The sequence below is a fragment of the Notolepis coatsorum genome, assembly GCF_963971535.1.
Source record: "Notolepis coatsorum genome assembly, chromosome: 12".
NCBI lineage: Eukaryota > Metazoa > Chordata > Actinopteri > Aulopiformes > Paralepididae > Notolepis > Notolepis coatsorum.
This window is the reverse complement of record NC_140176.1, coordinates 62,484,801-62,556,889: the sequence shown is the minus strand read 5'-3', so window position 1 is coordinate 62,556,889 and position 72,089 is coordinate 62,484,801.

Genomic DNA, 72,089 nt, shown 5'->3' with positions numbered 1-72,089 from the left:
AGGTCGTCAGATGCCACGTGGTTTCATCCACGTCCCTGGAGTCTTTGATTCCAAACAGTAAACGGGTCTATAAGACATGGTCACATGTTGGTGTTTAGGGTGAGTCAGCCCAGGCTGCGGGTTTCCTTTGCCCAGGGCAAAAGTCCAGTTTCCAGTGGCCATTGCTTATACCGAACAAGGGGGTATTTTGCATGGGAAAATGATCTGAAAAGTTGTAATCTTTCTCATATGAATTCCATATTTTTGTTTTGCACGACCCTCTGTGCAAGGAGTTATAGAGAATAGCCTACATCAGAGAGATTTTCAATCTATTGCTGGACCAGGTTTTCACTTACAAAAACATGTCTAAATCCTCCCTGGTGTGTAAAGGCTTTCATTCATCCATACCATCACAACCACATGTGGATTGTGCTCACGAGGAATTCAAAATAGTCTGCTTTTGATGCCCGTTTCATCTGTGACATGTTTTGTCCAACTCACAAAAGCCATTATTATGATCATTGGTCAAAGCCCAGTGGAACATTTTACATCAGGTCAGTTCAGTATAAGATTTAGAGGTCCGACTATTTGGAATTCAAAACCCTCCATAATAAAAATGTGCTAATCTATTTCATCACTCAAATCCAAGCTCAAATATACATTATTAAATGAATAGTTTCAATCTCATAAAACCATTAATGTCACTTTGTTTTACAGTTTCATGTTAATTTGTTTAGACTAATTATTAATGTTGTTTTTGTTATTATTATTATTATTATTATTATTATTATTATTATTATTATTATTATTATTATTATTATTATTATTATTATTATTATTATTATTATTATTATTATTATTTTTTTTTTTTTTTTTTTTTTTTTATTATTATTATTATTATTATTATTATTATTATTATTATTATTATTATTATTATTATTATTATTATTATTATTATTATTATTATTATTATTAATTATTATTATTATTATTATTATTATTATTATTATTATTATTATTATTATTATTATTATTATTATTATTATTATTATTATTATTATTATTACTTTGATTATTATTGTTATAATTATTATTATTTTAATATTATGAAAATTGTTTTATAAACTTATTTCACTTTACTTTTTGTGTTTATTTTTTTAATCCAATGATTTAATGAGTTGAGGCCCTGTACAGGCCCATCTGGGTCTCTTGCCTCTACTCAGCACCTTTATACACTTTCTGCCATGGTCATGTCATTGGTATGCATACTCTGCAAATATTACAAATGCATTTTCATCACACTAACAAGTTTTCCATTTTATGATTTGACAAATGCATTTGTACGAGCTTTGAATCCTACATCATTATTTCATAGCCCTCTCAATGTACCTTCATTCATGCATTGAATTCATTCATTTTGGGAGGGAAGACAAAGGTGTATTTGCAGTTTTACGATTCTTCTTCTTGCATTATTTTTTTTATTATTATCTTTTTCCTCCTTTTTCTGATTTTCTCCCATCCCAATGTTAGTCGTTATGCCAATTCCCAATTCCCTTCCTGGTCATTGCGCACTCTACCCCCTACGTCGGTCCGGGAGGGCGGAGACTATCACATGCTTCCTCCGACACATGTACCCAGCCCACCGCTTCTTTTCACCTGGCAGCGCGGACTCTCACTGGGAGAGTGTAACGTGTGGAAGGTCACACTACCTCTCCTAGATCCTTCCCTTGCTGTGCAGGCGTCCCGACCGAACTGTAGGAGTCGCTGTTTACAACGACCAGGACCCACCCTCGCCGGGTTTCCCACCCGCTAACACTGCCAATTGTGTTAGTATGGACGGTCGGCCAACCCGGAAGCACCACAGCTGGATTCAATCCCACTGTCTCTGTGGTGGTAGACAGACGCTTAGTTTGCTCCGCTACCCGGCCGCACCTTCTTGCATTTATAAGAAAGCAACGAGTGAGTGTGTTCATGGATTAAACCCTGAATGGCAGATTAATAGGGGGCTCTCATTCGTAATTGTTTTCGATATGCAGCTGATGGACATGGAGGAATCCCGAAACATGAATTCATGTGCATTCAGACAAGCAATCAGCCGATAATGCGTTTGTCTCTCCTTATGAATACAAACCAGAGTTAGCCGGAGCTTAGCCGGGGCAATAGGATTGGACAGCGCAAATAAGATAGAGCCAGGTCAATAGAATAGAGGATAGAGAGAGGCATGATGCCGGTCCCCCACCATTGTTTTATAAATAAAACACTCGAATACAGTGTCTGAATACTCACTCTGTTTACATTTGCATTATCCCATTCTTATAAACTCCTTCTGCCAATTATTTGTACAGTGTGCAAACTGGAGGCCTCCAGGGGATTTCTCATTATGAATGATGTTAGTGCAGAGTAATAAACCTCCCAAACGCATTCAATATGAAATATTGTAAGCTACATTTATATTTGAATATAACTTCTACCGTTGTGCCATAGAAAGCATGCTCACAAACTGCATCACAATCTAACTACCCTTCCTCGGATCGGTGATCAGTACACCACTGTAATTGAGACTGTCCAGCACAAACTTGTATCGTCAAGTGTAACGTTTGGGCTTTTGCTCTCACCTGGGAGCAAAAATCCTGGCGTCACCCTGGAGTATTTCACCATTTCCTCTCTTCTAAATTGTCCTGATTGCTCTAATCAACGTCCGCTGTGTGTAGTTTACTCTCCTTCATAATGTTCCTCTGGTATGCTATTCTTTGTCAGTTCTTCTCTGATCACAGACATGAGTACTCTACCTGAAAGCATTTGTTATCGCTCACGTCAGGAACATAATTGTGATACCACGGTTGGTGTCGTGCTTTGTCCATTTAGTATTCATTTATTCATTAAAGTATTTATCGTGTGGATGTTTGCCCTGCAAACATTTCTCAGTTCGAGTTAGAACTGCTTCCTCGTTTTTGGAGACTAATGTCGTCTCTTTTCTTACCCTGTTTCAATGTATTTGTTTTGTCATGTTATGCTTCATGTTCACAATAAAGAAACTGTTTAATTGTGAAAGAAAAACTATCGCATTCCGCCTCCTCTGTTCAACTCTGCGCGTGGGTCCAACACACCTACCCCACCGTAACAGTCAAGGACACCTCTCACCCCAACCACAGACTGACTGCCCTCCTTCCCTCTGGGAGGCGCTATATGAATCTCAGTTCCAGGACCAGCAGGCTCAGGAACTCAGCCTCTTCCCCTCAGCTGTCATCTCCCCACTACTCACAACTACCTACCTCAATATATAGTATAACACTATATGATAGCAATGTACAATAACACTGTACACACATCTATATATACCTGTATACATATCTGCATATATACCCACACTATACTGTACATGTATATATATCTATATGGATATATATATATATCCATACCTACTCTAATTAGTTAAACCACCAAGTGAATTCATACTTGTACCATTATATAATACTGTACATACATTGGCATCGCACATTTACTATGTAGCTTCGTCATTATACTCCACAATAGTTACATTCTATACCGCAATGCACTTCACTGCTACTTTGCAGTGACAAATTAATTTAGTTGTACTTGTACTTGTGCAATGACAATACATCGAATCTAAATGGATCCTCCACGTCAATATTTGACATTGAGATATCTTTATTTTTTCTATTTTCTCTAATAAAATCAACATTGAGATTCTTGTATGGAGGCAAGATCCATAATGGAGTAGAATATTAGTAGAATATACCGAGTACATTCAGTGATGGCAGCCTTTTACTCCGAGGGGAGGATGCGGTACCCTGCATAGCTGTAGGCGATGAAAAGAAAAAGTTTCCATTAACTTTTATTAAGCCCAGATATTCAGCCACGTATGAATTTAATTAATTTCATTCTCAGGTAATAAAATAATTTGATTATATGGACAAGAGGGAGAGCAGGGATCCATGTTTCTTCTCCATCTTGGGTTAAGTACTTTGGTTCCATTGAATTCATTCATTACACCGAAAGTGTAGGTACATTAACAATAATTCTGGTAATAATTGTGCAATCAAATCATCTCATGTGACTGGGATATAATTGAAAAAATTATGGCGGGATCAAAGTGGCCCACTCCTGCCACGTTGAGCGCTCTTTAGGCTAAAATGGAAAACCTTCTCTGACGCTCGATCCCGTGAGCACATTTTGTACACGAGAGATTCCTTAAAAGGCTGAATGTAATCAGGAACGGCATTGTGACTGGCGAGAGCAGGTGTGGTGTTAAAATAAGAAAATGATCTCCAGGGAGAGGAGGTGGCGGCACTGGGAATATGCAAGGCAGGCTTGTTAAGTATCAAGAGGAGTTAGACAAAACAAGCTCTCTCCAATACGTCAGGCCAAGAGCGGCTCGTGGGGTAGAGAGCGGCCGCTCCGGTTCGATCGGAGAGCAGCTCCTCCTGGGCGGCGTGTCCAAGTGTCCACGACCACGAGTGAGACACTTAACCCCGTAACCGCTCCCGGCGAGCAAGGTTGACACCTCGTGCGGCCGCCTCCGCTGCCTTGTATGTGAATGTACAAACGAACACGAGGCATGTGGTTGTAAAGTGCTTTGGATAAAAGCACTATATAAATGCAGTCCATTTTTACCGTTTACCAATGCATACTTTCAGGGGCTTAGTGCGATCACGACCGGTGTGGAAATTGCTTGCCGTCTGTAAGAAATAATATTTGCTTTTGGGGCATTTCAATAAGTCTCCGCAGGGAGAGGGCGGCGAGGGCTACGCTGTGCGGCAGGCAGTCCGCTTTTGGACAAGCGAGAAACGCACAGTGAGAAAATTGCCTGTGTTCCCTTCATCTTTATTATGGTTATTGAATTTGGTTCAAAAGGAGCTGACATCAAAGGTTTGCCCAGAAATTCATAATTCGAGAGCTTCCGTGTATATTTATATATATATATATATATATATATATATATATATATATACACACACACACACAATGTGTGTGAACCGAGGAAGAAAAGCGGTGTGAGAAAACAACAGTGAAAGAGAAAGGAATGAGAGGTGCAGGTGTCTCCTGCTGGGGGTTCAGGGATCCGTTTTCTTTCAGTCTTTTAACATGTTTTTTTAATACGTCTTTACCGTAGCTCTAAAGAAGCTAGGAGGACTGAAACATGCGTCTAGATATTCCTATCAGTGGTGGAAAATATTGTTACTCAAGTACTGTACTTAATACAATTTCGAGCTACTTGTACTTTACGTGAGTGTTTTAATTTGAGGGAACTTTATATTTTTCATAGAAAACATGGAAAACATGTATGACGATTATATACTTTCAGATTTGAATCCTGTCTTCCAGCCTAACTGGACTACATACCACTTTAACACAACATTTAATGAGAGCAGCATAACTGGACCACATACGAGGATTGAGCCCTCCCAAGCACTGGAATACACAAACGTTGAATAGAGGACTTTTACTTTTACCAGAGTACTCATTTATCTGGCTATTTCTACTTTTACTTAATACACAAACATCGAATGGATGACTTTTACTTTTACCAGAGTACTCATTTATCTGGCTATTACTTAAGTAAAGGAACTGTGTACTTCTTCCGCCACTGATTCCTAGGGTCACGTCTTTTTTTTTTTGTTGTCAATCAAAATTCCAGTTTTATACATTGTAGGTTCTGAATAATATCCAGAAAAGGCCTTAAGGGTTAAATAAATAATTGCCTAATTTCTAAGGGTGTTTAGTGATGCTCACTTTAATCCCACTCCTATTTAACCTACAAGACAAAATTAATACTTCAAGGTGAAATAAACCAGGTAATTAAGTCCCGATATCCCTTTTTAAAATGTATTAGTCTTGTACACGGCACCTCCTTCGAGGGATCCTGGATGGTCTGGCCTGGACACTTGACTTTGATCTTCAAAGCTGACCTCCCCTCTCTCCCCCCTGATTGATGGATAGGGCTACCATTGATGCCTGCATATCCATCAAGGAAAGCCACCTGTGATGAATGAATTTGTCCTCTATCAACCGTGCATCACCTCATGAAGTATTGTCCTTTTCCGCCAAACGTATTCATCCTTCAGCCAAAGATTGATTAGCTATGGATGTGATTCAGTCAGCAATTATGACCTCATCGCTAATCAATCTCCCCTGTCTCTCCGAGGGGGACCTCTGCTTACAGTTTTTGCCCCGCCACGTGCACACGCCTGTGCGCGCAAACATGCATAAGCCTACCCTACACACATGAAGACATCTGCATACGCACGCAAACATGTGCACGTGCGTCATTATTGGCAGGTATTCTCCTCTAAATCTCCTGGATCATGGGAAGGTTTTTTTTTCATCCAAGCTCACGTTCCTGTGCTGACAGCCTCCCATGTCTTCATGATGGCTTTCTCAAGCGTGGGCGCGTCAGTGTGTGTTTCACTGGTGCCCCATTCTGACACGCTTTCCAGACCCGGAGATCAAAGATTTATTCATTAAACGGATTCATTATTTCCCGAAGCTTGACATGCTTTAACACTATGTAATGTCTATTTGCAATTTTTTTCTTTCATGCTGGAGAAGAAAAATGCTATGCTGTCATTGGTTCATTTATTTTAGTTTTACGTGTCAATGGGGAAAATCATGAAAATGGACTTCCGCACTGACGAGGTTGCTGCATGTGCTTGGAGGGGCGGGGGTGGGTGGTTTTTTCCTGTTGTTGGTATTTGGGTACATCAGCATATTTGTTGATGGAAAATAAGCTTTGTGGTAGGCTACTTTCTTTTTTTTTTTACTTTTTTTTTAAATAATTTTTAATTATTTCAACTCAGACATACATTACAAACTTAAGACCAATTGACAAACACTAAACTAACAGAGACATACACATCAGATAAGTAAATAAGTAAAATACAAATGTAGCACCTGTGTCACTAACAGTAACAGCTGTTCGCCACGGACCAGTTCTAGGTTCGAGTGAGGAGAGGAGTGATATACCCAGTAAAAGGAGTAGTAGACCAGAGACAAGGTTATAACAGTGACCGGTATTTATTCAACTAAAACAGCAGTGCTAGCAAGACAATTGCAATAACATACAATGATTAACCTGAGGTAGTGTGAAGTATCCCGTTTTTAGGTTCTTTCTTTAACCACTCCTTTTTTCAGGAAGGTTTGTTCGATATCAAGTTATAGGTTGATTGAATCAACACATTCGGTTCGGACGACTCCTTCTCTCAAGAAGGTTAGTTCGGTATCAAGTTCTAGGTTGATTGAATCAACACATTTGGTTCAGACGTCTCTGAGGTTATCATTAGCTAACAGCTAGCTTTAAGGTCGGACATTAGAGGTATCCCTTTTTCGTGAGTTAACTCGTTATCTTTTCTTCTGCAGGTGCAGATCAGTAAACTTTATATTAGTTCATCATTTCAGTAAACTCTATTAGTTTATCATTTTCAGTTTGGTATTTAAACATGTTAATTTAAACCTTTAAGTGTGCAGGGAATGCAAGTACTTTATTAGGTGCAATGACCCTTTAAACTCTTCCTTTGCAGGTGTAATACCAACAAAGTACCAATAGAAATCGTTTAACGTTAACAGGAATGCAAGTACCTTATTAGGTGAAATGGTCCTTTAAACTCTCTTTCTTTACAGGAGAACCATCAGCGATTCAACTATAATCAATGTATATCAATGAGATTTGAGTATCTTATTGGGTGAATTTACCCTTTAACTCTCCCTCTTTACAGGAGAAACATCAGTGGTTCAGGTATCTTATTGGGTGAATTGACCCTTTAACTCTCCCTCTTTACAGGAGAAATATCAGTATCCATATATATACAATGCTCCTTCCTTACAGGAGAAATATCAGTACCCATATATACAATGCTCCTGTCTTACAGGAGAAATATCAGGGAGTGAGGAGTGAGGAGTGAGAAAGGCAATTCACAATCCTACCCGACTGTTGAGGCAACGGTCCGGGCAGTTTGTATGCGGTAACTGGGGTAACAGATCAGACACCTGGGCTATATCTGAGGTTCTTGGGGTTGGCTCGCCATCGTCGGTCCGACACACTGCCTCGTCCCGCATGTGCACACGTGATGAGCGGTGGTCGGTCGTCGAACTCCTGGGAACTCTTTCCGGGGGTAGAAAACCTGGCTTGCATAACAGGCCATGCAGAAAATAAAAGCTATTTATCATCTTTCATTGCTTCATCATCTTTCATTGCTTTAGAGATAGATAATCAATTAGGCTACTTTTGGCTATGCTAAAGTAGGCTACAATGTCACAGCACGTGGGAACATCCCATTTGACTTATGCTAAAGTAGGCTATAGTGCCATAGCACATGGAAACATTCCACACATTCCATATTAACACTTTGAATGCCGACAACGTGTATTGTCGTCTTATCAGACCCCCCGTTGAGTGCCGACGACGTGTATTGTCGTTTGATTTTTTTATTAGCGATCTGAATTCATATTTCATCAACCGAGTCTCCCGTTGGTACAGCAGACCCTCTAGGAGCTCAGAATGGAAGAAACGGCCCCCTATCGTCTATCCCTGTGTAACTGCAGGTCAGTCGATTATACTGGGAGATCTGTAGAGGTGGAGCCAACTGGCTCCACTGTGCTGGCAAGCCGTCTGATGAAGAGGGAAGTGATCGCGAGTTGGAATGCAGCCAATAATCAATCAATAAACGCGATCGATATTTGGAATGGCGATCAGGAATTGGAATAATCTTTTTGGAGAACATCTGTATGTGTGTGTGTGTGTGTGTGATCTTGAGGAAATGGATAATAGATTTTTCAGCCCGACTCTATAGCGTGCATAAGTACACATATACTATCGATAATCTAGCGTTTATTTGAAAACGATTCATAAATAGGCCGACAAATGACAACGTGTCTAGTGTATTCGAGAATATTCCAATAAATGCCGCTTATGGGGGAATCTTTCAATGTTCCGCAAATTTTCGAGAGAACGATAGCTTTTCGAAATGCTATAAAAAGGATATGAACAGATTAAAAAACAATCAGTTTCGACAATGTTGACTGCAAACAAGTCATTGATAAGCGACGGGCAGATTAGACACATAATTTAAAACATAGATTATGCGTTTTTAACGCTAACATTGAAGTGGATGATGGCATTCAACGGGGTAAAAAGGTAAACAAGGCCGGCTCTGATAGTGTTCAACGGAAATGTATATAGACCATGCTCTTATCATACAGCATATCAATACAATTATAAATACTTCTGAAATGGTTTCTAGTTTTCATTTAAGCAAATTAAGCTTGGAGCTTCGCTAGCATGATTCGTAGGGAAGCTACATTGTTAGCTAGCAATACAGTTTGCAGACGCAGCCCATGTTGGGTGGATAACGTTATTAGCCGGTTAGCATTGAGCTAGTGGGGGGGAGGAAATGTCCAATGTCTAATGTATTTTTGTGTTTGTGATGTTTTTATTTTTATTTGGTATTTTGTATTTTGTATATTTAGTTAAGTTTTGACCTGTAGGTATTTATTATTTCTCATAGTATTGTCATTATTATTATTATTATTATTATTATTATTATTATTATTATTATTATTATTATTATTATTATTATTATTATTATTATTATTATTATTATTATTATTTTTATTTTTATTATTATTATTATTATTATTATTATTATTATTATTATTATTATTATTATTATTATTATTATTATTATTATTATTATTATTATTATTATTATTATTATTATTATTATTATTATTATTATTGATGTTGTTGTTTGTTGGTAAAACAATTTAATAAAAAGAAATAATTGATACAAATTTAAATAACATCTAGAAATTCATCTAAAATAGATTTGTCAGGCATATTTGAAAATTGAGGAGGATCTGTTCAAGTTTTAAATATCACAATAAAATACACATACTTTACGGTGAAATGCTTGGTTCTGTATCAGCCCCTGAGAGTATGCTTCATACAGTAAAAAAGTAAGAAAGAAAGTAAGTAAGTAAAAAGTAAGTTAATTAAAAAAAAAGTAAGTAAAGAGGAATATACAATAGCCTATACATTTATATACAATATATAGTACAATATACAATCTAAAGTACAACCTAGGTACAATCTAAGTACAGTACAAAATGTGTAAACAGTGAGGTACAATGCAGAAAATGAGGTACAAAACGTTGAGGTAAGGTGCAATTGCAAATGAGGTATGAATGTAGTGCAAATCTATTTAATAATAGATACATATAATGTAGTGTTAAAGTGTCTAAAGTGAGTGTTAAAGTGAGTGTTTGTTTAAAAGTGAGTGTGTGCATGTGGATGTGTGTGCAATGAGTGTAGATGATAATCATGATGATTGTGTTATGGTTTGACACCGACCCCAAACGCAACGACACAAGAGAGTTGGATTCAGAGTTGCCAAATACAAGGGCTTGTTTATTTGGTGACTAGAATAAGTGAAACAGGGAAAGCAGGTCAACAAGAACAGGTACAATGAACAAGGGGCAAAGTTCTGCTGCTCTGCAGCTTCTCCCGGAAGGGTAGTCTTGGGAAGCAGGAGCAGACCTCTGTACCGCTCTGCAGACTCTCACGGCGGACCTCTCAGATGTTGTGCAAGACCGAGAGAGGGAGAGAGGGAACGGGTCAGTGACAGAGCAGACTTGAAACGAGCTGGAGGACAGGGTGTTATATTCTTCGTGTTAAACAACACAGTGATGTGCAATATTCCAAAAACAGCCCAAGTGATTATCTTCATGTAAGCACACAGTGAGCAAAAATCCAAACACCGTCCAAATGTGAAATACTATCTTCGTGTAAACACACAGTGAGCAAAAATCCAAACACAGTCCAAATGTGAAAACAATATCTTCGTGTAAATACACAGTGAGCAAAAATCCAACACAGTCCAAATGTGAAATAATATCTTCGTGTAAATACACAGTGGGAGGTGGAAGATCCCGAAATATTATTCCATAAAGGAAAGGGCAAAAACGATAATGGCTGGGTGAGTGACTGTCTGACAAAAAGGTGGTAGACTTCAGTGTAAAGGTTACACACGAAAATAGGAAATAGGTCAAGACAGTCAATCTAGAAAAACTCACCCAGACGAGCTGCGTAAAGGAACAGGAACAAACAGTGGAGGCGAGCGCGCGCCACGGAGCAGGTATCCAAGCGAAGGCTTCTAGGAATTTCCTGGAGATTAGCACAGTGAAACACAAGCAACGGGGAAAAACATCCAGCGACAAATCAAGACGAACCAACAACTTAGGGTGGGGAAAACGGGGTATAAATAATGAGGGATCGATTGATTGAAAGGCAGTGACAGCTGGGGAATGTGATTGAAAAGCGTGGGGAAGTGAGGGAACCAATCAGCGACGTCTCAGATGACGTCAGCGGGGAGAAACGTGTGAACGAGGGAATTGAAATACTTGACAGAAAAAATGAATGAAAACAAAGCGAGGGTGGTTAAAGGAACAGAACGAGTGAGAAGGCAAGGACAGAAACTTCACAGTACCCCCCCCTCAACGGGAGCCGCCCGGCGACCAGGCCGACCCGGCTCGTCAGGATGGGCCCGATGGAAGTCGGTGATCAAGCCGGGATCCACGATGAGCTGCCGGGAGACCCAGCTACGCTCCTCAGGGCCGTAACCCTCCCAGTCCACCAGGTATTGGAATCCCCGGCCCCGCCGACGAACGCCCATCAACCGGCGGACCTGCCACTGGGGGTGACCATCCACTAGCACAGGAGGCGGTGGATCAGGAGCCGGAGGCATAAGGGGACTGAGGGAGACGGGCTTAACCCGGGAGACATGGAACACGGGGTGGATGTGCATGGATGCAGGAAGCTTCAGGCGCAGGGCCGCCGGACTGAGTACCTTCAGGACCTCGAAAGGACCGACGAAGCGAGGGTTGAGCTTCTTGGCCGAGGACCGTAGCGGGAGGTCCTTTGCGGAGAGCCACACCCTCTGCCCAGGGCGGTAAGTCGGCGCGGGAACCCGGCGCCGGTCGGCACCACGACAGGCGCGCTCAGATGTCCGGAGCAGCGCGGTCCTGGTGATCTCCCAAACGCGACGGCAGCGGTCGAGGTGGACCTGCACGGAGGGAACTGCCACTTCCGTCTCCAGTGCGGGAAAAAGAGGGGGCTGGTAGCCTAGGGAGGCCTCAAAGGGGGAGAGGCCGGTGGCGGAACTGACCATTGAGTTGATCGAGTATTCAACCCAGGGAAGGAAACGACTCCAGGATGCCGGCCTCTCGGCTGCCACACACCGAAGAGCAGACTCCACGCTCTGGTTCATCCTCTCCGTCTGCCCGTTTGTCTGGGGATGGTAGCCGGAGGAGAGACTGACCGTTGCCCCCAATCCCTTGCAGAAAGCCCGCCAAACCTGGGAGGTGAACTGGGGCCCCCGGTCAGAGACGATGTCCTGGGGGAAACCGTGAAGGCGGAACACGTGGTGCGTCAGGAGGTCCGCCGTCTCGGCTGCTGAGGGAAGCTTGGAGAGGGCCACGAGGTGGACCCCCTTGCTGAATCGATCCACCACGGTCAGAAGGCAGGTGTTCCCCTGGGAGGAGGGTAGTCCAGTGACGAAGTCGAGCGCCACATGTGACCACGGACGGCTTGGAACGGGAAGTGGCTGCAAGAGCCCGGAGGGTGCCTGGTGAGAGGCCTTGCTGCGGGCACAGACCGCGCAGGCCAATACGAACTCCTTGACGTCGTTTCGCATGGTGGGCCACCAGAAACGACGAGCCAGGAAGGAGAACGTGCGATGGACGCCTGGGTGGCAGGCGAACCGGCTGGTATGGCCCCACAGCAGTACCTGGGACCGGACAGAGTCAGGGACGAAGAGACGGCTCCTAGGGACGTTGCTTGGAGCACGTTGGAAGCGTAGGGCACGCCTCACCACACCCTCGATGCCCAAGGTGATGGCTCCAACCACTCGGGCCTCCGGGATGATGGGAGATGGGTCCTCAGAGGGTGGAGCCCCCTTGGAGTGCATCCGGGACAGGGAGTCGGCCTTCGTGTTGCGGGAACCGGGGCGGAAGGTCAGCGAGAAGTCGAACCGACTGAGGAAACTGGCCCATCTCGCCTGCCGACCGTTGAGGTGCCTGGAAGCGCGGATGAACGTTAGGTTCTTGTGGTCCGTCCAGATGGTAAAAGGCTCCTCGGCACCCTCTAGCCAATGGCGCCACTCCTCCAGAGCCGCCACGACCGCCAGTAGCTCCCGATTGCCGGTGTCGTAGTTCCTCTCGGCGGGGAGGAAGCGACGCGAGTAGAAGGCGCAAGGATGTACCTTCTGGTCGGAAGGAGAACGCTGGGATAGGACAGCGCCCAGGCCAGAATCCGAGGCGTCCACCTCCACGATGAACTGTCTCTTGGGGTCAGGGTGGAGCAGGATAGGAGCGGAAGTGAACCTTCTCTTGAGGGAGCGGAACGCAGCGCATGCCGCTGGGGACCAGTCGAGCGGCAGAGCGGGGGAGGTCAGCTTGGTAAGAGGCTCCGCCACTTGGCTGTAGTTCCGGATGAACCTTCGGTAGAAGTTTGCGAACCCGAGGAAACTCTGTAGCTCCTTCCGAGTGGTGGGTTCCGGCCAATCCTCCACAGCCTGGATCTTGCGAGGATCCGCTCGGGTCAAGCCCTTCTCCACGATGAAGCCCAGGTAGTCGACGGAGTTGGAGTGGAAACGGCACTTCTCCGCCTTGACGAAGAGCCGATTGTGGAGGAGGCGCTCCAGCACCCGGCGGACATGCAGGATGTGTTCCTCGAGGGTCCTGGAAAAGATAAGAATGTCGTCCAGGTACACCACCACGAACACCTCCAGCATGTCACGGAGGACATCGTTCATGAGTGCCTGGAATACCGCCGGGGCGTTGGTGAGACCGAACGGCATCACAAGGTACTCATAGTGGCCCCTGGGGGTCTTGAAGGCGGTCTTCCATTCATCGCCCTCACGGATACGGACAAGATGATAGGCACTTCGGAGATCCAGCTTGGTGAAGAACGAGGCCTGGGTCAGTGGCTCGAAGGTGGAGCTCATGAGAGGTAGGGGGTATTTGTTCTTGATGGTGATCTCGTTGAGCTGACGATAGTCGATGCAGGGTCGCAGGTCCCCATCCTTCTTTCCAACAAAGAAGAACCCGGCCGCCACCGGGGAGGAGGAAGGCCGAATGAGTCCTGCTTCCAATGACTCAGAGATGTAGAGATCCATCGCCTTCTTCTCCGGGGCAGTCAGACTGTAGAGGCGGCTGCCGGGAAGGGGAGCCCCTTGGCGGAGGTTGATGGCGCAGTCATAGGGGCGGTGAGGTGGAAGGGACTGAGCCCTGGTCTTACTGAATACCTCCATGAGGTCGTGGTACTCGGGAGGAACGGACGAGGGATCCGGGGGCAACTCACCAGCCGGTCTCCGGGGCGGGGGACAAGACGCCGCCTGTAGACAGCGGGCGTGACAGGAGGAGCTCCAGCCCCTGATGGTACCGGAGGCCCAGGCGATGTGGGGCTCGTGCAGCGCGAGCCAGGGCCTACCCAGGACCACCGGGACAAGGGGGGATTGGGTAATGAGGAACTGGATCCTCTCTACGTGGTTCCCAGCAATGGTCAGCAAGACTGGGCCGGTCCGTTGAGAGATGTCGGCCAGGCGGTGTTGGTCCAACGAAAAGATCTCCAAGGGCCTCACAAGGGCCTCAAGAGGTATGTTGGCTTGGGTGGCAAACTCGAAGTCGAGGAAGTTCTCGTCTGCCCCAGAGTCGATGAGGGCCTCCACCGTGGCACGTTGGTCCCCCCAGGCCAGGGTGACGCTCAACAGATGGTCAGGTGGTGCGCGGCGCTGGGAATGGGAAAAACGGCTCACCAGGATCTCCCGGGGTCTTGGTGAGCCCGATCTTTTGGCCGGATAGGGCAGTCGGCGAGAAAGTGTCCCGTACCTCCGCAGTAGAGGCAGAGATCGGACCTGAGCCTTGCCTGACGCACCACCTGGCTCAGACGAGAGCGTCCCAGTGGTATGGGTTCCTCCTCGCGCACTGGACGGGGAAGCCTGTTACCATCAGTAGTGTTGGGGACGGGGCGTCCAGGAGTCCGGGGTGCTTCAGGAGGTGACAGTCGGGTCCTCTCGCGCCTTCTCTCCAGGAGGCGTCCGTCAATACGGATGACAAGGCTAAACAGCTCCTCGAGGGAGTCGGGCACCTCCCTGGTAGCGAGCTGGTCCCGGACTGCGTCACTGAGCCCCCTAATGAAGGTTAGGCGAAGAGCAGGTTCGTTCCATCCACTCTCCACCGCCGCCAGTCGGAACTCCATGACATAGTCCGTCACCCTGCTGCTCCCTTGTCGGAAGGTCCCCAACCGGGCTCCAGGGTCCAGACCTCGGGCTGGATGATGGAACACTCTGCGGAGCTCCGCCACGAAGTCTGGGTAGGAGAACAAAAAATCTGCTTCCATTGCCCAGGAGGAAGTGACCCACTGGGCAGCATGGCCTGAAAGTAGGTTGGTTATATAAGCCACTCGGGACCCATGAGCAGAAAAACGGCTTGGTTGATGACGGAAAACCAACTCACATTGCATGATGAATGTGGCACACTCCTCGGGATTACCGTCGAACAGCCGTGGGACGGAGAGAAGGGGTTCCCGAGGAGCGAGATCTGCTGGGGCTGCGGGGAATGTTCCTGAAGGGTGTGAGAGATGAAAAGAATTAACGGCGTCGCCCAGCGAGTTAAGCTGGGCGAGAATCTCGGACTGTTGTCCCGCCATAGCGGCCATTGAACCCTGCATAGGCAGGACCTGGTCCCTGAGGTCCTGCACCGCAGCCGCAGCCCGCTCTAGTTGGAGACCGTGATCCCTGGTCAACTCGACTTGAAATGCAAGTGCGGTTCTGACCCCCTCTGTGTCGGCTGGGGTCGTCATGGTTGGTTCGTAATGTTATGGTTTGACACCGACCCCAAACGCAACGACACAAGAGAGTTGGATTCAGAGTTGCCAAATACAAGGGCTTGTTTATTTGGTGACTAGAATAAGTGAAACAGGGAAAGCAGGTCAACAAGAACAGGTACAATGAACAAGGGGCAAAGTTCTGCTGCTCTGCAGCTTCTCCCGGAAGGGTAGTCTTGGGAAGCAGGAGCAGACCTCTGTACCGCTCTGCAGACTCTCACGGCGGACCTCTCAGATGTTGTGCAAGACCGAGAGAGGGAGAGAGGGAACGGGTCAGTGACAGAGCAGACTTGAAACGAGCTGGAGGACAGGGTGTTATATTCTTCGTGTTAAACAACACAGTGATGTGCAATATTCCAAAAACAGCCCAAGTGATTATCTTCATGTAAGCACACAGTGAGCAAAAATCCAAACACCGTCCAAATGTGAAATACTATCTTCGTGTAAACACACAGTGAGCAAAAATCCAAACACAGTCCAAATGTGAAAACAATATCTTCGTGTAAATACACAGTGAGCAAAAATCCAACACAGTCCAAATGTGAAATAATATCTTTATGTAAATACACAGTGGGAGGTGGAAGATCCCGAAATATTATTCCATAAAGGAAAGGGCAAAAACGATAATGGCTGGGTGAGTGACTGTCTGACAAAAAGGTGGTAGACTTCAGTGTAAAGGTTACACACGAAAATAGGAAATAGGTCAAGACAGTCAATCTAGAAAAACTCACCCAGACGAGCTGCGTAAAGGAACAGGAACAAACAGTGGAGGCGAGCGCGCGCCACGGAGCAGGTATCCAAGCGAAGGCTTCTAGGAATTTCCTGGAGATTAGCACAGTGAAACACAAGCAACGGGGAAAAACATCCAGCGACAAATCAAGACGAACCAACAACTTAGGGTGGGGAAAACGGGGTATAAATAATGAGGGATCGATTGATTGAAAGGCAGTGACAGCTGGGGAATGTGATTGAAAAGCGTGGGGAAGTGAGGGAACCAATCAGCGACGTCTCAGATGACGTCAGCGGGGAGAAACGTGTGAACGAGGGAATTGAAATACTTGACAGAAAAAATGAATGAAAACAAAGCGAGGGTGGTTAAAGGAACAGAACGAGTGAGAAGGCAAGGACAGAAACCTCACAGATTGGTTGTTACATGGAGTCATTGAGCATCCTGGCCTGGGGATAGAAGCTCCTTCTGAGTCTCTCTGTACTGGCCATGAGATTTGGGTAGCGCTTGCCTGACCGCAGCAGTGCAAAGAGGCATGGGTGACTAGCAGTGTCGTCATTTCAGTAAAAGCCAAGGTATGGCGAGGAGGGGGGTGAAGGGGGGGTGAAGGGGGGGTTTACCCCCCTTGGTGGATTTCTTTTGTCAAATCAGTTGTGCAATAGTCACTTTTGGTGAGTTGTTTCTATACAATTCAGTTATATGACATTTAGGTATGACACAGGACTACACAAGCATTTTTAGTATAGAAATGTGTCAACAGACTAAAGCAGGGAACCACAATATTTTGCATACGAATTATGCAGAATGTAATATCATAACTGTCTATTACTTTTCTTGCAATTGAGCCAATTTTCCTTAGGTACGGTTTTGAGGTGTGTGTTCAACAGAATGTAGTATCAAAAACACATTCACAAAAATGGGTTACTGAATGCTGAACTGCACTATTATAATCACTAAGCCAGACCTTACCTGTGTCCCTGTATCACTTGTCTCTGCTGCCCTTTGATTAAAAAACGTCCCTATGTCCATTTTCCTTTTCTTTTGGGCATATTTCAGTTAGTCACAGTAAAAGTCACCTAGTGAAAGTGAGATAATTGACAATATCAAAACATGCTAGGGCTGTACCGAATAGTTCGAAGCTTCGTTCATAATGTTGACATTCAAATTATAAATCAACATAAAAAAACGTAATAAAAAAAAAAAAAAAAAACTTTTTTCTTTACTTTTTTTTTGCCAAGGTATGGCGAGTGCCATACCTTGCCATACCAAAATGACGCCCCTGGTGACTAGAGTCTTTGTTGCGTACAAAGTTGCAAATTTGCATATAATGGAAGAAATTAGTCAGAGGAATGTCATGTTTTTGAATCAGCTGAGTAAAAGAGGCAAAAACCTTGTCAATATACAGATCTTTATACTGCCCTGTCAAGGCTAACCGCAGTAACTTGAAAAAAGTCAAAATTTTGTTATGAGTGAAATTTACCTTGTCAATAAATGTTTTATCTTGTGACCAAGTTTCAGATGTTAATGTCGCTCAGTTTTGGAGATATGGGGTTTTAAAAACTGCAGTAACTACAAAATCACACTCAAAACCCAGGCAGACCGCAGTAACTTCCAAACAGTGAAAAATGGCTTTAAAGTGTTTTGACTTGCCATCCAAAATGTGTTATAGGTAGATAGATGATAGTACCCAGATTTAACATGTATTAATGAAGTAATCTTTAGGCATACAAAAATATGACATAATTATTTTAATTAACCCCAAAAAAGCAGATACTGCACTCTGCTGCACGATTTCCTTAAATAATTATACAGGTAATGTACAGGCAAAGTGCAGTAACTTCAAATACAATGTTGTTTTCCCTCCAGCTTTCATAACTTAACCTAGCCATTTTGAAAATTTAATTTAATACCTGAATATATTGGAATGATGATGATCCAAATAAAATGGCTAGGTTAAGTTATGAAAGCTGGAGGGAAAACAACTGTGAGGATTCGCCTGTTCCCTGAACTTTTCCCTGTCTACTCTCCCTCACCAGCCCCCACCCTTGCGATGATTTACTCTCCTCTACTCTTCACCAGCCCCCACCCTTGGACTACCTTCACGCAGCTGTCATAGTTTATGATTAGCGCCCCAGAGGGCTTTATATACCTGGACCTCCTTTCCAGTCCTGGTCGGGTCGTTCTGTATCTGTATCTGTGTTCACTCTGTGTTCATGGAGTTCTGTACGTTACCATCCTGTACGTTACCATCACCTGCCGCGTCTCCGGCGTGAGACGACGTGCCAGCCATCACCACCTGTCGCCATTTGCCTGGAGTGGGACACCGTCTTCGCTCTCTAATTCTCTACGGGAGGTTTTCCAGTGTTCCCACTCCAGACGTCAAGCCGGCTCGCCATCGCTCCCGATTCCACGGGAGAAAGGCGTCTCTTCGTGATCCTCGTTCCTGGGGTGAGGCTCGTCGTCGCTCCCTAGTATTCCACGGGAGGACGGCGTGTGCCCATCCCGTTCCCCTTGGACCCAGGCTCGTCGTCGCTCCCTAGTATTCCACGGGAGGATGGCTTGTTCCCATCCCGTTCCCCTGGGACCCCCTTTGTTCTGCGCTGCCCGTCTGCAGCATCCGGGGAGGAGGATCTCCGTGCCCGGCCTCCGCCGTCGGGCCCCTGTCCCCGTGCCAGGCCACCGCCGTCGGGCCCCTGTCCCCGTGCCAGGCCTCCGCCGTCGGGCCCCTGTTCCCGTGCCAGGCCTCCGCCGTCGGAACCCTGTCCTCATCCCTGTAAGCAGCTCTGGCCCTCGCCCTGTCCAAGGCCTTAACCCTGTTCTCTGTCCCTGTCTCCAGCCCGCCTCTCCGGGCCTCTGTCCCTGTCCCCCTCTCCAGTGCCCCTGGTCCTGGCCCTGACACTTAGCCCTGGTCCTTAGCCCTGGCCCTTAGCCTTAGTCCCTTAGCCTGTTCGCCTCTTAAAGGCACAGTGCCGCATTTTCCAGATTTCCTTGTCTCTAGTGTTTTTGTGTTCTCCCTTAAAGGGACTGTGCCGCTTTTTGTTATGTAATAAAGAAATGCCCTGTTTTGGCTTACTCTCATACCTGTCTTGTGTTGTGCGATTGGGGTCGGTTACAAACCATAACAACAACATTGTATTTGAAGTTACTGCACTTTGCCTGTACATTACCTGTATAATTATTTAAGGAAATCGTGCAGCAGAGTGCAGTATCTGCTTTTTTGGGGTTAATTAAAATAACTACGTCATATTTTTGTATGCCTAAAGATTACTTCATTAATACATGTTAAATCTGGGTACTATCATCTATCTACCTATAACACATTTTGGATGGCAAGTCAAAAAACTTTAAAGCCATTTTTCTCAGTTTCACTGTTTGGAAGTTACTGCGGTCTGCCTTGACAGGGCAGTATACTCTTATTGCTCCAGATTCTTGCATTGTTAATTCAAATCTGTTTCACTCCAGTGTTAACTCACCAATGTAAATCAAACTTTTAGTCACAAACTACTGCAAATACTATTAAAAACGAATTTAGCCTCGTGTTATCATCCTTGTGTCACAAACTCAATCGTTCAACTATAGAGAATGGAATCATGTCTCCTTTCCTATGTATTTTTGGTGTTGCGGCTAGCCATTTTTTGACTTTTGGATTATGTATTGGGTATTTAAATCCATGTCTACCTTTTGGTGCTCAATACATACTCCTTTGCTGTGATATATTGGGGTTCTACAGGCATAAAGGCAGTAATGTGTATGCCAATCATAAACTTTATAAAAAAAAAAAAAGGTTCCATGCCATACTTTCACACACATGTTGAATTGTGTGTGAAAGTATGGGAACATTTGAATGAGTATAAATGTGTTGAACGAAATCAACCATGGTGTGGCTGGGTAGTGTAGAGGCCTAAGCAGTCACCTACCACTGCAGAGACCTGTGTTAAATTCCCAGCAGAGGTTCCTCCGGCTTGGTCAGTCGTCCCTATGAACACAATTAGCCGTGTTTGCGGGTGGGAGGCCAGCGGGGTATGAGTCCTGGTTGTTGCAGTAGCGCCTCCTACTGGTCGGTCAAGGCGCCTTTTCAGCAGGGAGGGGATCTGGCGGAGATAGTGTGAACTTCTGCGTTACGCTCTCCCAGTGAAACTCCTCGCTGTCTGGGGAAAAGAAGTGGCTGGCGACTCCACATGTCTACACCCTCCCCAGTCCCCAGATTGACAGTAGGACAGTGCAATGACCAGGGAGGAATTGGAATAATTACTAAATTGGGGGATGAGAGAAAATGTATTAAAAAACGAAAAAAAAAAAAAAAAGTCAGAGTCAAAAGCAGAGGTTGTTTGAAAAGAGGTTGAAACAATAATGGTCGTCATGTGTGAAGTAGGTGGGTTGGTCATTACCATTATTGCTGTATTTATAACACCATGTGAACATCAGGTTAGTATAGGTAAGTACTATTGTTTGTTTGTATATGGTGTGTGTCCCCTTTATAATGATTCCCCCTTTTGTTTCCCCCTTCTCAGATGCCGCCCGCCCTCCCTCTAGACTGAGAGTGCTGATTGCCCGAGGATGTGGCAACTGAGGGCAATCATGCCTCAAGGGGCGGGTGGTTAAAACATGGGATGCTACACACATGCATGGCATTTTGCCATTGCCACTTACCTGTGTGGATTGTGTGTTGGGTTGGCCTTTCTGCCATTTCCACTGTTAACTCATTCTGAGCCAGTCACGAGAAAAGTCGGGTTAACTCGCCAACCGTTCAGCGCCAATCACGAGAAAACTCTGGTTTTAATCGTTATTTCTTTATTAGCTATACCCATTCATTTTGCATCCATCCAGCCTGATGCTATCATTGGGAATGGGTCTGAGCTTGCAAAAGGGCAAATACCGCCACGTACGCCTTCCAGCCGGTATTGCACTCCATTCAAAATGGTGTAGTTTCTTTTCTGGGCCGATCTGAGCCGTGCAGGTGGGGTTTAAATACTCCGGCAGGACTAGCGTTTACAAGGATACATCTGCGATGCTGCCCCCCCCCCCCCCCTTCATATGCAATGCCGGACAATGTGGGACGGACCTCCGCGAGCAGTATTTGGAATGGCTATCAGATAATTGGATAATTATTTTTGCATTACATCAGAGACAAGGTAAGAACACTATATATCAAATCTTGTGTTGATCTGATATTTCTTTCTCCCGCGATCAAAGCTATCTGTATGTTGTGCTTTTTACCGTTGGCTGCGGTGGGGGGGGGGGGGGGGGGGGCGAGCGCCCCGCTACGAGGGCCATTTCATGTATGCACGAGGAGACATAATAATGATAATCTAGCGTTGATTTCAGGAAGAATCGATAATCAGGCGAAAAATGACAACGTGTTAAGTGCATTCCACTAAAATGCTATCGCGTCTTTTCCTGGGATTACTAAGAATCACCAAAACTATACTCATATTCAAAACGGTATAAAACGGAAATGTACGGATGAAAAAACAATCAGTTTTTTGCATGTTGACCAGATATCTATGGGTCTAATAACGCAGTCGACTGTCAGTGAGTTGCTTCCAGTCAACATGCCCAAAACAGATTGTTTTTTCATCCGTACGTTTCAGTTTTATACCGTTTTGAATAGAGTATGGTTTGTGTGCTTTTGAGTAATTCCAGGAAAAAGACGAGAAAAAGGCATTTTAGTGTAATCCAGTCATCACGTTGTAATTTTTTGGCTGATTATCTAATCATCCTGAAATCAACGCTAGATTATCATTATTATATCTCGTCATGCATACATGAAATAGCCCTCGTAGCGGGGCGCTCACCCCCCCCCCCCCCCCCACCGCAGTCATCGGTAATAAGCACATACACCTACACACAGATAGCTTTGATCGCAGTAGAAAGAATGATCAGATCAACGCAAGGTTTCATATATATATAGAGTCTTTACCTGGTATCTGATGTAATGCAAAAAAAAGAATCCAATTATCTGATCGCCATTCCAGTTATCCACAGCGATCATGTCCCTGGCATTACCGAGCGTTACACACGGACGGGCGGGCGGGGTTAGTATTCCATGCCGTCGTTGTAAAGGCCTGGCTCGCCTGAGTATTTAAACCCCGCCCGCACGGCTCAGATCGGCTCCTAAAACCCACCAGCCCATTTCCAATGGGATGCAATAGCTCTGCAAGGCAGTAGAGGGCGGTGTTGACTGTCTGCCAGCTCAGACAGGGTCTGAAGGGTATACCAGAGGCTGCAGCTATGAATTATGAATAGATATAGCGAATAAACGAAATAACAATCCCAAAAACAAGTTAACTCGTTTCTGGCGCTGAACGCATGGTGGGCAATAACGAGTTAACTCGTTTTTGGCACAGATTGTGTTAAGGTGGTATTTTTGGGCTCGCCATTTTCCAACATTACACTCTGGAACATCATATTTCTTGGGTGCTCTACAGTTGTTTGATGACTCTGCTTTGTTGATCACCATGATCTTAAAATTGGCACCGTAACTCCTCCTCTGTTGTTTGTTAACTTGGTTAAGCTGGTCGTTGTGTATCTCTCCAGGCATGTGCCACTGTGTCTGCGCATGTGTGTGTTTTAAATGTTTGCATCCGTCACTGCAGGCGACACTGCAGGCAGTGTGTGTGTGTGTGAGGGAGAGGGAACACTCGTTTGGCACGATCTGTTATTGTGTATAATGACATTTAAAAGTATAGACCCTGAAATTACGCCCTCTTTTAAGATTTCTTTCTAGGAAAATAAATCAGTCTTATATTGTACAATACATTGTATGGCATGCAAATAAAAGTAGACATGTTTTTTAATCAACAAGCGTGGATGTGCACGCTGAGAAACCCCTTTTATTATCAGGGGGTTGTCTGCATCCCCCATTACCTCTATCCCTCCGCTATATTGCATATGGCCTTGATACTGTCACATACCAGTTGGACTACATCCTGTGTCCCTCTTCCTCAAAGGTGACAGACATATTCATCTCCAGATAGATTGCCTCTCCTGAATGACCCTTGCGGGTCACACTGTAATGGACTGGTTTCCTACTCAGTGACCAGGGGCAATCTCTGTATAATACATCCAACCCCCATGGACACCAGGAAGCGTTCCCTACAGCATTGTGAAGGGACCTGGCTGTCTGAGTTGCAGCGTAGCGGGCGGAAAGCTGGTGTAAAACTGCAAAAGTTTACCATGGAACGCCTGTGAACGCTGCTATAACTAATACAGCGATGGGGCTGAATTTACAGCCAAACGTGAAGCCTATGTTGAGGGGAGTATTTAGTATTTATTTTCTTTTGCAGGCAGAGCCACCGACCAGTTCAGAGCAAATCATGGAAATGTGTCTCATTACAGTGTCACAGGGTAGATCACCAGAAAAAACACACTAGATACTTGATTTGCCTCCCTCTCCTCAAAGTAAACCAATGTTTTTTTTTATGCCAGCCTACATCCTCCATTCAGAGCTGCTACTTTGGATAAACAATTTAAAATGTAATACCCTCAGGAGCTTTGATGAAAATGTTGTTATCTCAGGACCACTTGCCTTTTTCCTGATACATTGGGGACATTTTATTTAGCAATCTCCGCTATTGCATGTTCTGGGACATTGATAATGTTGAAGTGGGATGGGATTTGTCTAAATACTGCTCAGTCCAATTTACTCTCATCTAACATACTACAGACATTACACTCTCTCGTGTGGGAGCCAGACACCCATATGCCTCCTACACCCCCTGTTTGATATCCATGAAGCCCAAGCCTCCCAGTTACTCAGATCTTGATACCCAATCATTCTCTCACACTCCTCAGTCTAGACTTGGACTGAATACCCCACAATTCACTACCCCTCCGATCATTCCCACCCAAATCATTGTTAGATACCCTAGTCACTACTCAATAACCATACTGTTATTGCCTCAAACTTAATCACAATCTCCCTATAGCCTTCTGTTGCTATTCCTGTTCACTCTCCAAATATTCCACTTGAATCTACAGTCTGTTTAACACTAGCACAGCCGACAAGGGGTCATATGACCCCTAGGCATTTTCAATAAATGTATCCTCGTCACTCTGTCGAGCTCCAGCTCTGTCACTCAATGACTTTTCCTAAAAGTACCTGTTTTATCTGGCACGGTTTCTGAAATTTCAAAATTACTTCAGGAAAATGGAATTAGAACGTTATTCCAGCTATTTCTGCTGAGCGGCCATCTTTCCCCCCCTGATTTGCTGGCTTCAATTCCTCTTTTTATTAGGTTTTTTATTTATATTTAAATATATATATATGTATGTATGTATGTATGTATGTATGTATGTATGTATGTATGTATGTATGTATGTATGTATGTATGTATGTATGTATGTATGTATGTATGTATGTATGTATGTATGTATGTATGTATGTATGTATGTATGTATGTATGTATGTATGTATGTATGTATGTATGTATGTATGTATGCATGCATGTATGTATGTATGTATGTATGTATGTATGTATGTATGTATGTATGTATGTATGCAGGGCAAGCAGTGCAGTCGCACAGGGCCTCGCGGGAAGGGGGGCCTCGCACAAAAAAAAAGAAAAGAAAAGAAAAGAAAAATATTTCTTTTTTCTTTTTCTTTTTTCTTTTTCTTTTTTCTTTTTTGTGAGGCCCCCCTTCCCGCGAGGCCCTTTTTCATCACAGACCTAAAATCTAGTTTTGCTTATATGCTTATATATTTCACATTAGACACGTTTGTAGAATGTGTGTGACTTGTTCCTGGCTCTGCGGCTCTGCAGCAGACATACTCACTATTGGAGCTCTGGGGCTCTGCAGCAGACATACTATTGGTTTCAACGAAGGGAGGGGTTACATCATGTGTACGCCGGCGTGCGTCAGCTGCGTTTGACTATTTCGCGCGTGCAGCTTTGGAGGTTATGCTTAGTTATGCCAGCCAAGAGGAAGAGGACGGTCATTCGGCAGATGGACTGAAGATGAAAGTTGTTGCATGTTAGACAGTTCAGTCAGGCTAGCCATGTCGGCTTATCTAAAGGCAGGGACAGCTAGTTAGCTTTAGCTACGTTATAATATCGAGTGCTAACGTGTGGTTCAGTCGGGATAGCCATGATGATGTCGGCTAGTAGCTAGCTTAGCTAAAGGCTAACTAGCGTTAGCTAACCTAGAGAGAGCGCGTGCAGCATTGTTATGCCAAGATGAAGAGGACGGTCATTTGGCAGATGAACTTCGTCAACTCCACGCGGTTGTCTCCATCCTCTTGGACGTTTGGTGAGTTTTTAATGCACTCTATTCTATTCCCGCCGGGGATATATCTCTCTCTCTCTCCTGGGAGCCAAACGGGCCGGCTAGCTGTTGTAGCTAATGTTATATTGAGCCAAAGCGGGCCGGCTAGCTAACGTTATATTGAGCCAAACGGGCCGGCTAGCTGTTGTAGTAGCTAACGGTGTGTGGCCTGGTGTCAGTACCTGTCAGCTACTCTATTTGCAGTTAGCCTATTTAGCTGATGTCGGCCATTGGCTCCTTGCTACTTTGTTTTCTCTGGTATATACCCTCTTCTCTTTGGATTTAAGTGTTGATCTTTGTCCTTTTGGATCTATGTATATTCATGTTGCCTTTGTGAAGTTATCTTTTCCTTCTGTTTTGTTCTTCCATTAAAAGTTGAATATCCTTTAGGGGCTCATCTTTGCTTATCTCTCTCATACATGCTCTCTCTCTAACACACAAACACAGACATGCTCTCTCTCTAACACACAAACACACATGCTCTCTCTCTCTCTCTCTCTCTCTTTCTAACACACACAGACATGCTCTATATCTCTCTCTAACGCACTAAATGACATGCTCTCTCTCTATATATTTCTCTCTCTTTCTAACACACATATACATGCTCTCTCTCTAACACACACACACACAAACAGACATGCTCTCTCTCTATCTCTCTCTTTCTAACACACACAGACATGCTCTATCTATCTCTCTCTCTTCAATTCAAATGGGCTTTATTTCACATTCTTGTATTTCTCCCAGTAGGTATGGGAGTTTTGAGTTATTGTCGATGTTTTCAAAGTCTCTTTGGGTGTTTGCAATTTGTGGGAAGTATGTCTTGGTATAGTGGGCAGGTTGTTAAGAAGTGGAGCTCGGTTTCCACCTCATCTTGTGTGCAGTGGGTCTGTCTTCGCTTGGGAGCCAGAGCCCTCATTCATCAATGTGTGCGTAGAACATGTTCTATTTCCACACGTAAGCACAGAATGTAGAACCAGTGTACGCACAGGGAAGTCGGGATTCATCACATGTGCGTACGCAGGCTCTACGCACACCTGTCATGATGAATATGACTTTGATCCTACGTTTGAGCTCGTGCACTGTTTTAAGTATTTGCATACCAGAAACGCCCCGATTAACCATATACGGTAATGGAATACACCCATGAAATGTGGAAAAATGGACTAAGCCGAGGGAAGCGTGTCATGAGACAGGCTGACAGACGTGTACACTTACAGTGATGTCGGATATGATATCTATTAACCATTGCTGCCTGGGCAGCGCAAACACTAATAAATACCGCGCTGGAATATGACTGCCTTTTCCCGTGTTGTTTGATTAATACCCAGGGATTAAAGTTCTCCTCAATTTTATTCCAAATCGCGATGGATCTCCCGTCAATTTTCTACCTGCTGTATATGATTTCTAGAGGCATACTACAATCTATTTTGATGTCAGTATTGGGTAGCCTATATAAACAATAATACGAGAGCATATACAAGAACAATGAATCTCACTGCATGTATGATGTAGCCTGCCTTTCAATACATGAACTTGAATTCCATCATGTTTGTGTGCGGGACTCACAAGGCTGTTGTCACAATGGGTGGTACCGGTACAGTAATAATAACAGTCCACACAATATCACGATCCATGCCATAGCCTATGTTCTATTAGGACATGATCTGTGACGACAAATGTTCTAGAATGTTTGATTAAGATATCATACTCTGACAGCATGCCTATGATCAACAAAAACGCGAACTTGAATCCCATCATATACATAGTCTGTCCACTATCTGGTGTCATTGCAATGCGTTTTCTATTCTTTCTTATACAGTAAAAAGGGGGAAGAACACTATATTCATATGACTTGTATTCTGCTTACAGCTTCGAAATTCCACTTGTTTCGTTTAACGTAAAGCCTTTTAAATATAATCAAAACGTTCCCGTGTTTCTGCGGTCTGCGCAAAATAATAACGAGTTGAGCTTTATGATTTATGATGAATTGAAAATGGGGGACCCTGATGTAAACAAGACGAAAGTCTTTCTCTGGTCTGCATCCCCAATTAACAATTGTATGTACTGAGCTGTACTGTACTGTACCCATTCTGCAATCTGTTAATACACTTTTCAATCAATCAATCAATCAAGCTACGCGGAGCGCAGTCAGTCAGTAGCCTACACCCCGTATATTCCGATAACGCTATATAAACCATGCTGCATTCATTCTTAGAGAAAGATCTATTATTCCAAATGCTATTTATAGGGTTTTGACCATAATTACACTACTGTTGCTATTTTACAATGAACTATAATGAACTACGGTTCGTACAGAACATGCCAGTGTTATTATGCACAGAAGCTCATTTCCTTGTTGTAATAATATATTCTACCACTGGGCGTCAGGTAAGTGTGCTCTGACCTGTGCGTAGACGTAAGCACGGAGTCAAGTTTAAATCGAAATTGATGAATCCCACTCTTTGCTTAGAAATGATCGTACGCACAGGGTAAGCACAGATCTGTGCGTAGAACACGTTGATGAATGAGGGCCCAGGTCTGCCTATGGCGGCCTTTCTCGATGGCTAGGCTGTGCTCGCTGAGTCTGTACCTAGTCAAGGATCTTCTTAGTATTGGGTCAGTCACAGTGCTCAGGTATTCTGCCACTGTGTACTCTCTGTTTAGGGCCAAATAGCATTTCAATTTGCTCTGGTTTTGGGTTGTTTCTTTCCAATGTCTCTCTCTCTCTCTCTCTCTCTCTCTCTCTCTCTCTCTCTCTCTCTCTCTCTGGCCTTGCTCTGGTGGAGGGTCAGGGGCATTGCCGGGTCTGTGCAGCGATAACACTGTATATTGACTGTAGAACGGGAGCTCTCTCTCGCTCTCTCTTCCTGAGAATTATAGACCAATCTCCAAACTACCTCTCCTGTCCAAGGTGCTGGAGAAAATTGTGGCTGAGCAGCTTCTCATGGTTCTAGAAACCCATAATCTGCATGACCCATTCCAATCAGGCTTTCGGAAATTTCATTCCACCGAAACAGCCCTTCTTAAGGTTACCAATGACATTGTAATGGCTGCAGATGATGGTAAACACTCACTATTAGTTTTATTGGACCTCAGCGCAGCCTTTGACACGGTTGATCATGTGGTTATGGTGCGTAGGCTCAATGATGTGTTTGGGATTTCTGGGTCAGCACTGAGATGGTTCTCATCTTACCTAGCTGATAGAAGCTTTTCTGTGTCAGTGGGTCAGTTCATGTCGGACGCGACCCCACTGTCCTGTGGGGTTCCGCAGGGTTCTGTGCTAGGGCCAATGCTGTTCTCCCTATATATGTTTCCCCTAAGCCAGATTATTAAACGTTTTAATGGAATATTTTATCAATTTTATGCGGATGACATCCAATTGTATTGTTCTTTTAAGCCCAGTGAGTGTAATCGTTTTTGCATTATTAATGAATGCATCGATGCCATCAAGAGCTGGATGGCTGATAAGTAAGACAGAAGCCCTCATTATTGCTCCCGACCACATCATCCCCATTATAAAAAATTCCCACATCACCCCCATTTTATCCACTCTACATTGGCTCCCCATTAATTATCGTGTCCATTTTAAAATTCTTGTTTTAACTTTTAAAGCCCTCCAAGGTAGATCCCCTGTGTACATTTTTAATTTACTGCACCCCTACTCCCCCAGTCGTGCACTTAGGTCCTCCCACCAAAATCTCCTGGTTGTCCCACGGACCCGGTTAATAACAAAAGGTGACCGGTCCTTCCAATTTATGGCCCCTACCCTTTGGAACACCCTCAGGCTTTTAAATAATTCCTGGTTGTATACGTTGTTTATTTATTTATAATTGTTGTTTTGTTTTTAGTTGCACTCATATTTAGTTATTTAATTGTAACTATGCCTATGCTTACGATGTGTCAGAATTGTCTTATGTGTAGTGCGTTCATCGCTATGTTGCTATGTTTTACTTCTGTGAAGCAGAAGAAAGGTGCTATACAAATAAAGTTTACTTACTTACTCTATTGCTATATGTTGACTGTATCATGCCTAGCCTCGGGCAGCGCTATTATGTATGTATGTGTATGTATGTATGTATGTATGTATGTATGTATGTATGTATGTATGTATGTATGTATGTATGTCAGTGGCGGCTCGCCACTAGGGGCACTCGGGCGCCGCCCCCCCTCAGGCCCTACCCTGGTTATATGAGAGAACAAGAAAAATAAGTTTTTAGTTTTTTGTTTTATAGCCCTATAAACATGTTTAAAATTAATAATATTTACTCATTTTAAGTATGCACAATATAATGTTATTATATAAAAAAAAATACTTGTTTTCTTGAACAGGAAGTGACTCACTTTTCTTTTTTTTTATTCATTTTTTGTATTTCTCGGCCCGGGCTAGACGCGAAAGCGCTCTGAGTGCGCGTCACGGTTTGATCGCTGTATCCGTCGCAGCCAATCAGTGCGTAACGCGTTGTGCGTTGAAATATGACTATTATGTTGGAATCCGGGCGCGATTTGAAGCGGTCTAGCCAGTAGCATCAAGAATTTCTGTAGCCGCATTTCGCGGAGACGCTCTCTGATTGGCCGACGCCAGTATTTTTTTCCGTAGCAGAATTTCACAGAGACGATCTCTGATTGGCCGAATCCAATTTCTAATGTTCCAATTCTAGCTTATTCCTAGGTTGGTCCGTTGGTGGTAGAGATAGTTGTGTTGTTGTGAGATGCAGCTGTTTGTCTTAGAGCGTGCCGTGACTGCAAGTTCTTTAGACTGTTAAGCTTAGGCACTCTTTCAAAGTTGGTTAAGGTTAGAGTTTGTCTTAGAGCATGGCGATAGAACGCCAGGTAGTTTGCAGTCTGTTCGACGCGGAAATGGACAAAGAAATGAAGTACTTGTGTTGTATGGTGCTAACTGCTAACAAGCTAACACTTGGCTAACAAGCTATATGGCGGATGCAGTCTGGACACAGTGGACAGTGGTCTGGAATACATCAACAGTGGATTATACACTTTATCAAGGCAAGCCCTCCTGCCCTGGACGTATCAACTAAACAGTGAGTCTCTCTCTCTCTCTCGCTCTCTCTCTCTCTCTCTCGCTCGCTCTCTCTCTCTCTCTCTCTCTCTCTCTCTCTCTCTCTCTCTCTCTCTCTCTCTCTCTCTCTCTCTCTCTCTCTCTCTCTTTCTTTCTTTTGGATTGAAAATACGTGGATTATGGCTTGTTCAATATCGTCTATGTTTGAATGAATGAATGAATGAAAACTTTATTAACAGATTGCAGAATGGGTACAATACAGTACGGCTCAATACACACAATTGTTAAGGGGATGCAGACCAGAGAAAGACGTTTGTCTTGTTTACATCAGGGTCCCAGATTTTCTATTCATATCGATAGTTTAATAGCTAGCCTTGGCTCGTTATATGCAAAGTATGTGTACAGCCCTGTACTCATACTGAAGTTATTCTTGGTATATAATAGGTCTGATTGTGTAACGAATCGATTCCACGTCGCGCTGTGTGTGAGAGAGAGAAGGAGAGAGGGAGAGATCTGCGTGTGTTTGGAGACGGAGCGAGTTTTGTTTCTAACTTTTCTATTTATATATTGTGTTTCAAGTTGTGAATTAGACTATACTTTATTTGACTGGTTGTGTGTTGTTGTAGTAACAGCTGAGCGACTCGTTCATAAGAGCCGATTCATTGCCGTGAGCGTGAGTCGAATCGCTCACGTCTTGCCATGAGTCGGTTGCGTGGTACTGTACATGTTTGCAAAATGTTTTGGTATAGCGCCCCTAGTGGAGAGAGAACCAGCAGCCGCTACTGATGTATGTATGTATGTATGTATGTATGTATGTATGTATGTATGTATGTATGTATGTATGTATGTATGTATGTATGTATGTATGTATGTATGTATGTATGTATGTATGTATGTATGTATGTATGTATGTATGTATGTATGTATATTTATATACATTATGTGTCAGTACATGCATCTCCATTCTAAAGGCTGTCGGGTCTTCTGACCCGTCCCGGCGGGAATTAGTGGCATTTTCTCCATTACCTCTGTGATATGTACCATCTGTCTCTTTTCTATTTACTAAATGTTTTGGTCCCCCTTCCCTTCGAGGGGACCTTTTGTCCTCTTGCCAGGCCGTCATTGAAAATAAGAATTTGTTCTTAATTGACCTGCCTGGTTAAATAAAGGATAAATAAAATTAAAAGAAAACTCATCAGGCCTATTATTACCTGCTTGAGCAGAATCAGACATGTCTGTCCATCTTGTCGAGTGAAGCCGCATCACACACACTTGACCAACTGGTGTGACAAGAACTATTGTGAAATTGATGTTTGTAAAACGAAGGACATGATTATAGGTTTCAACTGAGATAGTATCGGCCCCACTCCAAACTATGTGAAGGCATCATCAATTGAGAGGGTATTAACGTATACTGTATAAATATGTAGGTGTTGAAATAGACAACAAACTGAGATTTGACGGCCTGGCTCAAAGCCATGACAAAAAGGAAGACACACACTGGTTCAAATAAATAACAAAATTAAGATACACTGGTTCAAAGGAATAACAAAAGGAAGACCTAAGGCTGTCCCCGAACCCTGTTTTTGGGATTCGAACTTCGTCAGGGTTTTTCGAACGAACGTTCGAACCTTCGTTTTTAATAATAAAAAATTAAAATAAAACTTTTTACTATCCTCAAACTAAATCCTCAATTTGAATAAAGTGATTAATCCAATTAAATGTGTGTTTTCTTTTTTTTTATTAAATCTACTTTCCAGCCCCAGCCCAGGGAGAAGCCCCAGCTCAACTAAATCAATTAACATCACGGTGCCCAAATGCATCCACATTTTTATAGGATTCTATAACATTTGCATAACAATAACGAATATGACTTAACTTGCGCCGTCTTCATTGAGATTTTTTACAAATTAACTGTTTTATTTGTCCTTTATATGCGGATAACATTCAAATCTTAAATTGTACCATTATGGTCCCTTTAGATAACAAACATAATGCTAATGATGCACTTTAATTAAGATAATTAGTTTACCATTCACGGTCACTGTACTGAGGTGACGTGAGGGCGCATTCATAGTTTAACGCTCCCGTGTTCAGATCACCTTTTACTGACCTGCTGACCTGTGAACTGTGAAAAAAGGTCTTGGAATTTGGAGTTCTTTTTTGTTTTAACCTGTTTTCATCCTTTTAAATCAATGCTGCCATCTACTGTCAACTGGAAGGTAGTGTATAACGTCAGCGTTACTTTGTCTACCATCTCTTGTCAGAAGCAAACAACATCCCCATTTTATTTGTCTAACAAACAAATATTAATCACAATCACTTGTCACATTAACATTTGTGAGTACATGTGTTTTCAACAAAAATATGACAAATTTAACACAACAGCCAGCACTTCATAACATTTTATAAACAATATAATAAACATATAACTTAGAACAATATCAACTATTTACAGCACACCATACATATTTATAAATCTTTTCATTCATACACTCACTCATTCATACACTCATTCATCCAAACACCAGTAACACCAGAAACTAGCATCTTCGTCCTCCTCCTCCTCCTCCCACTGTGGAACCATTTGTGACAGTTGTCACACTGGACCAACGACACCAAACCCTCAGAGTCCACAGGGGGGTTCGCCTTTTTACACCGGCCACACCACCAGATCCCCAGCTTCTGCCTCTTGGTGGTGTGATCTTGCAGTTAAAAAGAAATGTATTATTATGACACTGCTTGAATACAATATACCAATAATAAATATGAATAACTATCTATATAGTACTTTTCACACATGGACCACAGTTCAAAGTGCCCCACAGCAATTCGGATAAAATCGGCAAATTTTTTACAAAAAAACAACAACTCAAAAACATAAGTAACGTACCGATGGGTGTCGTGGGTCTGGCGTGGGAGGAGGAGGGAGTCGATGGCTGGGACACTCAGTCGTTGCACTGCGGTGGGACTGCCGGCTCTGAGAAAATGGTTAAGAAACAATAAAACATGATTATTTCCCACATTCCCACATCACCCCCATTTTATCCACTCTACATTGGCTCCCCATTAATTATCGTGTCCATTTTAAAATTCTTGTTTTAACTTTTAAAGCCCTCCAAGGTAGATCCCCTGTGTACATTTTTAATTTACTGCACCCCTACTCCCCCAGTCGTGCACTTAGGTCCTCCCACCAAAATCTCCTGGTTGTCCCACGGACCCGGTTAATAACAAAAGGTGACCGGTCCTTCCAATTTATGGCCCCTACCCTTTGGAACACCCTCAGGCTTTTAAATAATTCCTGGTTGTATACGTTGTTTATTTATTTATAATTGTTGTTTTGTTTTTAGTTGCACTCATATTTAGTTATTTAATTGTAACTATGCCTATGCTTACGATGTGTCAGAATTGTCTTATGTGTAGTGCGTTCATCGCTATGTTGCTATGTTTTACTTCTGTGAAGCAGAAGAAAGGTGCTATACAAATAAAGTTTACTTACTTACTCTATTGCTATATGTTGACTGTATCATGCCTAGCCTCGGGCAGCGCTATTATGTATGTATGTATGTATGTATGTATGTATGTATGTATGTATGTATGTATGTATGTATGTATGTATGTATGTATGTATGTATGTATGTATGTATGTATGTATGTATGTATGTATGTCAGTGGCGGCTCGCCACTAGGGGCACTCGGGCGCCGCCCCCCCTCAGGCCCTACCCTGGTTATATGAGAGAACAAGAAAAATAAGTTTTTAGTTTTTTGTTTTATAGCCCTATAAACATGTTTAAAATTTATAATATTTACTCATTTTAAGTATGCACAATATAATGTTATTATATAAAAAAAAATACTTGTTTTCTTGAACAGGAAGTGACTCACTTTTCTTTTTTTTTATTCATTTTTTGTATTTCTCGGCCCGGGCTAGACGCGAAAGCGCTCTGAGTGCGCGTCACGGTTTGATCGCTGTATCCGTCGCAGCCAATCAGTGCGTAACGCGTTGTGCGTTGAAATATGACTATTATGTTGGAATCCGGGCGCGATTTGAAGCGGTCTAGCCAGTAGCATCAAGAATTTCTGTAGCCGCATTTCGCGGAGACGCTCTCTGATTGGCCGACGCCAGTATTTCTTTCCGTAGCAGAATTTCACAGAGACGATCTCTGATTGGCCGAATCCAATTTCTAATGTTCCAATTCTAGCTTATTCCTAGGTTGGTCCGTTGGTGGTAGAGATAGTTGTGTTGTTGTGAGATGCAGCTGTTTGTCTTAGAGCGTGCCGTGACTGCAAGTTCTTTAGACTGTTAAGCTTAGGCACTCTTTCAAAGTTGGTTAAGGTTAGAGTTTGTCTTAGAGCATGGCGATAGAACGCCAGGTAGTTTGCAGTCTGTTCGACGCGGAAATGGACAAAGAAATGAAGTACTTGTGTTGTATGGTGCTAACTGCTAACAAGCTAACACTTGGCTAACAAGCTATATGGCGGATGCAGTCTGGACACAGTGGACAGTGGTCTGGAATACATCAACAGTGGATTATACACTTTATCAAGGCAAGCCCTCCTGCCCTGGACGTATCAACTAAACAGTGAGTCTCTCTCTCTCTCTCGCTCTCTCTCTCTCTCTCTCTCTCGCTCTCTCTCTCTCTCTCTCTCTCTCTCTCTCTCTCTCTCTCTCTCTCTCTCTCTCTCTCTCTCTCTCTCTCTCTCTCTCTTTCTTTCTTTTGGATTGAAAATACGTGGATTATGGCTTGTTCAATATCGTCTATATTTGAATGAATGAATGAATGAAAACTTTATTAACAGATTGCAGAATGGGTACAATACAGTACGGCTCAATACACACAATTGTTAAGGGGATGCAGACCAGAGAAAGACGTTTGTCTTGTTTACATCAGGGTCCCAGATTTTCTATTCATATCGATAGTTTAATAGCTAGCCTTGGCTCGTTATATGCAAAGTATGTGTACAGCCCTGTACTCATACTGAAGTTATTCTTGGTATATAATAGGTCTGATTGTGTAACGAATCGATTCCACGTCGCGCTGTGTGTGAGAGAGAGAAGGAGAGAGGGAGAGATCTGCGTGTGTTTGGAGACGGAGCGAGTTTTGTTTCTAACTTTTCTATTTATATATTGTGTTTCAAGTTGTGAATTAGACTATACTTTATTTGACTGGTTGTGTGTTGTTGTAGTAACAGCTGAGCGACTCGTTCATAAGAGCCGATTCATTGCCGTGAGCGTGAGTCGAATCGCTCACGTCTTGCCATGAGTCGGTTGCGTGGTACTGTACATGTTTGCAAAATGTTTTGGTATAGCGCCCCTAGTGGAGAGAGAACCAGCAGCCGCTACTGATGTATGTATGTATGTATGTATGTATGTATGTATGTATGTATGTATGTATGTATGTATGTATGTATGTATGTATGTATGTATGTATGTATGTATGTATGTATGTATGTATGTATGTATATTTATATACATTATGTGTCAGTACATGCATCTCCATTCTAAAGGCTGTCGGGTCTTCTGACCCGTCCCGGCGGGAATTAGTGGCATTTTCTCCATTACCTCTGTGATATGTACCATCTGTCTCTTTTCTATTTACTAAATGTTTTGGTCCCCCTTCCCTTCGAGGGGACCTTTTGTCCTCTTGCCAGGCCGTCATTGAAAATAAGAATTTGTTCTTAATTGACCTGCCTGGTTAAATAAAGGATAAATAAAATTAAAAGAAAACTCATCAGGCCTATTATTACCTGCTTGAGCAGAATCAGACATGTCTGTCCATCTTGTCGAGTGAAGCCGCATCACACACTTGACCAACTGGTGTGACAAGAACTATTGTGAAATTGATGTTTGTAAAACGAAGGACATGATTATAGGTTTCAACTGAGATAGTATCGGCCCCACTCCAAACTATGTGAAGGCATCATCAATTGAGAGGGTATTAACGTATACTGTATAAATATGTAGGTGTTGAAATAGACAACAAACTGAGATTTGACGGCCTGGCTCAAAGCCATGACAAAAAGGAAGACACACACTGGTTCAAATAAATAACAAAATTAAGATACACTGGTTCAAAGGAATAACAAAAGGAAGACCTAAGGCTGTCCCCGAACCCTGTTTTTGGGATTCGAACTTCGTCAGGGTTTTTCGAACGAACGTTCGAACCTTCGTTTTTAATAATAAAAAATTAAAATAAAACTTTTTACTATCCTCAAACTAAATCCTCAATTTGAATAAAGTGATTAATCCAATTAAATGTGTGTTTTCTTTTTTTTTATTAAATCTACTTTCCAGCCCCAGCCCAGGGAGAAGCCCCAGCTCAACTAAATCAATTAACATCACGGTGCCCAAATGCATCCAAATTTTTATAGGATTCTATAACATTTGCATAACAATAACGAATATGACTTAACTTGCGCCGTCTTCATTGAGATTTTTTACAAATTAACTGTTTTATTTGTCCTTTATATGCGGATAACATTCAAATCTTAAATTGTACCATTATGGTCCCTTTAGATAACAAACATAATGCTAATGATGCACTTTAATTAAGATAATTAGTTTACCATTCACGGTCACTGTACTGAGGTGACGTGAGGGCGCATTCATAGTTTAACGCTCCCGTGTTCAGATCACCTTTTACTGACCTGCTGACCTGTGAACTGTGAAAAAAGGTCTTGGAATTTGGAGTTCTTTTTTGTTTTAACCTGTTTTCATCCTTTTAAATCAATGCTGCCATCTACTGTCAACTGGAAGGTAGTGTATAACGTCAGCGTTACTTTGTCTACCATCTCTTGTCAGAAGCAAACAACATCCCCATTTTATTTGTCTAACAAACAAATATTAATCACAATCACTTGTCACATTAACATTTGTGAGTACATGTGTTTTCAACAAAAATATGACAAATTTAACACAACAGCCAGCACTTCATAACATTTTATAAACAATATAATAAACATATAACTTAGAACAATATCAACTATTTACAGCACACCATACATATTTATAAATCTTTTCATTCATACACTCACTCATTCATACACTCATTCATCCAAACACCAGTAACACCAGAAACTAGCATCTTCGTCCTCCTCCTCCTCCTCCCACTGTGGAACCATTTGTGACAGTTGTCACACTGGACCAACGACACCAAACCCTCAGAGTCCACAGGGGGGTTCGCCTTTTTACACCGGCCACACCACCAGATCCCCAGCTTCTGCCTCTTGGTGGTGTGATCTTGCAGTTAAAAAGAAATGTATTATTATGACACTGCTTGAATACAATATACCAATAATAAATATGAATAACTATCTATATAGTACTTTTCACACATGGACCACAGTTCAAAGTGCCCCACAGCAATTCGGATAAAATCGGCAAATTTTTTACAAAAAAACAACAACTCAAAAACATAAGTAACGTACCGATGGGTGTCGTGGGTCTGGCGTGGGAGGAGGAGGGAGTCGATGGCTGGGACACTCAGTCGTTGCACTGCGGTGGGACTGCCGGCTCTGAGAAAATGGTTAAGAAACAATAAAACATGATTATTTCCCACATTCCCACATCACCCCCATTTTATCCACTCTACATTGGCTCCCCATTAATTATCGTGTCCATTTTAAAATTCTTGTTTTAACTTTTAAAGCCCTCCAAGGTAGATCCCCTGTGTACATTTTTAATTTACTGCACCCCTACTCCCCCAGTCGTGCACTTAGGTCCTCCCACCAAAATCTCCTGGTTGTCCCACGGACCCGGTTAATAACAAAAGGTGACCGGTCCTTCCAATTTATGGCCCCTACCCTTTGGAACACCCTCAGGCTTTTAAATAATTCCTGGTTGTATACGTTGTTTATTTATTTATAATTGTTGTTTTGTTTTTAGTTGCACTCATATTTAGTTATTTAATTGTAACTATGCCTATGCTTACGATGTGTCAGAATTGTCTTATGTGTAGTGCGTTCATCGCTATGTTGCTATGTTTTACTTCTGTGAAGCAGAAGAAAGGTGCTATACAAATAAAGTTTACTTACTTACTCTATTGCTATATGTTGACTGTATCATGCCTAGCCTCGGGCAGCGCTATTATGTATGTATGTATGTATGTATGTATGTATGTATGTATGTATGTATGTATGTATGTATGTATGTATGTATGTATGTATGTATGTATGTATGTATGTATGTATGTATGTATGTATGTATGTATGTATGTATGTATGTATGTCAGTGGCGGCTCGCCACTAGGGGCACTCGGGCGCCGCCCCCCCTCAGGCCCTACCCTGGTTATATGAGAGAACAAGAAAAATAAGTTTTTAGTTTTTTGTTTTATAGCCCTATAAACATGTTTAAAATTAATAATATTTACTCATTTTAAGTATGCACAATATAATGTTATTATATAAAAAAAAATACTTGTTTTCTTGAACAGGAAGTGACTCACTTTTCTTTTTTTTTATTCATTTTTTGTATTTCTCGGCCCGGGCTAGACGCGAAAGCGCTCTGAGTGCGCGTCACGGTTTGATCGCTGTATCCGTCGCAGCCAATCAGTGCGTAACGCGTTGTGCGTTGAAATATGACTATTATGTTGGAATCCGGGCGCGATTTGAAGCGGTCTAGCCAGTAGCATCAAGAATTTCTGTAGCCGCATTTCGCGGAGACGCTCTCTGATTGGCCGACGCCAGTATTTTTTTCCGTAGCAGAATTTCACAGAGACGATCTCTGATTGGCCGAATCCAATTTCTAATGTTCCAATTCTAGCTTATTCCTAGGTTGGTCCGTTGGTGGTAGAGATAGTTGTGTTGTTGTGAGATGCAGCTGTTTGTCTTAGAGCGTGCCGTGACTGCAAGTTCTTTAGACTGTTAAGCTTAGGCACTCTTTCAAAGTTGGTTAAGGTTAGAGTTTGTCTTAGAGCATGGCGATAGAACGCCAGGTAGTTTGCAGTCTGTTCGACGCGGAAATGGACAAAGAAATGAAGTACTTGTGTTGTATGGTGCTAACTGCTAACAAGCTAACACTTGGCTAACAAGCTATATGGCGGATGCAGTCTGGACACAGTGGACAGTGGTCTGGAATACATCAACAGTGGATTATACACTTTATCAAGGCAAGCCCTCCTGCCCTGGACGTATCAACTAAACAGTGAGTCTCTCTCTCTCTCTCGCTCTCTCTCTCTCTCTCTCGCTCGCTCTCTCTCTCTCTCTCTCTCTCTCTCTCTCTCTCTCTCTCTCTCTCTCTCTCTCTCTCTCTCTCTCTCTCTCTCTTTCTTTCTTTTGGATTGAAAATACGTGGATTATGGCTTGTTCAATATCGTCTATGTTTGAATGAATGAATGAATGAAAACTTTATTAACAGATTGCAGAATGGGTACAATACAGTACGGCTCAATACACACAATTGTTAAGGGGATGCAGACCAGAGAAAGACGTTTGTCTTGTTTACATCAGGGTCCCAGATTTTCTATTCATATCGATAGTTTAATAGCTAGCCTTGGCTCGTTATATGCAAAGTATGTGTACAGCCCTGTACTCATACTGAAGTTATTCTTGGTATATAATAGGTCTGATTGTGTAACGAATCGATTCCACGTCGCGCTGTGTGTGAGAGAGAGAAGGAGAGAGGGAGAGATCTGCGTGTGTTTGGAGACGGAGCAAGTTTTGTTTCTAACTTTTCTATTTATATATTGTGTTTCAAGTTGTGAATTAGACTATACTTTATTTGACTGGTTGTGTGTTGTTGTAGTAACAGCTGAGCGACTCGTTCATAAGAGCCGATTCATTGCCGTGAGCGTGAGTCGAATCGCTCACGTCTTGCCATGAGTCGGTTGCGTGGTACTGTACATGTTTGCAAAATGTTTTGGTATAGCGCCCCTAGTGGAGAGAGAACCAGCAGCCGCTACTGATGTATGTATGTATGTATGTATGTATGTATGTATGTATGTATGTATGTATGTATGTATGTATGTATGTATGTATGTATGTATGTATGTATGTATGTATGTATGTATGTATGTATATTTATATACATTATGTGTCAGTACATGCATCTCCATTCTAAAGGCTGTCGGGTCTTCTGACCCGTCCCGGCGGGAATTAGTGGCATTTTCTCCATTACCTCTGTGATATGTACCATCTGTCTCTTTTCTATTTACTAAATGTTTTGGTCCCCCTTCCCTTCGAGGGGACCTTTTGTCCTCTTGCCAGGCCGTCATTGAAAATAAGAATTTGTTCTTAATTGACCTGCCTGGTTAAATAAAGGATAAATAAAATTAAAAGAAAACTCATCAGGCCTATTATTACCTGCTTGAGCAGAATCAGACATGTCTGTCCATCTTGTCGAGTGAAGCCGCATCACACACTTGACCAACTGGTGTGACAAGAACTATTGTGAAATTGATGTTTGTAAAACGAAGGACATGATTATAGGTTTCAACTGAGATAGTATCGGCCCCACTCCAAACTATGTGAAGGCATCATCAATTGAGAGGGTATTAACGTATACTGTATAAATATGTAGGTGTTGAAATAGACAACAAACTGAGATTTGACGGCCTGGCTCAAAGCCATGACAAAAAGGAAGACACACACTGGTTCAAATAAATAACAAAATTAAGATACACTGGTTCAAAGGAATAACAAAAGGAAGACCTAAGGCTGTCCCCGAACCCTGTTTTTGGGATTCGAACTTCGTCAGGGTTTTTCGAACGAACGTTCGAACCTTCGTTTTTAATAATAAAAAATTAAAATAAAACTTTTTACTATCCTCAAACTAAATCCTCAATTTGAATAAAGTGATTAATCCAATTAAATGTGTGTTTTCTTTTTTTTTATTAAATCTACTTTCCAGCCCCAGCCCAGGGAGAAGCCCCAGCTCAACTAAATCAATTAACATCACGGTGCCCAAATGCATCCACATTTTTATAGGATTCTATAACATTTGCATAACAATAACGAATATGACTTAACTTGCGCCGTCTTCATTGAGATTTTTTACAAATTAACTGTTTTATTTGTCCTTTATATGCGGATAACATTCAAATCTTAAATTGTACCATTATGGTCCCTTTAGATAACAAACATAATGCTAATGATGCACTTTAATTAAGATAATTAGTTTACCATTCACGGTCACTGTACTGAGGTGACGTGAGGGCACATTCATAGTTTAACGCTCCCGTGTTCAGATCACCTTTTACTGACCTGCTGACCTGTGAACTGTGAAAAAAGGTCTTGGAATTTGGAGTTCTTTTTTGTTTTAACCTGTTTTCATCCTTTTAAATCAATGCTGCCATCTACTGTCAACTGGAAGGTAGTGTATAACGTCAGCGTTACTTTGTCTACCATCTCTTGTCAGAAGCAAACAACATCCCCATTTTATTTGTCTAACAAACAAATATTAATCACAATCACTTGTCACATTAACATTTGTGAGTACATGTGTTTTCAACAAAAATATGACAAATTTAACACAACAGCCAGCACTTCATAACATTTTATAAACAATATAATAAACATATAACTTAGAACAATATCAACTATTTACAGCACACCATACATATTTATAAATCTTTTCATTCATACACTCACTCATTCATACACTCATTCATCCAAACACCAGTAACACCAGAAACTAGCATCTTCGTCCTCCTCCTCCTCCTCCCACTGTGGAACCATTTGTGACAGTTGTCACACTGGACCAACGACACCAAACCCTCAGAGTCCACAGGGGGGTTCGCCTTTTTACACCGGCCACACCACCAGATCCCCAGCTTCTGCCTCTTGGTGGTGTGATCTTGCAGTTAAAAAGAAATGTATTATTATGACACTGCTTGAATACAATATACCAATAATAAATATGAATAACTATCTATATAGTACTTTTCACACATGGACCACAGTTCAAAGTGCCCCACAGCAATTCGGATAAAATCGGCAAATTTTTTACAAAAAAACAACAACTCAAAAACATAAGTAACGTACCGATGGGTGTCGTGGGTCTGGCGTGGGAGGAGGAGGGAGTCGATGGCTGGGACACTCAGTCGTTGCACTGCGGTGGGACTGCCGGCTCTGAGAAAATGGTTAAGAAACAATAAAACATGATTATTTATTCATATGAAAATTAATACTTTTTTGCTAACTGAGAATGTTGTCTCCCAAATAACTGAACAACTAAAAAAATACCATCCATTATGGCTGTTGCAGAGGAAGAGGTGGAGGGGTGATGATCTTCTCCTCTCAAAGCAGGCAGGTGAGTGCTGGTGTGGAGGCTACAGGCGGGCAGCAGACTGTGGGAGGCAGAAGAGGGGGTCATGGTGGCTGAGGCTGAGTGACCGGCGATGGCAAGACCGGAGCTGGTGGTGGGAGTGGCCCCCGGGGACACTCCTCTTCTGCGGCTGGGGAGAGAGCCGCCACGCGGGGTACGGGAGGAGGTTGTGCCTCGGCGCGGTCCGAGCTCCTGCCCGCGCCGAGCTCCTGCGTCGGCGCGGGCGGCGCGGTCCTCTGCCTCTTCGATGACATCCGTCATCTCCTGGGCGGTGAGCAGGCGGGCCTTGGTGGTGTTCCTCCTGACCTTTCCAGATCTTCTTGTGAACTGAAGGATGTGAGAGGTTGTGAAGTGCCACAGAACAACAGTGACCCTTTTGGAAATTGACATCCTGTTCTCTCTCTGTCCCTTGTATGATATAATACATTAAGCATTATAAAGGATTAAATATAAAGTATGTATTATAAACTTGATAACAGGACGAGTAGGCCGCTGATATGACGGATGTCTTTTTGCATTCTTATATAACCTGTATAAACTATACTACAGTTAATGGAATATGCAGTCAGAATGGAAACAGAGGCAGGGGGGTGCTCCAGTCTCCGTTAGAGTTCTGGGCTGAACAAGAATGTGTAGGGAGGTGAGCACTGAGCTCACAGCACTAACCTAGACAGAGCAGCCTGCAAAATTAACCCTTGCCTGTCTTGAAGAGAGAGGAGGAAGAGAGTGCCATCATAACACTTTAAAAACCACATGTATGATGTATTATTATGATTATGATATAAATGATTATGTATATATATCTGTATATGTATATATAGGCGTGTTAGACTATTCATGCAAGAAGTGTATTCATGTATTGTACATTACACAGGGGATTTGCTTCCATCTCAATACTGACTGGACCCCAGAGGAATGTGTAGAGACCTTGGGGCCTCTGTTCCAGCTAGAAGCAGATAACAGACAGAGGGTTTTTCCCAAGAAACGTGACCCGTTGCTTCCCCGGTTGCTGTAGCAACTAGAAGGGGGGGGGGGGAGTTCATCCTTGCTGAATTATGTGTTGATTGGATGGTAGAAGTGACATCACTGTTTTTGGACCAATAGCAACAAGGTATTGAGTCCGTATATAAGGACCAGCTCGCTGGATCCCAGATCAGATTTTACAGGATTTTCAGATTTGCTATGCAGTTTTTTCCATTTTTTACTTCAAGACACATTGAGTGTTAGAGATGAGATGTTTTGTTTTTATAATCTTTTAAACTGTATTGGACATTTCCAATACAGACTATTTTGTAACTTCATTAAATAAAAATGATTTCTTATAATTATCCATTGAGTTCTTGGACTGATTCCTGCCAGCAATGCCAGCAATACCGGCCGCGCCCTGCAATTTCTTGAAGGTGACTATATGTACTGGCAGCATGTACTACGGATTGAATCAATTGCTGGTTAATGATTTCAGCTAAAGTTATATATTATATATATATATATATATATATATATGCTATTGGCAGTAGTAAAACTTATTAGACGGTGAAGTAATATCACCAAGCTTGCAAATAATGATTACGTGTTAGTACGCTAATATGGGTTCTTTCGTAAATTGATGATAATAATAATGGTAATAATAATAATTACAGACCATCCCTCACAAATGAGGACATTGGCGGTTACGGTGACGTAAGATCATCAGGCTTTCAGAGAAGCAGCAGGCATTTCGTAAAATGATGATAATGATGATAACAATGATAATAATGATATTATTGTTATTATAGGCAATAAGAGTTCTCCTAGACATACATTCGGTTTATTACAAACAAGAAGAGGTTAACAACTCTTCTATGCTTACATTTCATATCAACTGGATATAACTAAACCAGTGACTATGAAGTAAGCTTGACAGAAATAGTAATTGACTTGAGAACTTGGCGAGTTTAGCACCTCGCTGGGGGATATCGAGCGGCCACAGGCTTCTATCTCGAGTAGGTGATTGAGATAGATAGAGACTGCCTGTAGCTCTTATCAGAGGTGTGTGGCGGTAGGCACAGGAGAATGACCCTCTCCCTCTGTGCCGTCCGGACCAGCTCTGGATCCAGGTGGGACTGGTGACCGTCCATCACGAGCAGCAGGGGGCGCTCCTCCGTGGCATACATCGGTGAACCACTTCCTAAAAAGCTCTGAATCAATGTACCCCGCTGGCGACTTCCCATAGAGGGCATTGGGGACTCCCTCCCTATTGTAGGGCCCTCCTGGGTGCGTAATTATTTAAGGTAACCAACTTGCGTCTAGCCACGCCCCTGCGTAGCTCTGCCGTGGCAGCATTATGTAGCCGTAATTCCCCCTCTTTTAACATCGACGGCTAGCTCAACTGGTTCACCGCCTTGCTCTGGATCCTGCGGTGCGTTGGTGACAAGTTCGAATCCCTTCAATTTCTTTTTTCTTTTTCTTTTTTTTACAGTGCATTCTTTCGCTGGTTAAGTTTAGGCATTGTTTCGGAGTTGGTTAAGGTTAGGGTTAAGTTTAGGCATTGTTTCGGAGTTGGTTAAGGTTAGAAGGGTTAAGTTTAGGCGCTGTTTCGGAGTTGGTTAAGGTTAGAGTTTGTCTTAGAGCATGGCAATATTCTTTCGGAGTTGGTTAAGGTTATGGTTAAGTTTAGGCATTGTTTCGGAGTTGGTTAAGGTTAGGGTTAAGGTTAGGCATTGTTTCGGAGTTGGTTAAGGTTAGAAGGGTTAAGTTTAGGCGCTGTTTCGGAGTTGGTTAAGGTTAGAGTTTGTCGCAGAGAATGGCAATAGAATGCAGCCTATTTCCGCACTGCCGCTCTCTCGTGCTGCCGCGGTCACATGGGCGTAGTGGCCAATCAGAGAAATGCTGAACACAAGTTGGTTGCCTAAAATATTCACGTCTCCTGGGTAGCCCCCCTTATAAATAATAAAAGGGGGGACGTCCTCCCCAGCCGCGTTGAGGCAGGTCAGGACCGTGATGTGTTCCCTGGTTCCCTGGGCCTGCCTGTATGCGTGCTTCGTCCCACGGGGCACAACGACCTTCCTCCGGTTGGAGTCCATCTGAAACCCTGTCTCGTCACAGTTATAAATATGACGGGGTTTCTCCATCAGCCCATGTTCCTCCAAGGTGGTGGTGAGGAGCTTGAAGTAGTCTTCTATGGCCCCCCTCTTGGCGCAGGCTGCCCTCCCACGGTCAATGGTGTCTGGGATCCGGATCGTGAGGCGATGGTGTTGCCTCTCCCTGAAATTAATCCACCACCCCTGGCCAAGGGATGTTTTTAGGTTCCCTGGGTGGCGGAGGTTATAGATGGCCAGGGCGTGGGCCAGGACCTGCAACCTTGTCAGCGGAAACCCATAACTGGCAGAGTACAAGCAGTACTCCACCAGGGAACTCTCATCTTCAGGGGTAAGATAGGTGCTCCGGCCGATGTTACAAGCCAGAGACACCTTTCCACTGAGTCGGTCGATCAGGCTGGACCTCGAACAACGTGGCTGCCCGCCTCGCACTCCACCTGCCTACTCTGACCTCTGCGATGGCCTGATCCATGGCCTCCGGGGCCCACAGACGCACCTTCCTCTCCCTCTTCCGCATTTGGCGGATATTAGGCATGCTCTGCAAACACACAAAAATATTTTAAACAAGAAAGTAAAATAATATGAACTTTATTATTATTGTATGACTGACGACTGACAAGTTTATTTTATGTTATTTATTTAGCACACTATTTAAAAAAAACAGTGCTAGGAGGGAACTTATGTGAGTGATTTATGATGAAATTAAATTAGATTTGAATTGTTTTTTGAATATGGATAAGGAGGTTGTTGACCTCAATGATGAATTTAGAGTGTTCCAGAGTTTAGGACCTCTAAAGCTAATGTTGAATTGATGGCTAGTTGTCTGACAGAAAGGTAAGTGGAGTTTATTGCTATGGTTTGTTGGATATGAGTGAAATTCTGATGAAAAGATGAAGACACTATGAAAGGTATCAAGAAGATCTTGCCTATTGTTAATGAACTTGAATATGAATGAGCATGAAACCAAAATGATTATGCTGAAATATTACCAGACATGCAAACACACACACACACAACCTTACCTTCACCCAGTTCAGCATGGAGAGAAAACCAGTTAATTATTTTCCCCGCGACAATTTTTCTCCCTTCGATTATTTTCGCGCGACCTCAGTTCATCACTTCAGACAAACTTAGATATCTTCTTAAGATTACAATGTATTTACACATTTTCGTCGGACAAAACACTGGCTATATATGCTAGCAACATAACCAAACGATCTGACTTCATCTTGGGGCGAGTGGGAGTTAATGGTTAAAGAACAGGATGCTACTTTTACTTGGAAAACAGCGTAGCCCCAAACACATTCGAACAATTATAACGTCGCAGTGGTACAAACGTTCACATCCAGTAGTCTTTAGATGACTAAATATAGATGAATACTCATGAAATTTTATATATATACTCTAAAATAAGTATAATTTCATATCACCTACCTTGCGACGTCAAAATCTGGTGGGGCTGTGAGTAAATATCCAGAATGCTGCGCAAGATGGGGCGTGGCCGCATTTGGGTTTGGGCGTTCCCAGACAAAGAGGGTGACCGGGATTTAACGTTCCGTTAAATCAACTTTCTTTGAATTTCTTTCTGATGAATATAACTCATCAGTTTCTTTTAATACTATACTATTAGTGTAGCATAATCTTTATCTGCAAGTGTGAAGAAAAAACCCATTGGTTTAAACAGAATTAATAGAAGAAATATATATAAAAAAAATTGTATAAAAAAATAAAAATTTTATGTTGATTTAGAATTCGAATGCCAACGTAACAAACGGAGGTTCGAACGGAGGTTCGAACGTTCGAACGTTTGGGCTCAGCCCTTGAAGACACACACTGGTTCAAAGGAATAACAAAAGGAAGACACAGACTGGTTCAAAGGAATAACAAAATGATTGTAAAAGGTGATATATATAACTAGATGTCGCACTAGAGCACCAGCATGTAATTTATCCAACCAGGTGAATTCCATATGGGGAAATGGGAAGTATGGAAGTAAAAGATCTGTGGGTTATCTACCGAGTCTTACACAGCTCTCTCTCACTCTTTTTCTCTCTCATCCAAGAGCTTTTACTGCAGGAGTATGTACTTAGCATGTATGTCTTTTGGTGTGGGAGGGAACAGGAGTACCCAGAGCTGGCGGTGTGTCAATACAGATCCATTAGCACAGTACAATTTTGGTATCCATTTTCTCTTAAAATCACACCTGCATCTTCGCCCTCCACCACCTCCAAGCACAGATGCTGGTGATCTGAGTTACGTTCATGACAGTAGTATTGGTAGTCAATGAGAAGGGACAGCAATGTGTTCAGCTGTGGTTGAACCACATCTAGCCAAGCCTTGTAATTGACTGTCTTGTGGACACAACAAGAAGAAGAAGTAGTCAATCATGAACCATCATGGGGAGATGGTGCGGCCCGCAGGGGTGGCATTCCCGTCGCCGTGCATGGCGATGTGAGTGGCGCATGGGCTGTTTTGTGATGGCTGATGTGGTAGGGATTTATGTGTGGGGTGTTTTGGGGGGACTGACTGTTCCGGGGGGGGTTCACATGCTTCCGAGCGATATTGTACTTTTGTACTTATTTTATGCCATTATTAATTAGTCTTTTATACTTATTCTTATGTCTGCAATTTATTTATTTTTATATGCTTATTTCTGAATCCTTTACATACCTCATTTATGTAGAGAATAAACAGTTAGTAGACCCACTACTGACTATTATGTTATCTATATCACTCATCTCCAAAGTCTTATGTTCATAAAAGAAGGAGGTTTACCATCTATGTTGCTATGGAACAAAGGTGTGGCAGAACCAAGACAGTTAGACATGATTCAACAGTATAAAGAGTGATACTCATTACCTCAAGATCTGATTGAAGCAGATACCAATTAACTATACACATAATGTAAGGAGACGGGTGTGATTTGCTGGGGGGGATTTCCCTACGTCTGCTTTTTACGACTCTACCTCTGGTCATTAATTTTTATCACTGGTGGGGAAACAATTTATCACCCATTCTGGTATTATAATAGACTATTGTTCATTATTGCATTTAAATAAATACATGAATAAAAAAACTAAAATTTGAAATATATCTATAATGTATATAGAGCATTTAATCATTTAAATTTGTTTCTGCTTTTTCTAGTCTAATTGCGTTGCCTTATCTTTTTTTTTCTTCTGAGTGCTCTTGGTCCCAGGGGTGGTAGGGAGGCATACAGGGTGTGTATAATGGGTCAATGTTTGTGTGTCTTCATTGTACATTTGTGTCTTCAATTTGTTTGTACATGTTTGTTTGTTTATATAATTGCAATATTCCTTAAATAAAAGTGTAAAAAAACGAATAAATACAAACATTTCTCAAATCCGTCAGAAGCACACACCAGTGTCTCCCTGCTTGCCAGAGCCTCCTATCTCCAAGAAGCCACTGTGAGCTGTGTTCTTGGCCACAGTTTCAATAACTAAAACCCAGCACTTTCAGCGTCACTGACCCATCTGTGCTTACAGCTGAAGATGCGCTCCAACCACTGCGTGAACAGACCACAGAATTTGATGCAACATGGATCTCGTGAAGTGCAGGTTTCAAGTCGAAGCAAATTTCTCTCTGATGTGCAAAGAGTTTTATGAACATCTTCTTCGTCAGAAGGCTCTAAGCAGCCGGGTTCAGCAATAAATATAATCAAAAAGCCTATATGGCACGCCGCACTCTCCATGGTGCTGAAAACCTTGTAGATTTACCAAATTGTGTTTTGGGCCAGTAACAACTATGAAGACATTCTCATCAGCCTACACAACATTTGTTCTGTTATGCTGCTTAGCTATTTAGCCTAGTTGACCTACTTAGGCTACTGTGCTTTTAATAAATTAGTTAATTAATCTAAATGCATATATTTAAATCAAGCACATTTAAACATTATGTAAACCTCATTCTTACATATTGTATTATATATTACATATTACTTTACTGTCCCACAAAATCGGCATGGTGTCGGCAATAGGCGGCCCGCGGGCCGACATTGGCCCGCCAGCAATAATTTCTGGCCCGTCAGATTATTTTGAGAATATGATATTTATTTTACGCGCAGGAAATATTCACTCGGGACACCAGGGTGTCTTTTATTGTGAAGCTGTATCTATCTACTGGTAGTCATCAAAAGCATGTCTGACACTATAGCCAATTGAAATGCTAGAAATGGTCACGTGGACTGGGAGAACGTGTATATTTCCCTAAAACACTTTCACTTCCGCGTTCGAGATGCGAGCAAGTAACAAAATGTGTTAAAAAAAACAAAAAAAACATCTTTGGATAGCTTCTTTGCAACGGGGAAATATAACGCTTCTTTTAATAAACAGGAGCCATACTTAAAATACGGGTTTATCGCAACAGGTCGGTGATTCTTGCGTGCCGAGCCGACGTCCTGTCTGCATAATATGTGGTGACAACAACAACAACAACAACAGCGAGGCAATGATGACAACTGTGTTCAAGTTGGCAGATAAAGTAGCTGCATTCAACGCCAATCTGTAATTGGAGGGCGGCGAGTGGATATTGGACATGTTTCAAACATTAGCAGGGATTTTGGAGGACTTAACAACAAACAAGGTATGGTGAGTTGTGTTTTCATGCATTCTGGTTCATCACCCGCCGCAGTGATCTGCAACAGCTGATCTGCTGTTCATGAATGAATGAATGAATGAAAACTTTATTTAACAGATTGCAGAATGGGTACAATACAGTACGGTGCAATACACACAATTGTTAAGGGGATGCAGACCAGAGAAAAACGTTTGTCTTGTTTACATCAGGGTCCGCCATTTGCGAGTGCTCGCTTATGCCTGTTTTTTACTGTTGTGAAGCACTGTGAACTGCAACCTCTGTATGAAAAGTGCTATACAAATAAAGTTATTATTATTATTATTATTATTATTATTATTATTAAGTGTATGCACCCGCCGCGGTGCTGCATTTTTCACTATCAGTATATTAAATTAGCCATTGTTTTTGATCCTGGCCCCTTTGCTTGGCGAAAATCTGGCCCGTGGCCAGACCTAATTGCCGACCTCTGCCCTACAAGAGGAAAAGGGAGCAGCAAACCACTACATTACATTTCTGAATGCATCAGTTTGAAAGTAAAACATAGCCGGTTGAGAATATGTTTATTTCATCTCTTGATTGATGGAAAATCCCTCTATTTAGTCAAATAAAAACAAACACACTAAAGATAAATCAACTTTCTTTTGCATTGTTTTATGATATGTGAGTTTTATATGAATATATATATATAAACATTTTTAAACATAGTCACACCCACAAATATACCCTGTAAGGAGTAAATATATTATAAAGTATAACTGATGGGGCCAAACAAGTCCATAATAAGAGTAACGCTGGGTCATTCAAGGCAATATATCATTAAAAAGTCAAATTGGAGTACTGTCCCTCTCTTTTGTATGATTAATTCAAGGCCACACCATGGGATTAACAGCTGTCGTCGGTGTGTCTGTGCAAACCCTGTTGACTCTGCATTCAAGGAGGGTGTGACCCTCTACTGATGTATTGCAGCAGGTGGGGCAATACTGGCATTTCTTACTCCCGGTTAGATTCCGGCTCCTCCCAGCAAAGTGTCAATGTGTCCTTGAGCAAGACACTAACTACACCTAACTACTCCTGATGAGCAGGTTTGCACCTTGCATGGTGAATGTGAGGCATACGTTGTAAACCACTTTGCAGTGCATTTACCATTTATGTATGTATTTGTAATATGTACACATTGACAGGTACAATATGAATATGTTCATATATTACTCATAAGAACACACTCACTGCCCAAGGGGTGATGCCCATAAACATCCTGTGTTTATGCGAAAAAGAATCCAGGCAGAGGAGAGGTCTCTGCAGATAAACACAGGATTATGTTTGTAAGAGTCTATACATTGTTTTGTTTTATATAAATCTACTCATTATACCTTTAATTACTTCTCTGTTTGTTAATCTGTTGAGAATCACTTATTTCCCTTAAGTTATGATTTGTTTGTCGTATATTATTCCAGTTTCACAGGAGGTAATTTAATTGCATTATCGAGCAATACATTTTTTTTTAATTCACGTCAGTCTGTGGGTGTCTTGGTCTCAATCTATAACATATTTTCCCTTTTTTATTTTATGAATTATTAAACTAGTTAAAATAATATATCGTCTGGTCCGATTTACGAACACTTCAAAAAGCAAGGAAAAGGCAAAGTAACACGTACGATCAGTGGAGTGAGGACAGAGTGAAAGGTGCAGTTCTAGAATATGAGGAACCAGTAGAGGCAGTGCAAGTACCCTGGCTATGACTGTCCGCTAGTGCATGGAACGTCCCAAAATGTACACCGAAAAGGAGGGCAAAGGGTGTAGTTAAAGGGTACCAACATGTCTCAGGGAGAAACCCTGTTTTGATGAAGGAACTGGTGATGCTGATTGAGACACTTGCCAAGAGAGGCTTCCCACTGAGGAGGCAAGAAATACAGAAAAACAACCTTGACTGGAATTTCCAGGGTGGGCATCACTGGTTTGACCATTCTCTAAGAAGGCATGCGGATTTCAGTATGAAAAGAAAAGAAAAAACAGAAACTCTTTCCGCTGCCCGGGCAGCTGGGTTAAATCAAACCGAGAAGTGGCTTGATGGCTACAAGGAAGTCTTAATAGAAGAGAAGCAGCCTATTATCGGACTTCCCACCAGTCAGGACAGCCAAAACCTGCCCAATTTAGTCGTCTAAAAACACACCTCTTCAATCAACATTTGATTACAATAGAGATGTATTTGATGAAGGAGAAAGAAAGGAAATATAAAAAATACTATTATGCACTTTGCTACTAAATAATTGTCCTTGATTATATTACTACCTACTACCCAAGACTGTAGCACTCAAGCTCGACACTGTGTGAGGGCTGGCCCAGTAGTTTTCAAGTTTCTTTAATAGTTGTCATACAGAAGTACAGAATACTTTCATACAAAATGCTTCTTACTGTTACGCTCCAGAGACTGTGCTAGACAAGATAGTATCAAACATAGTATACATGTAATTTAGAAGAAGAAAAAGAGGTCACAGTGTTCGGTATAGACATATGTACAATGTTCTGAGTTACCATATAATATACAATACTATGCAGTGTACTAATGTACAGTACTATCTAGTGCAAAGCAGAAATGGGATGAGGTACAATTTAGGTACAATTTACAGTAAGGTGTACGAGTTGTAGTGCAATCCTTCATCAATAAATATAAAGTGTGGGGAGTGGGTGCTACAGTGTGTTTGTTTAAAGTGGGTGTGTGCTATAAAGTGTGTGGAGTGGGTGCTACAGTGTGTTTGTTTAAGTGAGTGTGTGCGTGTGGATGTGTGTGCTATGTGCGTTTGGTGGTTGTTGTTGTGTAGTGTTCATTCATTGTTCGTTTAGCAGCCTGATGGCCTGGGGATAGAAGCTTCTTCTGAGTCTTTCTGTGCTCGCCTTGAGACTCCGGTATCGCTTGCCTGACCGCAGCAGTTCAAAGAGGCAGTTGTTCGGGTGACTGGAGTCTTTAATGATTCTCTTAGCCTTGCCCTTGCAACGCTTGTTGTAAATGTTCTGGAGGGTGGGGAGCCCCCCTCCAATTGTGCGTTCGGCTGAACGTGTCACTCTTTGTAGTCTGCTTCGGTCTTGTGCAGTGCTATTCCCAAACCAGGAGGTGATGTTGCCGGTCAAGATGCTCTCTATTGTACATGAGTAGAAGTTCTTAAGGATCTTCTGACTGACTTGGAACTTCCTTAGGCGCCTGAGGAAGTAGAGGCGTTGTCGTGCCTTCTTCACAACACTGTCAATGTGTGTGGTCCATGTCAAGTCCTCGGATATGTAGGCTCCGAGGTACTTAAAGCTGTTGACTCTCTCAACCGGTGCCCCGTCGATGCTGAGGGGGCTGTAGTCCTTGACCCCCGACCTCCTGAAGTCCACAATCATCTCCTTTGTTTTGCTGACGTTCAGGGAGAGGCTGTTTTCCTGGCACCATCCCGCCAGGACCTTGACCTCTTCCAGGTAGGCCCTCTCGTCGTTGGCAGAGATCAGGCCCACCACCACTGTGTCGTCAGCAAATTTGATGATTGTATTGCTACTCCGCTGAGCCACACAGTCGTGTGTGTACAGGGAGTAGAGGAGGGGACTCAGAACACAGCCCTGGGGGGCCCCTATGTTGAGGGTGATGGATGAGGAGGTGCAGTTGCCTGCTCTCACCACCTGGGGTCTGCCAGTCAGGAAGTCCAAGACCCACTGGCAGAGGTCATAGTTCAAGCCCAGGTCCCTGAGCTTGGCTATGAGTATGGAGGGGACTATGGTATTGAATGCCGAGCTGTAGTCGACGAATAGCATTCTCACATAGTTCCCCTGCCTCTTGTCCAGGTGTGATGCTGCTGTGTGCAGCACATGGGCTATGGCGTCCTCCGTGGACCTGTTGGGGCGGTATTCAAATTGCAGGGGGTCCATGTTGATGGGGAGGGAGGAGCAGATGTAGCCCTTTACTAGCTTCTCAAAGCACTTCATGGCTATGGAGGTGAGAGCTACAGGGCGGTAGTCGTTGAGGCAAGCAGGCTTGGATTTTTTGGGTACAGGGATAATAGTGGACTTCTTCAGGCAGGTGGGGATGACAGCCTTTTCTAAGGACAGGTTAAATATGTCAGTGAATACTGGGGCCAGTTGGTCGGCACAGACTTTTAGGACGCGGCCGGGGATGCCGTCTGGACCTGCTGCCTTCCTGATATTCACTTTTTTAAAGGTCCACCTCACCTCATGCTCTGTTACCCTGAACACTGCGCCTCCATCAGCAGCCGACCCCCCCCCCCCCCATTGCCGTGGCTTGTGAGCTGGTGTTGTTATTACCAGCATCAAACCTCGCATAGAAGGTATTGAGGTCATTTGCTAAGGAGATGTCACTGTTCAGTTTGAGGGAGGCGCCTTTGTAGTCTGTCATCGTTTTGAGCCCCTGCCACATAGCTCTAGAGACAGCTTGTTCAAACTGGAGTTCAATTTTATCCCTGTAGCGCCGTTTGGCCTCTGACACTGTCCTCCTTACGTTGTATCGCGCCACCTTGTGGTCATTCATGTTGCCTGCCACTAGGCCGTCGTTGTATGCTTTGGTGCGCTCTCTCAGAGCTTCACGGACGGATTTGTCTACCCAGGGTTTTTGATTTGGGTAAACTCTCATTTTGGTAGTGGGGATTGTTTCTTCCACCCTAGTACAAACATAGTCCAGCACTGTTTCCGTGTAGACATTAATGTTATCTGTGTCGCGGAACACATTCCAGTCTGTGCAGTGAAACACAGACCGGAGCGTCTCCTCTGACGTCAAATCCCATTTCTGCACCTCTCGCGAGACTACAGGAGTACTTTTAATTCTCTGTTTGTACTTTGGTGAAAGAAAGATTGACGCGTCATCTGATTTACCAAAGCCACTATCAGAATGAGCCTTGTAGCCACCTTTAAATTGCGTGTAACAGTGATCTAGGATGTTACCGCCTCTGGTGTTGCAAGTCACATGCTGATAGAAGTCAGGTAATACCTTTCTCAGATTGGCGCTATTGAAATCTCCCAGCACCAAAATGGCGGCGTTAACGTTCGTCGCTTGTATTCTATTTACCTCGTCGTGGAGTCTGGAGAGCGCGGCGTTGTTGCTGGCTTGCGGTGGAATATACACTCCGATCAGGATGATCGCCGTTAACTCCCTCGGGAGGAAGAAAGGACGGCACTTGATGGTTATATACTCCAGGTCTGGGCAGCAGTGGTTGGATAATTCCTTCACGTTAGTTGGATCGCTCCAATTTTTGTTAAACATGAAGGCAATACCTCCTCCACGTTGTTTACCGGACTCTGCTGTCCGATCCTTGCGATGGATAAAGAAGTGATCGGCTGGTTGAATTGCGTGGTCTGGAACCTCCGGTGTGAGCCACGTTTCGGTGAAGCAGAGAACGTTGCAGTCCCTAACGTCTCTTTGGTATTGAATCCTTGCTCGGATGTCATCCAGTTTATTGTCAATTGATTGTACATTGGCTAGCAATATACTGGGCAATGGTGTTCGGTGGCGTCTGGATCTCAGCCTGTTACGGATCCCAGCTCTCTTCCCACGCTGTCTGGTTCCTCTGTTCCTGGGATCAAGGAACAAAGGATCTGGTCCTAATCTCCGGAGAATCTCTTCAGGCCATTGTTGTGGTTCGGAAAGCTGGTCCAGTGAGTAATCCAGTTGGTAAATTTCCCGTAATCCAATGTCTATGAGTGACTGACGGTCATACACATTAAATGCACCAACAGTTGGTACAAACAAAACTCTAAAAACTATAAATATTAACAAAAGTAAGCACAGTCTCGACGGAGCGCACAGACACTGTACAGTACTGCGCGCTTCTCAGCGCCAATTACCATCACGCACCTGAGAGGAGTTTCCAATCAGCTCGGCGGGAGCACTCTTATACTCGGTTTGCTGATCATTCTGTGTCGGGTCGTTTTGTCACCACCAGCTCTACTGCTGTTCCCTCTCATTGTTTCTCCAGTGCGCCCCTTGGAAGTTGCTGCTGTGTTTCTCTCTCTGCCTCCGTGGACCCGTGCCTCGTTACCCACTTCGACTTTGCTTTTGGTGAGTTCATTTTTTTCCATGAACTGCAATCCTCGTTCTGTCCTGGACTCTCTGCCTTGGTTCTGTTTTTTGTGTGTTTCCTACAACACTGAAGAAGTGTAGATTTGTTTGGTTACTGGACTCTGCCCTGTATTTTCTGCGTTCTGGGACATGTTTTATGTAGCGGTGTCCACTTATAGTGCCTATAACCTTTACCGTTGGGCGCCAGACAGGTCTAACCCCTGCCAATGAAGATAAAAATACCTTTTTGATTTGGTTAATTAGGCCTATAGCTCCGGCATAAGACTGTACCACATAAGACAAATAATAATAATAATTTTCATTAGACAAATAATATAATAATTTTCATTAGACAAATAATAATTTGATTTATAGGTCTGGACTAATGGCCAAGATAATTACTAGGTGAGTTTGATAACAAAGAAACACTCAGGAGTCATGCCCAATTCAGTCAAAATGTCCATGTATTGGATATTAGTCAAAATCATAAGAAAAACTCTTAGAACACAAAACAATTCATTTACAGACCAGTTCGTTCACGCAGTTCAGTGCATTGGGTGAACAGGTATAGGCATTTGCAAATAGTTCCAAATGTCAAAGAGTTCGTGATGACCGCCACGCAACTGTGTGAATGAACGAAAAAATAGAAAGTCTCTAACGAAAATGTGTGTGTGTGTGTGTGTGTGTGTGTGTGTGTGTGTGTGTGTGTGTGTGTGCGTGTGTGTGTGTGTGGGTGTGTGATGCAAGCGTAGGGGAAAAAGAGGGGCGTTGGACTTGGGCTGGAGGGGTAGAGAGAGAGATGTTTGGCTGGGGCTGGAGGGGTAGAGAGAGAGATGTTTGGCTTGGGCTGAAGGGGTAGAGAGAGAGATGTTTGGCTTGGGCTGAAGGGGTAGAGAGAGATATGTTTGGCTTGGGCTGAAGGGGTAGAGAGAGAGAGATAAAGGCGCGTTTGGCTTCGGCTATGTGTCGCCGTCGTTAGGAAGCTTGGAGAGGGGAATGTTTGAGTCGGAGACGCTTGCGTCACAGCCTCGGAACAGGAGCGCAACCAACAGTGCAGCGTGTACTTTATTGCACCGAAGTCCGCGTTGTGTGAAGATGACCAGGTCGTAGACGTCCGGAGACTCCGGACTATCCCCATTTCTCATCCATCCCGTGTTAGGTAATGTTTACTGGCGCGTTTTCAACTTCTCTAACTCCGGTTCACGTTCTCCTGCTCCTCACATCGGCTGCACGTCTTCTTTCAGGTAAACAACATTCAAACTCGCCGCTCTCACTCCCGCGTCATGACTTCGCACGTCTCCTGTCTCACGTCTCACCAGGCCAACCCCCCACCGTCTGACGTCTCACCTCTTATCCGCTATCAGATCCCAGATGAGCGCATCCGTAATTGACAGACATAAAGGGACAGGCGCACTTTTACCTGGCAGGTTAAAGCCGCTCTGTCACACTCTCCCCCCATTGTGAAAGACCACCTTTGGTGGTGAACACCAGTCACTCGAAACCCAGGAACTCGTCCTCTGAGCTATCTTCATTTAATATCTCCAGGACCTCCTTCCTTTCCTGTTCGTCCAAATCCTCCGCTGTAGGGTAGAAAGGTTTGAGGTTACAGACATGTACTGTTCTCACATCTCCACCAGTGTCCTCTCGTACAACTTGGTAGTTGACGGGACCAGTTTGTTTCATTACACGATAGGGTCCTTTCCACTTGCTGGCCAGTTTGGCAGTAAAGTTCTTGGCTGCACTGGACTGTGGAAAGTTCCTTACCCACACCCTTTCTTGGAACTTGAAACTGACATCCCTCCTGTTCTTGTTATAGTTTCGTAGCTGTCTCACACGAGCCTTCTTACTACTTTCCTCGGCTTTGGCGTGGAGAGTCTTCAGCTGATGAACCACATCATACGCCTGAGCATCAGGAGGAAGAGACTTGCCTCTCAGGACTTTGTCCATTGGACTGTTCAGTTTCCTTCCAAGCTGTAACTCTGCAGGGGTAACTCCTGTGGTTTCTTGAACTGCCGAATTCAAGGCAAATCTGAACTCTGGTAAGTACTGATCCCACTTCCGGTGGTTGTCTTCCACGTAGGAGGAGATCATACACTTCAGAGTGCGATTCACCTGTTCCGTCATGTTCGTCTGTGGGTGATAGGCTGTCGTAAGTTTGGGTGTCACTGTCCATTTCTCGCAAAGCTCTTTGAATAAAGACGACACAAACTGTGATCCTCTGTCTGACAATATAAAATCTGCCACACCCCATCTCGTAAAGATTTCTTTCTTCAGTATGCGGGCGATTGTCTGCGAGTTTGCTTGTCGCATGGGGAAGAATTCCACCCATTTTGTGAAATAGTCCACTAGGACAAGAAGATACTCATTTCGTTCTGGACTGCATGGAAGGGGTCCCATTATATCTACTCCTAGCAACTCATTTGGTCCCTTTACTGAATGTTGCTGAATCATTCCTGCAGGCTTCCTGTTGTCGGACTTCAGGCTCTGACACTTCACACAGCATTTGACATGTGTCTTGACATCGGTCCACATTCCTGGCCAGAATGCCACTTCCTGAAGCCTCTTGTAGGTTTTGAAGATACCCCCATGTCCACATAGCGGGTTCTCATGATAAGCCTGGAGGACTTGCGGAATCAGGGTTGCTGGGACATAGACCCGATAATGACACTGTCCATCTTGTCCTTGTGTTTTTCGGTACACCTTATCCTCCAGGACTGAGTAGTCATTTTTCACAGAACTTCCTTCCTCTGCCAGAGCCTTAAAGATGGTCTCAATTTTGGCATCCTTGTGTTGTTCCTCCCATATCTGTGCAAGGGATATCGGAAGTGTTCCAGAATCCTTCTTGCCGGAATACAGGTTGCATCCAGCACCTGTTGGAATCCTGGAAAGTGCATCTGGAGCACTATTCAGTTTTCCTTTTCGATATTCAATGATGAAGTCGAATCGCTGAAGTCGCAGAGCCCACCTGATCAGACGACTTGTAGTCTTCGTGGATCTCAGGACCCACTGTAAGGCAGAGTGATCAGTGATGACAGTGAAGAGCCGTGGTTCCAGATAGTGCTGCCATTTCTCCAGAGCCCAAATGATTGCAAGGCACTCTTTCTCTGTTGCAGAATAGTTGCTTTCTGCTCGGTTTAATGTCCGACTTGCGTACGCCAGCACTTCTTCAGTACCACCTTCCTTCTTCTGTGTCAGTATGGCTCCAAGACCAGTATCACTTGCATCAGTGTACACAAGAAAAGGATGATCTGGGTTGGGATGACCCAAGATAGGAGGAGATGACAAACATTCCCTCAGTCTGTTGAATGCATTCTGGCACTCAGGACTCCATATGAATGGTCGTCCTTTCTTTTTTAGGTCATTGATCGGCTCAGCAATCTTGGAGAATCCTGGAACGAATCTGTGGTACCATCCGGCAAACCCCAGGAACCGCTGATCCTCTTTGATATTCTTCGGAACTGGATAGGTTCGGATGGCCTCAACCTTGTCAGGGTCTGCACAAACTCCCTTGGCACTGACGATGTGTCCAAGAAACTTTATTTCCTGGAGGCAGAACTTGGACTTCTTCAGGTTGATGGTCAGATTTGCTTTTGCAAGCCTCTCTATGACTTGCTGTAGATGCTGGAAATGTTCGGTCACAGACGTAGAATAAACAATGATATCATCGAGGTAGACGAGACAGATATGACCACGGAGATCTCTCAAGACAGTCTCCATTAGTCTTTGGAATGTCGCAGGAGCATTTTTCAGTCCAAAAGGCATTACGTTGAAGTGGTACAACCCACGAGATGTGATGAATGCAGTTTTTGACTTGCTCTCTGGATCCATGGGCACTTGCCAATAGCCACTGTTGAGATCAATCGTAGAGAAGATCACTGATCCAGATAGTGATTCCAGGATCTCGTTGATGTTGGGTAGCGGATACGCATCAGTTTCGGTCACCGCATTGACCCGTCTGAAGTCCACACAAAAACGGTGACCTCCATCCTTCTTTGGAGGCAGCACCACTGGGGAGGCCCATCCTGAGTATGATGGTTCGATGATCCCCGCACTTAGCATATCTTTCAGTTGTTCCTCCACAATGGCTTGCTTTCCCGGAGCCATCCTGTATGGCCTTTGTTTGATCGGCACATTGGTGGTGGGGTATATCTTGTGAAGTAGCACATCAGTTCTCCCCGCCTCATTTGTGCACACTTTGGGGTACGACTCAAGAATTCCTCTTAACTGCTCCTTTTCATCATCTTGCAGTTGCGCTTGTGTGACAGCATTGTGGATATACTCCTTCGCATCCAGGCGTACAGGTTCCAGCGTCAACACAGGAGGAGGGAGAGCACTTATCAGGCATAATTTCCTGGGATAGTGTCGTTTCTCCTTCCTAGGACCATTTGCACTACCTGGTTGAAATGGAAATACTTCGGCAGGGTTAGATTTGAAACTATACTCCCCGTCTGCCACGTTGATTTGTAGCCCACTGAGAGAAATGAAGTCCAACCCCAGGACAACTCCAAAAGCCAGGCCTCTCTGATCCAGCACGACTACTGGTAAGGTAAAGATTCTCCGTTTCCTTTTCCCCGCAAGTTGGGATAACCTAAGGCTGCAGCGCTGCAGAGCCGCAGAGCCGCAGAGTAGACTCTGCTAAGGACAGGGCTGCAGAGCCACAGAGTCTACCCTGCTGTGGGCAGTGCAGCAGAGCCCTACTGGACTAGAAGACATTCCCCTCTAATGGAGTTACTGTTTTGTTGCACATTTCAGTTTTTTTGTGAAAATAAATACGCCCATTGTTTTTGGCTAACTCTGAACTACCTGTCTGTGTCGTGCTGTTGACATAACACACTGTTTGACAAACAATGTTACTTACTCTTAGAGAGTTGTACCCTTCCTGCTGACTTGTTGTACAGAACTCGTAAGTCGCTTTGGATAGAAGCGTCAGCTAAATGACGCTAAACGTAAATGATTAAAGGTCGAATGGCTTTACCATGCACCACCAAACACTCTTGTGAGGGTTTCAGACAACGGGTGGATTAACAGCGGACCGAACCTGCACTGGGGGAGTTTGATTGATTGAATTGATTGAAAACTTTATTAACAGATTGCAGAATGGGTACAATACAGTACAGCTCAATACACACAATTGTTAAGGGGATGCAGACCAGAGAAAGACTTTTGTCTTGTTTACATCAGGGTCCCCCATTTTCAATTCATCAGGACATATATGACATACATGACATACAGATAGTCAGTACTGCTACATCTATACATTTATGACATACCAGATTTGCAAATACAGTACTGTTTGTGATACAGAAGGAGTCAAGAAAGGGGAGTATATACATTTGACGTAGAAACTGTACATTGGAGGAGGTTGGGTGGGGGGGGTTGGGTACATTGGGATATTGACAACCATACTGGGTAATTTACATTGGAGGTGGTTGGGGGGGGGGGGGCACACTGTATAAACAAGTAAAACTGTACATTGAGGGGGGGGGGGAGACACTGTACAAACAAACAAAATTGTACATTGGACTATTGACAAAACCATACTAGGTAAATGACTGTACATTGGAGGGGGTTGGGTTAGGATATTTACAGGGGCCAGTGTTGAATTGCAGTCTCCCGTAGGTGTCCCTTGAGAGAGGTTTTGAAAGTGGGTAGTGATCCACATTCCTTTACAGCTTTGGGTAGGGCGTTCCACATTGATGTGGCATAATTGCGAAACGTGTTTAGTCCCTTATTTGAGCCGAATCTGGGTTTAACATGATTTGTGGAGCTCCCTCTGGTGTTGTGATCGTGGTATTCACTGACCTTTGGGAAGTATTTTGACATGTACATGGGTACCTTGGTCGTGTAGTGTATCTTGTAGACCAGGCCCATTGCAAGTTGTTGTACTCTGTCGTCTACTCTAAGCCATCCTAGGTTGTCAAAGTGGGCAGGGGTGAGGTGGGTTCTAGGAGTAAGGTCAAGCAGTAGTCTGACCAGTTTGTTTTGAGATGTTTGTAATTTTGTTTTTAGCGCCTTTGAGGTGCTTTGGTACCATGAGGTGCAAGCATAGTCGTAGTACCCCTGAATGAGTGCTCCTGCCAGAGTCTTCAGGGTATTCTTGTTTACCAGAGAGGAGATCCGGTACAAGAATCGAGTTTGTTGGTTGACTTTTTTTATTACATTGGATGCCATTTTGTCACAGGAGAGATTAGCCTCTAGGATGAAACCCAGGTAGGTAATTTCATCTTTCCTTGTGACAATATTGTCACCCACTGTAACTGAGAAGCCGTCGGTCTTGCTGAGTTTGTTATTTGAACCGAAGAGAATGGACTCTGTTTTGCCCATGTGTAATGATAGTTTGTTATCAGCGAGCCATATGCAGATTCTGCCTAGTTCCGAGCTGAGGGTTTTTTCAACCTGTAACTTGTTCTTGTCAGAGACCAGCAGGGCTGAGTCGTCCGCAAACAGGAACAAGTTGCAGTCACAAGCTGACGACATTTCATTTGCATAAATTAGGAACAGTAGCGGTCCTAGTATGCTTCCTTGTGGAACACCACAGCTCACTGTGGGGGGGGGGGGGGTAGGGTACCGTTTACCTCCACCATCTGTTCCCTCCCCTCAAGGTAGGATTGCATCCAGCTCACTGATAGACTATCAAAACCAATTGCTTTTAGCTTGTCAATCAGAATGGAGTGATTGACCGTGTCAAAGGCCTTTTGTAGGTCCAGCATGACCATGCCGCAGTATTTGCCTGCGTCCACCTCTTGTTTGATGTGGTCATTCAAATAGAGAAGGCATGTGTCAGTGGAGTGGGATGTTCTGAAGCCAGATTGGAATTCGTAGATTAGATTTTTTTCCGCTAGGTACTTTTCGACCTGTTCGTAGACTATTTTTTCCATGACTTTCGAGATGGAGGTGAGAATAGAAATTAATAATCTAATTTGCTGCCCTTTTTGTGCAGAGGGGTCACCCTCGCAATTTTGAAGTCCTTGGGGACGTGTCCCTGTTTTATGGAGAGGTTTATTATGTGTGTGATGATTGGGGTGATGGCGGCTGCTGAGTCTCTGAGGAATTTGGAGGGGATGTTGTCATGGCCAGTGGCCTTGTTAGGTTGGAGGGCACTCAGTTTATTGAGTACCTCATCTGTTGTTACCATTTCCAGCTTGAAGTCGTCCTTGCGGACCCCTAGGTTTTTGTAGTAAGCTACTATGTGTTCTACCCCATAAAGCCCTGAGTGGGAGGGTAGTTTGTTTACCAGTGTTGTGGCTATGTTTGTGAAGAAAATGTTTAAGTAATTGGCTACATCCAGCTTGTCTGTGATGAGCGTGTTGTCCGTTTTTATGTTTATGTTTGAGAATCTGGTTTTAAGTTTTTTACTGCATCCTAGTTGATTATTGAGTAATTTCCAAAGTTCGCGTGGTTTGTTTTTGTTTTCCTCAGTTTTGTCATTGATGAAATTCTTTTTTGCAGTTTTGATCATGGAGTTTACGTCGTTTCTTAGTCTGTTTCTTTCTAGTTTGAGTTCAGTCACGTGGGCTTGGAGTTCACTGCTTGTGCTTTTAGTAAGCTTTGACTGACTTTTACTCAGAGCATTTTTTGTCTCTGGTTTTCATAGCGGCCAGTATTTCGGAGTGCATCCACGGCTCAGCGCGATTTTTTACCCTGGTGGTTCTTAGGGGGGCCATGTCGTTTAGTATTGTTGAGAATTTGGTTTTGAAACCAAGCCATGTTTCTTCAACCAGTGTACCATTGAGTTCATCTGACCAGTCCAGACTCTCCAGTTCAAGGTTGAAGGCCTCGCTAGAGTAGGTTTTGAGGTCTCTAGATGTGACTGTTTTGTGGCAGCCAGCCTTTTGTTTTAGTTTTTTTCGGGTACAGAATATCATATAATGCTCACTTAACCCGCATGCTATAACCCCTTTATTGGAGATCTTGGACTTGTCGGAGGTCAGAATGAGGTCAATGGTAGTCTGAGTTGATTCACATACACGTGTGGGTTGGGTGATTAGCTGGCTGAGGCCGTGCAGATCACAAAACCTACTGAATGACTTGAAGACGGGTGCATCTTTTCGTTGCATATCCGTGTTCCAGTCTCCAATAAGAATTTTGTCTACATCCTCAACTCCAGCCAAACACCCATCCAGTGTATCATAAAAGCCACTATGATCTGGCGGCCTGTAGACTGTGCCAACCAGTAGGGATTTCGCCCTTTCGAATAGGATTTCCACACATACAGTTTCAATTGATTTATGATTCAGGTCATTTCTGTTGATGAATTTGGTGTCCTTGTGTATGTACATACAGACACCACCTCCATGTTTGTTCCTATCATTCCTGATTATTGAGTAGTTCTCAATCTCTATCTCTGGATCTTTTACAGAATCGTCGAGCTTAGTTTCTGAGAAGCACAGTATGTTTGCCTTACCATTTATGAATAATTGTTTGATTTCATCCAATTTGTTTTTTAAGCTGTTAATGTTAATGTGAAAAATTTTCAGTCCATTGGCGTTGGTTATTTCATTGATGTTGGCAGGTTTGAAGTATTGTTCGTTTGTGATCTGTTCCTCTGTGTGGGGCTGGGGGGCTTTGTTGTTGTGGGTGGGAAGGGGGGAGGGGGGGGTCGGGTCCTGCGCCGTGCTGGAACAACAAAGAAGGGGGGAGGGGGGGGTCGGGTCCCGCGCCGTGCTGGAACAACAAAGAAGGGGGGAGGGGGGGGTCGGGTCCCGCGCCGTGCTGGAACAACAAAGGACTCGTTCCTGGTTGTTTTCGTTGTTAGCTCTGCTAGCTAGCCGGCTATCGGGCGTCGAGATGTTTACATCCCGCGTCGAGTTGGTCGTCATGGTTTCGACCCTCGGTTCACCTCCTCTCGTCACTGCCTCACGTGTGCTCGTCTGCTGTGGCGTCATTGGGGGAGCTTCGCCGCCCGCGCTGTGGATGTAGCCACAGGTTGCGTTGTCGATGCTGTTGAACTTGGTCGCGATGGGAACCTCCATCGCTTCTTGCGTTGCCAGACCAAGTCTTCTAGCCTGAGTTCTGGTCATAACCGGGCCTGGGTTTAAATGAATGTCTCCCGAAAGTAGCAGAACCAGGATGATCATGGTCCTACGGTCCAATCTGCCAGTCGGGGGTAAGTTTTTCCGTACAGGGCTCCCTGTTAGTAGCGTGTGTATAGCCGCTGTTCCGACGTCTATGTGTTTCTTTTCCGAGCCATTGAGAAGGTAGAAGTCACTGTGGGTCTCGTTAAATCCGTTTTCACTTCTCTCCACTTCTGTTTGATGTTGGTTCATTGATGAATTGAGGTATAAGTCCGTAATCCATATTAGCAGGAGTAGAAAATGTCCACAAAACCTTGTTGATTTGGTAGTTTGGCGAGAGCTCTCAGTAATGCGACTGCTCATGACTGCGCCGGATGGTACCAAAAAGTAGGTTGTAGGTTGTAGGTTGCCTGCAGATGACGTCACGTCACTGCATTGCATGTGGTGCGAACTGCAGATGATGGGAAGGCGGTGATCATAGCAGTGCAACACACACACACACACACACACAGGGACAAAAAAAACATAATAATAATTGGTGGAGGTAATTAAATCTGCCTTTTTAATTCACCAACACGTGTCCCCACCATCCCCATCCCCACTGATCTCTGAGCGAATGAAGTCATGTAGCAGCCATGTTTCCTCTGCATGCATTCAGCTGCGGCGGATCCTTTATCATCCACAATGATGTGCTTAGCTAACGTTAAGTCTAATATGCAATTCCTGCTCACTTTCAAACGACTCTTGAACACGGAGTCAAACCTTCCCTGGCTCTTTAGTGGCATTACTAGAGGCACAGCTGTGTTTAATGTTACTAGGTAAATCCACAGGACACTACAAGACACTACACCTTGGCCAAAAGTTACTAACGGTTTTCTTAACATTATAAGGACGTATGGAGGACAAGGTAGCGTAGTCTACTGCCTCAATAACGGGCAAGTCTTTGAGTTCAGTTGGAAAATCGCTCCTCATCACAACAAGATAGAAAGTCGTCCACAAAAAGCATATAATTTACAGTCCCTTCAGTTCACATACAGAAAGATTGAGACAGACACTGTGACAACAGTAGACACACCGGGTGCCAATGAATGCAATCAGGGAAGATAGCCTGGTCAATTACCACCAGGTAACACTGGGGCCTTGCTCCCTGACAGCGCAAACACACCAGTCACGTGCGAAGGCTGGCGGGCGGGCGACGAGGGCTTCACATTCGCTCCCATGTTAACGGACGTAGCTGTGCCCAGCGGGCGCACGACTCGCGGGCTGGAAGCGATTGTTTTCGCTTTGGTTGGATTCAGAGGTGTGCGCCACGTGCATTTTCACAGAAATACACTCAATATCTGCCTTCCTCTGTGCACTTTCGCCCGCTCTGAAGTCGGACTCGGTGTGCCTGGCCACGCGCGCTGTTCTCGCATGGAACCAGCAAGTGCCTGTGTGTTTGCGCTGTCAGAAGGTAGAGTGGTCGTGACTGGTAACCGGGAGGCACCGTGTTGAAGTGTCCTTGAGCAAGACACTTAACCCCTAATTGCTCCCGATGAGCAGGTTGGCACCTTGCATGGTTGCCTCCGCCGTTGGTGTGAATGTGTGATTGAATGGGTAAAATGTGAGTAAGAAAATTGTAAAGCACTTTGGATAAAAGCGCTATATAAAAAAGCAGCCATTTGCAATTGACCATTTACAGAAAGGTATTATTGTGTGGCTTTAACACTAGCACAGCCATGGATAAAATGCGACTAATTCCCGCCAGGAACGGGTCAGATGACCCGACAGCTTATATGAGAAATATGAGAAAAATAAACAGTGTCAACTATATAATTACCTCTGAATATAAAAATATGAGATTTACCACAATGAAATGTAGGTTTCTTTCAAAAAAGAAATATTATAATTTTTTATCTTTTTTTTGGATGGACGAGCCACACATTGACGGGCAAAGAGCCACATGCGGCTCGTGAGCCACGGGTTGGCCACCCCTGCGCTAGACGCTCGCAAAGTGCTGTGACTTTAGTCTGTTCCAACGGCCCATAATGTGGAATAACGTTCTAATTACATTTTCCTGAAGTCATTTTGAAATTTCAGAAACCGTGCCAGATAAAACGGGTACTTTTAGGAAAAGTCATTGAGTGACAGAGCTGGAGCTCGACCGAGTGACAAGGATACATTTATTGAAAATGCCTAGGGGTCATTTGACCCCTTGTCGGCTGTGCTAGTGTTAACAGTGTTGCCCCGCGGGTCCTTAACCCAACATAGCACAGTGGAGACAGTTTGAGCTTCTCAAATGAACCACGCTTTCATTCACGCACACACACACACAATAATACCACACTGCTTGACACTCATAATAAACTTAGGGCCAGTCTACACAGGACAGAGATCAAGACAGCATTTCTGACGCAGCCTCGTGTCAAAAAGCTCCCTCTCCAGGTTCAGCATGCTACTAAAAAAAGAGAACACAATTAGTCGACAGGTAACCAATGTTCGTGTGCCAATTACCTAACCCTGGCACTGGTCCTGTGAGTCACTCCCACCCGTATCTCTCCTGCAGCAGCAGAGCCCAAACCACTCCGCACTACCACAGTGGCTTTTGTCCTCAAGCTAAAAAATAAATAGTTACCCATTTTCTTCTCAAACGTTACAGGCAGCCTCTCGATAGCAGGCAGGTCTTTCAATTATGTTGAAAAATCCCTCCTCTTCATATTGATTGATTGATTGATTGATTGAAAACGTTATTAACAGATTGCAGAATGGGTACAGTACTGTGAGAAGTGAGTTTTGAACACAGCCCAATCGCTGAACACAGGAGAGGAGAATGGAGCGTTTCAAGGGGTTTTAATGGTATTTCCCAAGCAGACAAGTAGTACAACAGGAATGTGCAACAGACAGGGGTTAGAATGTTCTTGGGGGGTGAGGACAAGTGCACTCCCTGTGCAGCTGTGGGCAGAAGACACAGGTCTGTGTCTGGAGAGAGAGCAAGAGCACTCCTTGTGCAGTACGAGATGTCCAGGCAGGAAGGTGCACTGGAACGGGGGTCCTGGGGCACAAGAGAAACAGATTAGAGCAAGGAATGATCACAAGAGCAGGTTAGCGGGGCTTCAGGCCGAGACGTCGTACCTAGGTAGTGATGTTTAACACCACGACGACTTCTGGTCAGCGTCGTCTGGTAAAAGTAGGGTCTTCAGCAACGGGGGATGGGATACAGCTGTGAGGAGTGAGGTGCTTGACAGCGTGTGAATCAGGGGGATGAGGTGCAGCTGGGCTGAGTGACAGGAAGTGAAGGGATGCTGGCCATATAAGGGCGTGAGGCTTCCGTGGAGGAAGGGAGGATGAGGAGGAGTGTGTGGTGAATGTGAGGGGAAAAGGAGGGGGAGTGAAGTACGTTCGTGCTGTAACTATGACACGTACAGTACAGCTCAATACATACAATTGTTAAGGGGATGCAGACCAGAGAAAGACTTTCGTCTTGTTTACATCAGGGTCCCCCATTTTCAATTCATCATAACATATATGACATACACGACATACAGATAGACAGTACTACTACATCTATACATTTATGACATACCAGATTTGCAACTACAGTACTGTTTGTGATACAAAAAGAGTCTAGAAAAGAGAGTATATACATTTGACGTAGAAACTGTACATTGGAGGATGTTGGGTTGGTGGGGTGGGGGAGGGTTGGGTGGGTGGGGGGGGGGGACTGTACATTGGAGGTGGTTGGGTGGGTGGGGGGGTTGGGTAGGATGGGTGGGTTGGGGACACTGTACAACTGTACAAGCAAAACTGTACATTGGAATATTGACAAAACCATACTTGGTAATTTACTGTACATTGGAGGGGGTTGGGTTAGGACATTTACAGGGGCCAGTTTCGAATTGCAGTCTCCCGTAGGTGTTCTTTGAGAGTAGTTTTGAAAGTGGGTAGTGATTCACATTCCTTTACAGCTTTGGGTAGTGTAACTGAGGGGTACAATTCCCTGACTGTATTGATAAGTATGGTATCATTAAACCACTACCGCTTTATGTACTTTAACTACTGGCCATACAGTACACGATATCTAAATATGATGAACACTTTCCACAATGAAATCGGTTCCAGTCAAAGGTAATAATCAAATATTTAATGGAGCAAAAGGTACATAGAATATTTATCTTACATTTATCATTTGAATGCACTTGTAAGGCAAATGAGTACTCGTAGGCAAATCAACACTGAATGTCCAATCTCTGGTTACGCAGGAAGCAAGTATACAACCTGGCTCTTAGGGGATTATATCTATGGTACACTTAATGATATAGCGGGATATTCTGGAGGGGGTCCTCCCGGTTGTAAGCCGGTAGGGGGGGTAGGAGAGCCGTCGGTAGTAGACCGTCTGGTCAACGATATCTATGGAGACTTCAAGTACAGAAGACAGTGCAATAGACTCTTGATCCGTAGATGAATACACCTTGGTTATCTTGTAGGCTGTAGCTCCACAATGAAGAAGAAGCTAGGCGACCTCAGTCTCTCTGAGCGCCGACTCAACTTGACTCCTCTCGGGGGTAAATCCAACACTCACAGGCGTCGGCGATTATCCGCTCCACAAATCACAGTACCAAAGCAAATATATATTCCAGCCGCATAGGGCTCAGCAGTCGTCGGGTAGGTAATCCAGTGTACATGTCCCTCGGTCCTCGCCTAGATCTCCTCGGATGAAAGCGCCATGTGGTCGGCCCAACCTGGATAAGACTCTAGATAACACGAGGAAGCGTTGGAGATGCTGGTCACTTCAGAACTCTAACCGCACGATGCACCATACATGATAGACTATTATTACTTGATAGAAATACGTCGCACTCGACGGTACAGTGCCAAACTCTGACAATTCAGTTATTAATTCGCACGAGGTCTCAATGCTATTCTAAGGCCAAACAGGCCATACTTCACCGCACGTCGTATCGTGGGTGAGGCTTCACGTTCTGTTACTAAGTTGGGAAGAAGGGTAAGGAGGTAAGGGGCTACTACATTTACTTGCGCCATATTTATATGCACGGTGAACAAATAGTGCCACTCTCATTTCGGTAGCCGTATCCCTGAGCGGAGCCGGGGCTAGTACGGACATGTCTCGTCGGTACCTTTGAACTTGACGCCAGGGGCTGGTCCCCTGGCGCCTGTTCCTTTGTCCAATAAGAGAATGAACTATTATGGGCTATAGTAGGCTAAAGGGATATTCCGTGCATATGTACAAGGAATATACAAGGGATATCAAACGACATACAAATACTATTCAATATATATCCATAAATAAATATATATATTCGGTTTAATCTGATCCTTCGTAACAGCCGCCCCCTAATTAGTCCCACCTAATTAGCTAAGCAGAGACAGATTAACCGCACTGTCCACTACTCAATGTCCGCTGTGAGGGTCAGTCAGTTCACAAAGTCATGGGGTCATGGTCGTCATCGATAGTATCGGGGAGCCTTGGCAGTTCTATTAGCCTCGCCACGGGTCGGGTGTAGGTCCGCCCTTGGACGAGCACTTCAGCTGCTCGGACCTTTCCATCGGCACCGGTGATCACTTTGCTTACGCGGCCAGCCGGCCACATAGCTCGGGGTAGTGACTGGTCGATAATCATGACGACTGTTCCTTCTGTCAAATTGTCTCTCTCTTTCACCCATTTCTGGCGGGTCTGTAGAGACGGTAGGTAGTGGAGTAGGAAGCTGTTCCAAAACTTGTCAGCCAATACTTGACTGTACCTCCACATTCTTCGGCCGTTCGCTTCTTCAGGCCTGTACATTGTCTGGGGTAGCGCGGGGTCCAGCCGCCCCATCAAGAGTGTGTTGGGGGTGACTGGGTCGACATCTGCTACATCACTTGAGACGTAACCGAGGGGCTTTGAGTTCAATACTCCCTCGATCTCCGTGAGGACTGTCATTAAGACTTCTTCCGCCACGGTCTGGGCCCCAAGCACGGCGTACAGGGCTGTCTTTATATAACGTACTTCTCGTTCCCAAGTTCCACCGAAGTGAGGTGCGTTCGGGGGATTAAACTGGAAGTCAATCTGGGATGGAGCGAGGTGGGTCTTAAGTTCTGGGCCCATAGCTTGGAAGCTCTCTCTCAGCTCTCTTTCTCCGCCTTTGAAGTTTGTCCCGTGATCAGACAATAATGTAGACGGTTTTCCTTTCTGTGATGTGAATCTTCGGAAGGCCATAAGGAATGAGTCTGTGCTCATGGTT